The 61,788-nt window shown below is 47.0% G+C and overlaps 3 protein-coding genes, 3 long non-coding RNA genes and 1 pseudogene across 8 annotated transcripts; 5 read left to right on the top strand and 2 right to left on the bottom strand.

The window, feature by feature from the left end:
* Positions 1 to 3,390: 3,390 nt before the first annotated feature.
* LOC120711664 lies at positions 3,391 to 11,627 on the bottom strand. The gene is made up of 3 exons (XM_039997258.1): positions 11,304 to 11,627; positions 3,851 to 5,732; positions 3,391 to 3,735 (listed from the first exon to the last, which is right to left on the bottom strand). The coding sequence occupies exons 1-3, from the start codon at positions 11,519 to 11,521 to the stop codon at positions 3,508 to 3,510; spliced, it is 2,328 nt and encodes a 775-aa protein (XP_039853192.1). The 5' UTR covers positions 11,522 to 11,627; the 3' UTR covers positions 3,391 to 3,507.
* A 5,531-nt stretch (positions 11,628 to 17,158) lies between these two features.
* Positions 17,159 to 19,317, top strand: LOC120711663. The gene is made up of 2 exons (XR_005690398.1): positions 17,159 to 17,726; positions 18,823 to 19,317. It is a non-coding gene; the product is annotated as an uncharacterized LOC120711663 (long non-coding RNA).
* Positions 19,318 to 20,531: 1,214 nt separating this feature from the next.
* LOC120713214 lies at positions 20,532 to 44,567 on the bottom strand (annotated as a pseudogene).
* A 1,861-nt stretch (positions 44,568 to 46,428) lies between these two features.
* On the top strand, positions 46,429 to 48,762 carry LOC120711662. 2 transcript variants are annotated; one of them, XR_005690396.1, is made up of 5 exons: positions 46,429 to 46,743; positions 46,936 to 47,048; positions 47,362 to 47,599; positions 47,673 to 48,412; positions 48,487 to 48,762. It is a non-coding gene; the product is annotated as an uncharacterized LOC120711662 (long non-coding RNA). The 2 variants fall into 2 exon arrangements; XR_005690397.1 differs by lacking the exon at positions 46,936 to 47,048.
* Positions 48,763 to 50,530: 1,768 nt separating this feature from the next.
* On the top strand, positions 50,531 to 53,021 carry LOC120711661. 2 transcript variants are annotated; one of them, XR_005690395.1, is made up of 3 exons: positions 50,531 to 51,214; positions 51,478 to 52,310; positions 52,582 to 53,021. It is a non-coding gene; the product is annotated as an uncharacterized LOC120711661 (long non-coding RNA). The 2 variants fall into 2 exon arrangements; XR_005690394.1 differs by having other exon boundaries at positions 51,478 to 53,021.
* A 3,499-nt stretch (positions 53,022 to 56,520) lies between these two features.
* Positions 56,521 to 59,579, top strand: LOC120711659. The gene is made up of 5 exons (XM_039997256.1): positions 56,521 to 58,687; positions 58,772 to 58,841; positions 58,931 to 59,063; positions 59,133 to 59,321; positions 59,393 to 59,579. The coding sequence occupies exons 1-5, from the start codon at positions 58,610 to 58,612 to the stop codon at positions 59,481 to 59,483; spliced, it is 561 nt and encodes a 186-aa protein (XP_039853190.1). The 5' UTR covers positions 56,521 to 58,609; the 3' UTR covers positions 59,484 to 59,579.
* Positions 59,580 to 59,656: 77 nt separating this feature from the next.
* LOC120711658 lies at positions 59,657 to 60,957 on the top strand. Its single transcript, XM_039997255.1, has 3 exons — positions 59,657 to 59,826; positions 59,898 to 60,159; positions 60,330 to 60,957. Exons 2-3 carry the CDS (start codon positions 59,967 to 59,969, stop codon positions 60,734 to 60,736), a joined length of 600 nt encoding a protein of 199 aa, XP_039853189.1. The 5' UTR covers positions 59,657 to 59,826; positions 59,898 to 59,966; the 3' UTR covers positions 60,737 to 60,957.
* Positions 60,958 to 61,788: the final 831 nt, after the last annotated feature.

Genomic DNA, 61,788 nt, shown 5'->3' with positions numbered 1-61,788 from the left:
TTTTACAGAAATATATTTTCGGTTTCATAATTTACAGTTTTGTACCCCTACCGCCCGGCTGCGGGGCGGCCGGCCCCCTGGCGCCCTGCTGCCGGGCAGTAGGGACCTGAATGTAAATAAAATTTATTTTTAATCGCATTTTTGCCTCTGGGGGGAGGCTGCCGCCCGCCCGGTAGGGGGCCGGTACCCACTGCCCGGTGGCGGGACGGTAGGCCTGGCAGCCGCCCAGCAGGTAACGATTCATATGTCATTTCAGTGATAATGCATTGCTGCTTTAACTAATCAATATTTAGTTTGTCGAGGGCTAGTCAACCCTTCTCGAACATGTGGATGACAAGGGTGCAGCCTTGGGTCGATGGCTGGGACCAGGCAGAGGAGAACGTGGCGCTTCCGACCCCTGCACACACGATTTCGGTAAACATATAGTCCATATCTTAATTTCAATTAATTTTGGTATGAAGTCTAATTCCTTTTGCATTTACATATAGGATCATAACACTTATATGATGCGGGACCTTCTTTGTATTACCCTACGGCGACAGCAGAAGGAATGCAAGGTAAATACCTAATCCGTAACCCGAATTTATCACGTTCTTCTTATTTCTATGAATATTTTAAATAATTTGAACGGTTTACAGGATCGCACCATCAGCTTTCTGATATGGGTCCTTCTTCGTATCCACCACCAACAGGTACGTATGATGAATATGTACCCAAATAGATGACTTATAAGACGATGATTAAGATATCTTAATTGCTACTGCATAGGGGCCACACAAGATACCTTGGAGGCGAACTTAGTCGGTTATTTTCTACACCTAACCAGCAGGCCGATCCTACCTTCCAGACACCTGTGGCCACCGGACATCCAGGTAGAGACGTAGGGCCTCCAGACCGACACACATACCCTACAGACCACGTCCACGCACAGCGTAAAAGAAGTCGACATAGCCGGGGTGGTTAGGAGGTGCTTCTAGTTGTTTCTGTATTTTTGTTATGAACATGTTGTCATGTTATACTTATTTCGTTCTTATGCATCACCTATTTCGTTCTCAGTTGCGTATGTGTATGAATTGCTAAGTTATACTTTTCATATTCATCTACTTTACTAACAGTTTTTATTTCTATCCAAAATATCTAAAACCACATCTAATGCCGCACTGCCGCACTGGCGTTCAAGGTTTAACTTGGGAGGAGGGGCCTGCCGCCCCCTGCCGGGCGGCTGCCTGGCCTACCGCCCCGCCACCGTGCGGCGGCCTCCCCCAGGGGCTAAAATGCGATTAAAAATAATTTTATTTACATTCAGGTCCCTACCGCCCGGCAGCGGGGCGGCAGGGGGCCGGCCGCCCCTCAGCCGGGCGGTAGGGGTACAAAACTGTAAATTATGAAACCGAAAATATATTTCTATAAAAAACGATTTTGAAAAATATAAAAAAACGCCACAAGAGGTAGATGGAGAACAGAGCAAAGCTTAGTTCAGAAGCATATGAGTTCAGTTGCGGTTGAGTTCACTAGAACATAACGCGCGCCTTCGCGCGCCCTATCCACAACTTTCTTTTATTGTGTTCAAAAGTAAGTATGTTGTAATTGAAGAAATACTAAAATATTAAAGTAAACGTTATAAATGATACATTTATAACAATGTTTCATGCAAATATCTCAATAACATTTGCACTACTGACTAAATGACATGTGCAAATTTTGTCAAGTAATATATTACATTTAATGGTCAGTATTGATAGCTAGTATTATAAGATTCCTAAACACTCTTAATCATAATTATCTTGTTGGACTGCATGAATCTAGTTATGTGTGTTCAGAAGTTGCCTACTTATCTTTCGTTTCCATATGTGTAGGCAACTGATTTGGAATGAATGCCTGATCCATGAGCAAAGGTTTATTAGGTATGCGCTAAGCTGCCTACCTATAAGTACGCTATATATAGCAAGGGCGGGATGGAACAAAAACGCATACGGGAGTTACGCCGTGCTGCGCCGTCGGTGCTCTGTTCCACGAGATAGAACGCTCCGGTGCACCAGAGGAGAATCCAATGACGGGCACTGCCTACCGAGAGACTCCATGACCCTATGAACTATCCACCGGGGGCATCTATACATAGCGTAGGCGTCTACAACCCTCGTTAATGTAGAAGACCAGCCCACCACTCGACTGGGTGCACATGCTATCTAAATTGAAGATAAAAAACTATTTGAGAACATAAATTATTATTCCAAAAATATTTTTTCTAAGGAGAAATGGTCATCATAAGAGTCATTGTTGTGAATATAAAACAAAAATATTGAAAAAACAAAATTAAATGTTATAAGAATAAAGAAAAGTGTTCTAGAAAAATATCTAAATATTTTTAAAATGTAGGCAAGTGTGATCTAGTTTCGAAGAACTCAATGCAGAGATCATTATGGTGTAATCAAAACTTGATTTGGATAACTGATTTGCAAAATATAGATTTTTTTAGTTTGAAGCCTCATCACCCACCCACGTACTATCAATAAAAACCCCCCTATCTACCACCGGTCTCTTCTCTTCCTTTTTTTCTCAAGCACATGTTTTCTGCTCTTTCACCCACAGTGACTGACAGCGGGGCAACTAAGTCTCCGGTCCACTGGTCAGTTAGCATGATTCTTTCTATTCTGCATGACCACGGCCATGAGAGAGAACTGCGCAGCTTGCTGTGCCGGTGCTGGACCCATGCTGCAGGCAGGGGAGGCTTCCCAGTTCCCACCGCTCGGAGCAGCTGCGACTGTGAGCGTCAGCGGGGGCGACGTGGCGTGCTGCGCATGACTGCAGGACGCGTGAAATCCTCCCATGCGCGGAGGAGGAACCTGTCTTTAAGAAACCCGATACGACAAACAGAGGCAACTATAGAACTTAGCATGTAGTGTCTGCAATTCTGTATGGTGGGATAAAGTGAGATGGGATGGGGGCGAGCCCACTTTTGAAGGTGTTTGCTTGATGGAGAAGTGAGATGGGATCATCCTAGGAGAGTAGGAGAGGATATTCTCCATCTTCTTCTTCCTCGTGCACGCTCTGCTCTGCTAAAGCTCTACTATGGCACCCTTGGTTGTCCCCCAAGCTCATGGCTAAGGGTTACTTGTGAGTGGCTCTGACGATCTGGTTTTTTTCTTTTGAATCTTTATTTCTGGAAATATATGGCCAAGGATACATACAAGTCCTCTCTTGTTCACCTATGATGTAAAACAAACTAGATTTTGAGCACTTCCTCATCTATAATGTAATAGGAATTATCAGAGTTATGAATTATACTTTTATTGATATAAGGCCTCACAGGCAAATACAGTCTTAGGACCTGGAGATATTTGATGTAATGCATTACACATGGCCTCACCGACAACACAGGACACTTGTTGTGTTCAATTATTCAAGGCCATACAAGACACACCACACATCGTCATATGATACGCAGTTTTCTGTGAGGACTTGGATCAACATAATAAACAGAACACTGCAGGTACGGTGAATGTGTATTCAAACTAAGAGTGATTCGAAATACTTGAGAGACTTCCCTTGTTCCTCACATATCTTAGATGCAGTCTTCTCAAACTCCGCAAAGTGCCCCATATTCCGGCACAAGGATACCAAGGATTTCCGGAGTCGTTCATTGTCCGTATAGGCATCCTTTGAGACATCACCTTCTTCAACGTCATGAGCAGGCTGTGCTTGTGACGCACAACGAATTAGTATTTCATTGACCACCTGCAACATCGACATTCGACAGTATTCAGTCTCAAAATAAAGGGCGATAGATAGGTGATGTTAGTGAAGCATAAGAAACTAGTTTCAGAATTTCAAGTTGGCATAGGTAGTTTACCTTTGGAATCACACCGACAAACATTCTCCTGGCTTCCATGTAGGCGTTACTAGTATGGGACCACAAGCGTGGAGCAGCAGCACATAGACCCTCCAAGATTATTGCTGCATGTGTTCTGACTGAAATTTCTTCATCGTCATCGGAAAATGCACTTGCGATGTCTCCGAGAGCAAGACGAATTGATTGTAACTCAGTCATACTTTCTTCTGAAGGTAGCTCGTGCTTCTCCCGAAGCATGTCCGACAGCTTTTCACCTGCTAAATTCTGGATGCTAGATACGTCAGGCAGCATGCTCTTATTATTCCCATATGTGAAACCGGAAACCATCCAGCCCTCGGAGTCATCATAATCAAATTGAGAGATAAGTAGCAGTACCCAGGTGAGTCTTCTTTTCCTGCTTTCACCGTCCATGATAGAGGACATATCCAAAGAAAGATGTAGGAGAATTTGTATGGCTTGCTTTTTCTGCGTCGCTCGGCAGTCGAGGCAGTCAAAAATACTTTTGACACTGTTGATGATCGCATTCCCAACCATGGACAGGAGGCGGCCCTCTCCCTCCCCCTCTGCCACATCCACTTGTATTATTGTTTCTCCACTTCTATTAGCAGCAGCAGCAGTAGTAGCCACGAGCGATCCCGTGAGTGCCCAGCATTTCTCTACCATCTTGAGCTCTGACCTCTGAGATAAGCTGCACGCATCGTGATTGTCCCTGTGGAGTCTAAGAGGCGCCATGGCAATCTTGCGTTGTAGGACGGTGTCTCTGCTCATAATCCCTCGGTTACCCTCGTCAGCTGCGAGCTGGTGGATGATGCTCACGGCCTCCGTAAGCAGCGCGTCGAAGCCCGTGACTGGCCGCCTAATAATCTCCTTTCTCTCGCTTTTCGTTGCTTCTCTTTTGCACAAAAGGCATTGGACCAGCCACTGTATTAGACTTCTCACGAAGATGTCAGGAGAATCTTTCCAATCAGGCTCATCTGTTAGGTAGTCTCGCTCGTATCCCTCAAGCAGCTCGACTCTCTCATAGTCCTTGAGTCTGTTATCACCATATCTGCTGTCTAGCTGCTGATTAGACTCCTCAAGCATGGAAGACATGCACTCGATCGCCCGTGGGAACTGCTCCAAATGGATGCCACGGACAACAAAATCCATTATGCTCAGCACATGCTCCCTGACCTCTCTGCTATATGGGCTCCTAGGACCCACTGCCTCTAGCAGTCTCTGCATCATGTGGCTCCAGGAATCCAATCTAGTCAGCAGTTGTTTCGCTAGCACCTTACGACCATTCTCGGGCTCCGAGAATTGATCCTTGATTGTCCAGTTCAGAACCCTTATCCCAGCAATGAAACTCTCATTTGACTTAGCTTCCATCAAGTCCACGGCATGCGTGACAAGGTTCCTTCCTCTCGCGAACGACGGTTCCTTCTCGCACCCTGCTACGGTCTCCTCTAGGTACTCTGCAACTAGCTCCTCGTCCACCGTGCCAAGCCCTGTTGCTGCTATTTTGGCGAGCCTATTTCTTGCCCCAAGAGCATATATGGTCTTGTAACCGAAGAGCACGCATTGTGCCACTGCTAAGCTGTAGAGGACTTGCAGAGCTGCCTTCTGATTGGCACCCCCTGTGTTACTGAAGTCGGGCTCTATCAGACGCCACAATGAAACTCCAGCGGAGATATACAAGCCTAGCAGGTAGAGAACCCCAAGAGGACATAATATGATAATGAGCACAAGTGCTTCAATCACCAATAGAATAAATGCTATCACTTGGTTTTTCGTTTGAGGTTCTCGTTCTTCGTCGCCGAACGTCGCAAGCATAGCAGCCGACAAACCAAGCAAAAAATTCAACACGTCCCTTAACTTTTCCTTTAAAAGGAAATTGAAGACCCTGTTGCATCACAAGTAACAATATCAGTGAAATGCGAATTTACTGATCTATAGGGATGTATGTGCACCTGACTGTAAACATAACAATTAAAACTAGCCCAAAATCTATTAATCGCGCACATTATATTGCAGTTACAATAATTGATGTAAATATAATGCCTATAAAAACTCACTTTACCTGCCTTCCACCAAAATAAAAATTCAATTATGTGGTTCCTTTCCTAAAAGGGACTGGAATGTCTATATTTGGTTCGGCTGAACAAGAAAAAATGTATCTTGTAGGATATTACCAGACTTTGCTGCCAAAGAATAGTGTTGTTTCAACTTACCCCTTGAATTTCTTATATTTGCCTAAATTACAAGCTCTAAAAGTAGTCTTTGGGTGTATTATTAAATCCCCACCTAATAAGAGCATCTCCAACAATTTCCAATCACTGTTCCCCATCCTTGTTTTTTTGAAAAAAAGAGAAAAAAAAAACACTCTCCAAAAGTTCCCCATCTCATAACAATTGACAAATTAACCTCCCTTGTGCGTAAAAATACGCACCACTTCTCCCCTTCCGATCGCCCTCCCCCGCGGAGTTTTCTCGTGGAATTATTCTTGTGGGGGCAACAACTTCTCATTTTTTGGGGAGTTGGCAACCAACAAATTTTCGGGAAAAATATTAGAAACTCTTAGGGATGCTCTAACAGGCCTCTACAGCTACGACCACAAACCTCTGCCCGCAACGTCTGGCGGCGATTTCGGCGATGATGCAGCCGTGGGAGCGGGGCCAAGTGCCAGCGAGGTCAATGCCGCTCCGCTCATCAGGCGGATTGGATCAGAGCTCGAGGCGCACGCCAAAGGGTTTCCCCTTTCGCTTTTTCGGTAGGTATATACTCCCTCTATTCAGTTTTGATTGATATATTTTCATATGGCACAATGACCAAGGGCACTAAGTGTGCTTATCACTAATAAATGCAATATAGACTTTTTTTGTTGGTCCTCCAATATTTTAACTAAGAACTCCTTGTTACTAGTACTATTTATTGCCACAGCCCATGCCAATAGCAAATATAGCTATCATTTTTGAACATTTGAGTTTTTGAAATATTGCTATCAAAAGTGAATGGAGGGAGTACATCAGTGGCACCTCGAGATGAGACGACACCCAGCCGTCGGTCTGACCCTATATCGCAAGGCAAGCGGTGGCCATGCGTTGGGGTTAAACGGCGGCATTGCGTCGGTGTCCAGCGGCAGCAGGAGCCCACACAGATCGGAGGCGCTGCGAATATCGGCCGTAGGGCCAGGGCCACGCACGCAGAGGATTCCGGTTGACCAGGCCGGCAGCTGGGGCGCAGTACACGCGTGCTTCGTGGGGGGCGAGTGTGAAAGTGATCGGGTTCTCGTATGGGGGCGAGTGTGAAAGTGATCGGGTTCTCGTAGCCTAAGAGAGGGAGGGGATGAATTAGACAATCTAAAACTTTTACCTAAGACTACAACTAGTTTGCACATAAAATTAAACTATTGCATACTATCTATATGATCAACTACGGCTTTTCTAATGTGAAACCCTCATCCCAAAAGAGTTTTATAACCTATAACTAATCCTTGCAAGATACTACTCTAAGAAAGTAAAGGCAAACAAGTTGCAATACGAAATGCGAGCTTAAACAGGGATTTGAGAAAGCAAACTCTTGATGTGAGATTTATCCCGTGGTTCAGTTAGGCACAAAGCCCTTCCTACTCCACGTTATTGAAGCACTCACTAAGAGTATCATTCCCGGCAATCAAGTCTCTTCTGGGTACACCAAATCACGATGGTCACCTTGATCCTGTTTTCCACTAAGGAGCTACTCCACAAAGGATGGAGTCTTCACGTCCCCTGCACAAAGTCATCGATGTCTCTCCACACCAAACCGGAGGGTCGAAGACGTGCTCGCGAGCCATCAAAACTCCAAGGAGGCTGGCGCACCAAGATACAATGTTGGTTTACTCTAGAACCATAGCACAAAGCACAACACCTTGCTCTCTCAATCTCACAAGAGCTAACCAAGCACTAACACCCTTAAAGGTGCGCTAAGGACTAAAGATTTGATCACTAAGCGCTTGGATGGCTTGGAGACATTCTTGGGTGTGGGTGTGACTTGTAGAGACTCCAGCAACTCCAAAATGGTCTGGGGATGGCATATATATAGCTCACAAACTCGAGGTAGCCATTTGTAGCCGTTGGGCGCTTTCTATGTTATATTTAGTCTCACATCGAAAATTGATGGTGGGGGAGCACAACATATAAGGTGGGCCAGTCCTCACTCATCTGGCTAGACTTTTAGGTTGAGTTAGGCTCGATGCCTTGGCTGGTTGGGCTCCAGTGGACCCTAGGCCTGATAGGGCGTCGGCTCGTGAGTATGGCGGGTCGAGCTGGTTTTTGTTGTGCACTCTAACAAGTGATTGAAAATTCTTGAATAAATTCTGAGGTCACATGGTGACGGGGGAGCCCCTGAACGTCTCCGGAAGGCCGCACGGATTGTGTGTGGCCGGAGAGTTGGACTTGGGGCCTGAAGAACTTCTTCCGGGAGATCGCATGAGTTGTATGTGATGGAAGAGTTGGACCCAATGTGTAATGGGGGAGATTGTTATATTTAGTCTCACATCAGAAATTGATGGTGGGGGAGCCCAACATATAAGGTGGGGCGGTCCTCACCAATCAGGCTAGTCTTTTGGGTTGAGTTATGCCCGACGCCTTGGTTGGTTAGGTTCCGGTGGACCCTAGGCCTGGTAGGGCGCCGACTCGTGGGTATAGTGGGTCGGGCCGGTTTCCACTGTGCACTCTAACATTCTGCAAGGGCGTCGGTTCATTCGGTGATAGACCATTGGTTTAACTTGTCACTCACAGGCCGAAACTATCCGTTGGCCTCCACTATGTAAGAAACGACCTATAGTGATGCACATAAAGATGACTTGCAGTTATCGCCCGTCACCCCTCAAGTAAAGGTGATGGGCTTCATCTCTGTGCGTCACCTTCGACCAGTTTGGGGCCTCGCTAGGCCTCAATAGAAACGTGACCCGTCACCTTTGAGAGAGTATAGGTGACGGGGCTTAACATTGCAAGTCACCTATGCTACAGGTGGCGCGCTACATTCTTAGCCCGTCACCTATAGTCTATACAAAGGTAACGGGCTAGGATCTAAGCAGCAAAGATGACGGCCTTTACTTTGCGTGTCACCGCGTCTTGTGACGCGCTTAACCTATGGTCTTTGAAAGGTAACACATTACGTGTATAGTTCGTCACCTATGTGTATGCATGTCACAATTGATGTTGACCTAGTATTTCTCCTCTAGCAACCGTCGCTCGGGCAGGCAGCTGCCCTCGATCTTGGGCAGAGGTTGCGGCGGCGGCGGCAATTTTGTGGTCGTGCAAGGTTAGAGCTCCAAATTATTCCACTCGATCTCCCTTCTCTTTTCTCCCCCATTCTCTCTCCTTCTCCTCCTCCCCTCCTCGATCTTCAATTGATTCTTGAAATCTTGTGTTTTAGTGGATGTAGATGGAGTTTAAAAGTTGGATGGGCCTTCCTAGCTATTGCTGTTCGCAGTACTTGAGGGGTTTGAAGTCTTTCATAGAGATTGCGAGGGCCGACATGGAAGCGAGACCTAAAACAACAATCCAGTGTCCGTGCCTCGATTGCAGAAATGACAAGAAATACTATGACTTTGAAGTGTTATATGCGCATTTGATCGTTCGTGGATTTGCACCAAATTACACTTGTTGGAATAAGCACGGAGAGGAAGGACCTAATGAAAGGGGGGAATGGATCGCCGATCATCAAGAAGGGCGCATCCACATGGAAGATGGTCATCAGATGGGGAACAAGGCAATGGTGATGACAGTCAAGCTTATGATGGCATCAATGAGGAGTGCTTTTTGGAGTGCAATGACGACCAATTTGATGTCTTGGTCGACAATGTTGAAGACATGATCCGTGATGTAAAGGGGAAAGATGAGATGACAGAAGCTGATCTGCGTAAATACAAGCAATTTGTTGAAGATGCCAAAAAATCTCTTTATCCCCATTGTGAGAAGTACTCGTGGGTAACCGGGGACTTGAAGCTTCTGCAACTAAAGCTGCTCATGGTTGGATGGACAAGAGTTTCAAAGCATCTCAACGGTGAATTGGACATATCTCGCCGGCGGAGGACACATCAAATTATATTCAAGGAACCTAAAAATTCTACAAATATGATATCACAAACTTGTTAGTTCTATTAATTATATTGTCACACAATCATCAAAATCACAAGCAATGGTCTAATGAAGCCATGTTCCTTACAGAGTGGCGTAAGCCAAATGTTGGCAGTGGTGGTATGGCGAGTGCTAGCAGGAAGCCAAGTGTTCTTTCTTCTATCATTGTGGCTAGCATCGTATTCCCTTTGTGTGAACATGGTGCATGTGTTGGAGTGAATTTTTTATTTGGCTTGATTATTTCTGATATCAAACTTATTTGGATGGTCGGTAGATATCATTAACATCCTTTTTCTAGAGTGACTACTCACTAATCTGGTAGCCAGATAATAATTCGGCACATTTTATTGAATCTGGGGATTATAAGTTTGTTTTATTTTTTAGCAGGCAAATTGAAAGTTATTACTGTTTCAGTGTACTTGTGAGCTGCTTGCTGCCTGCTACGGCTCGTGTGGTTCTGGCAGCTGCATTCAGTACATGCCTATCTGGGACTCCATCAAATAGCACAAAACTTGTATAATCTTGCTACTGCTCTCCTATTTTTGTCTACCTACAACACTTTCTGTTTTGGTATATTATTACTTAGCGTTGTTGATTTATGTTCTAACATATATTTATTCTTCTGTGGCAGGACCCATCCTCGAGTTCCCGTTGCTCATCCACGTAAGCCCCATTCTGTCATTGTATACCTGCTACATGTTCGATCAAATGATTGAACTATTTGTCCGCGCCGTAAAGTTTTAAATTAATTTGTGTACTAAAAAATCCATTATCTGGAGCCTACCAAATTGTATGTTATAATTCATGAGTTATAATATTCTCTATGAAGGGGAATTCTGATAGGTTAATTTTCAATTCTGAACATATTGTTATGCAATACAAAGAATTATGTGACTTTCTTTTTCCTGTGACGCCTTTAGCTTTTCAGTTTGTGACTGAAGTATAAAGTCTTTGAAAATTTGGTTGGCAGCTGTATTCTGTAGTTATTGTTCAGCTGTATAATCTTTGGCAGTTTAATGCCTCCATGTAAACATCATATGAAGTTAACGCAATGCTGGTTACGACAATCTTCGAAATTTTCATCTGATTTTGATTACCACTCGTTGTGCATATAACAATAGGAGCAACAAAATTAATTCCTATCTATAATGTTTTTCCATGAATTTCTGATGTAAATGTCTCACAAAATTATGCCCGTGCAGGAGCACACGGGTTGGTAGACTAGTTGAAGAAATCATCAGAACCCAGCCATAAAATTCTTGAAAACATGTGTAACCTCTAGTAGGTAGTATGTGTTACAAATTAACTTATCAAGATGCATGAAGAAATATGTATATGTTGAGGAGACTAACCCAGCAGTTTGGATGAGCGTAATTGCTGTGAGACACCAAAAGTCCTTGTTCTGAAGGTCAGAGACGAAGCCACCGAGCAGGACGACAGTGGTCCACGTTACTATCAAGACGCCCAACGCCCTTACGCCCATCAGCAGGTACCCCAGGAACACGGCGTAGCCATTGATAACCATCACTTCCAGCCACCCAGAGTCATCAACATCATACCGGCCAGCCATATGATCAGTTGTTCCCCACAAGAGTCGAGGTGTGTGATGGGTAACGTGTTGCAACTCCACGAATAACCTCTCAATCTGCAGGTGGTGCTTTGGGTCTTTAGCTAGCTCTTTGCCGTTGAGTACGTAAAACGCAAGGGGACAGGTTCCGGCATCATTTATAGACGATGGTGGACCTCATCAAAAAGGAAAAGGTCAGAAGGTAAAGCAAATACGATGCTTGCTACACATTTCCGAATCGATCGAAGCAGCGGCAAGCAAGCGCACGTTATGCCTTGCTTGATGAATGGAATACCACCATATTGTTATCTTTGCTTTTTGTATTTTTGCGTGTAAGGGGCATGCAACTAGATGCGACCACCAAAGTTGTGACAAACAGCATGTACTGGATACAAATTGCTCCACAACTGATTAGTAACCTGTAGGAGACTCTGTATCAACTTCTGTAGCATGTGTTCAAAAATTATCTCTTTAAAGTATAAGCAATATGCATCTCATTTCTTCAATCATCTGCACCTGCCATTCACTTCGATGTTCTATGCAAGTCATGAGTTGTCAAATATTTTTTTTTGGATAAGGAGTTGTCAAATTTATTGTCTGTATGTTCCAGTAGTCCTGCATTTGGTTAATGATAGATGCTTTCTTATTTCTTTGGGACAAGAAAGTGGCAAGCAGGTGGCGCTGGGGTGGAGGATGAGCAGCCGACAAGATTATAGTTATATGCCAATATTGCCTTTCAGTGTGCAGTCTGACAATTTTTTTGATGTCCTTGATATTATGAATATTAGTCTTGCTGAAGAATTGGAGTTGGTGCTCTAATCATGAGGAATTTGTTGCAGTTTTAGTATGTGAGAATTTGGAGCTGTCACGCTGTCATGCAGTGACTGCTTCTGTAGCTTGCTTGCGATCAATCTGCAGCTGTGGGCTATGGTGGTGTTCCAGGTCTAGGCTTCTAAAGATGCACACCACCAGATGGCCTGCAACAGATAAGTCAACTTTTTTCTACATATGCTAAATGAATGAATGATTTTAGAAGTTTCTGTGATGAGTCGTGAAAATGCTGATGCCTTGCCTTAGTTAACCTTGAATATGCTTCCTCAAGACTAAATGATGTTTACTTTATCAGATAGTAAAAAAAGTACTAATTCAGAGGATGATTGACAAATCCCCACGTTTGCTACAATGAAAAACAGAGGCCGACCTTGCCATGAGCCTCCACGTGTTGGTACGGATGCACTGCCAATGCATCTCCGGCATGACTTGAGGGAGGGCACTGCTGCCTTGGAGGTTGGACAATTGGGAGAGTGAAGTATAACCCATGGATGGGCACATGCAGGGTACGTAGGGCGGGAGCCAAGGAGCTTATGGGGTTTGTCAGGTATGGAGTAGAAGCCATTCATCATTGACCACATCTTTGTGTAGTGCAATTTTTTTTTGCAATAATTTTTTTTTACTGGAATCTATGATCTGATCCATCTCTTTGAACCAAGAACTCAAACACAAGTGTCATCCATGAATCTTTTATATGGGTCCTTATGGGTTCAGAATTCTAATAGAGTTGATGGGGAAGTATGCATGCTTTATAATATAAAAGGTGAGATCAGATTCTTGGTTATAATACTGCACCTTTGGTTTATATGGTGAATTTATCATTAATGCGAAAGCTTAGCATGGGAAAATCTCTGCATTCATCACGACAATGGAACCAATCATGATGATGGTTGATAAAAGAAGTGCTTCCATTGCCAGATGCATAGAGTGCTTGAGCCTTTGCACTACAACATAAATCTTTACCGCGGTGTCAGTGTTTTACCATCACGTCCACCTAGGGATACCCTTAGGTAGATGGATGATCGTGAGAAGACGCCGAGATCAAGAACTTGATGATATAATGTACTGCCAATGAAAAACAAATCCCCACGTTTGCTGCAATGAAAAACAGAGGCCGACCTTGCCGTGAGCCTCCACTTGTGTTGGTACAGATGCACTGCCAATGCATCTCCGGCATGACTTGAGGGAGGGCACTGCTGCCTTGGAGGTTGGACAATTGGGAGAGTGAAGTGATAACCCATGGATGGGCACATGCAGGGTATAGGGCGGAAGCCAAGGAGCTTATGGGGTAGTATGGAGTAGAAGCCATTCATCATTGACCACATCTTTGTGCAGTGCAATTTTTTTGCTATAATTTAATTTTGCTGGAATCTATGATCTGATCTATCTCTTTGAACCAAGAACTCGAACATAAGTGTCATGGATGAATCTTTTATATGGGTCCTTATGGGTTCAGAATTCTAATAGAGTTGATGGGGAAGCATGCATGCCTTATAATATAAAAGGTGAGATCAGGTTCTTGATTATAATACTGCACCTTTGGTTTATATGGTGATTTTATCATTAATGTGAAAGCTTAGCATGAGAAAATCTCTGCATTCATCACGACACTGGAACGAATCATGATGATGGTTGATAAAAGAAGTGCTGCCATTGCCAGATGCATAGAGTGCTTGAGCCTTGTTGTCTACCATTAATTATGTGTGTGTCACCGATTCTTTTCTTTCTTCCAATAAACCCATGGTCTGTTGGTAGACTTGTGATACATTGTGACGGAACCGCCAAATTAAAACTCTAATTAAGCGTAATGACCGTCATTTGAACACATCGGACTCATTAGCTTAACGGCTTAATTTGGCGATCCTTTCTCAACCCACGTCCCGATCAAAACATCACCGATAGTCCCACGCGAAGGTGGGTGCAGATGGTATAAGCACGACACATATTTGAAAATACAACAAATATACATAAGACTTTACCTTAAGTTTTACAAACCAAGTTTGAATAAATACATAATTTACAAACTTTGCATTTCTGAAGTCCGGGTTCAACTAGAGGAAAGGGACCTACAACTACCAAAAGTGTGCCCTAGGGAGATCCCAAATTAAATGTCTGGCTCCACAACCTCCCATCCCTCTGCATCCTGGCGGATGAACTTGACGCAGCAGGGACAGAAGTCTACGTCTGCGTGTCCTGAAATAATGGTGGCAACAAACCCTGAGTATACTAATATTCAGTAAGGCTTACCCGACCAGTGGGTATAACTTAGCCCACATATCTAGACATGCAAGGCTTTTGGCTGGTGGTTATTTTGCAGAAAACAGCGGCTAAGGTAATTCCTCACTTTCCTTATTTTAGCCCAAGTTCTATATAAATTAACGTAGTCTAATATTTGCATAACCAAATCTAGAGCAAACATAGTGGAACAATAAATAATAATTCATATGTTCATCAATATGGATATAACCATTTTTCGATCACAACACTACGCTGCGACGCAGTGACCAAGGTGCTCATATCCGAGAGCGACTAACGGCGAATCGATTCGATTTAACCTTGCAAGGTGGACCTAACCAACACGGCACGCGTATGCCCCGTCGGACCTCATGCACCAACCCTTCCCCTCCCCGCCTCGAACTACAGAACCACCCCACATTCATATAGTCAGCCGAGCTCAACGAGAGACCACCAAAAGTAAACATATGCATCCCGTTTCTCCGCGACTACTCAACTCGCCCTAAGGGGTGGTGATGAAGTTCTGTACTTTCGAAGCGAGGCAGTACTAGCCTTACCGGTTTCGACTACCTCCTACTCCCGGCATGCGGTTAGTACAGTTCAAACATGATCAGCAGGGCCAACAACGGCTCGGTCCTTAACCGACACAGGTGGAACTACACCTCTCCCGCCCGGTCTCAGATTCTATTCTTTCTTTCATTCCAAGACTTTCATCCATATTTAGTAACTCATATCTGGAAATATAAACTATCCTATATCTCGCGAGTAACCAAGAATTACTCGACTTCTACCGAACCCTATCTAGCATAGCATTTCTATCGTCCTATACATACTAGTACAACTCAAGGGAACCTAGGGTTCATGCAACTAGGGTTTCAAACAACTCCTAAACATAATGCACAAGTAATAAATACATATCTAGGTGTCATAATTTAAATTAATAGGATGTGCACCGGGGCTTGCCTTCGGGCTGCTGCTCAGAGCTAGGGGCAGACGGGCCTTGGGCAGGATCCTTGCAAACCCCCGGTTGGACTTGCTCCGGGTGCTTTTCACCTCCGCGATCACTTCATATACGACTCCTTCGGCGGCGGCGTCTACACGTATGCACATGACATGAGAATGTATGTAAATACGATATGCAATAACAATCTTTGAAATGCCCAAGTAGAAACACTACAAATTTACCCCAAATTTACCCAATTCTACATCCAACAGTTCTAATAAAACCCGGAATATCCGGATTCACATCCGGAGTATCCGGACTCCGAAGTCTGGAGTTTCGGGGCATATACCCGGAGTTTCCCCCGGAGTATCCCAAACCCGGAGTATCCGGACTTATACCCGGAGTTTCGCCCGGAGTGTTCAAAACCCGGAGTATCCGGGCTTATACCCGGAGTCTCCGGGCTTGACAGCATTTTCGCCCCAAAAACTAAAATCTTGATTTTTGGCAAAACCACCCCAGCAAATTTGAAACCCTCTTGAATCCTAGTTGAAGGATGCATATAGAGATGATTGACCAAAGGAAATCACCTAGAACATCCTAAAACAACCAAATCGGCGAGCCCTAGCTTCTAGTACCTTGAGCTAGTTCCTCTTGCAAGAAAACTCGAAAACGATGTCGCCCCAAGGTGGAATACTTGTAGAAGACGATCCCCCACACCGAGTGAATCTCCCTTGGCCTTGGAATCAAGTTGAAATGAAAGATTTCGGAATCTAGAGCTTAGGGGAGAGGGAGAGCTCGTGGGGGAGGTGAGGGAGAGAGAGGTAATGGGAGAGAGTGAGAGTGAGGGAGAGAGAGAGTGATATTTTTCTATTTAAATGATTGTGGGGTCCAGATGACCAAATTGTGGAAATAGAAACTCCACGCCCGGAGTATCCGGGCCAATGGCCGGAGTATCCGGGTGTTACATACATGTATTTTGTCACAAATGCTACCTGTTTGGTATAATTATTTCTAACCATTCTAGTACTAAACTGAATAGTTTGTCTATTTACAGGATGGGAGTGGTTCAAATTTAAAAATATTGAGTTAACCACTAATTGTTAGGCAAACTATTGGTTTGGGAATGGTTCGAATTAAAAAAATATTGAGTTAACCATTGTTAGGCAAACTGTTAGTTTAATTATTTCTAACCTCTACACTGATCTCATTATGAGATTACAGAGATGCATTTTTGCATGATTCTCAGCTAATGATTAAATAGGTGTGGCATACACTTACACACACTGGTTACTCTGCTGATCTTTAGGAAGAATCTCTCCTATACCAACTGTATTTTTTTCCGATTGTAGGTCGTTCAATACCAACCATTTGATTGGATACATACCCTATATTTTCAGCGCTCATTGAACTTGCAAGCTGTAAGAGCACTCTGACTTGGCTAAACAATGTTGTCCTATATCTTCCTGACGATTCGTGGCCAATTCTCTCGCCTCTCGTCGTGCCACGTCATCGGGCGGAATCCCGGCCGTCGATCCAGCGACGAACGGCCACGAGCGCTCGCGGCGGGTGGTCGCGGCCTCGCATCCCCAGCTTGCTTCAGCAAGGGCGCCACAGCCAGCTCGTCGGGTCGGCCCAGACTCCTCGCGGCGCCTTCGACCGGTCCGCCTCGCAGGCGTGGTGAGCTAGGTCGGCCGGCGGCGTGTGCTTATCCCCTTCCTCGTAGCTTTGCCGGCGCCCGAAGCTGCTGCTGCTGGTGCCGCTGCCGGCATGACCACCGAGCGCGGATCCGGCGGCCACCGCCCTGCTCCGAGTGGATCCGGCCGCCACCACCCTGCTCCACGCGGATCCGGCCGCCACCGCCCTCCCCCGCGCCGCGCAGGCGCGTGCGCCGCTCTATCCGCCGGCCTGGAGCACGGCCGGAGGGAGCACGGAGCAGGGGAGAGCCAGGCCGAGCACGGCACACGCCGCCGCCTCCGTCGGCACCCGGGCCTCCGCCAGGACCATCAAGCCGACCCACGCCGACGCCGGGGTTCAGGAGACCGGGCCGAGCCGCTGTCTCATCATCCAGCAGCGCGCGGGCGGCTTGTCCCCGTCCCCGTCCCCGCGCTCCTCGTCGCTACCGGCAGAGACAAAGAAGAACACCAATAGAGCCCTCCGAAGCAACGCACCGGCAACGAAGAAGAAGAATCGAATCAGCAGGTATGATAAACACCTCTATCTTCCCCATCTATTTATCTCCAAAAAATCCATTTTCTGCGGCACCTTTCTGCCCATCCACGCACCCACCGCCGCCGCCAGCTTACCTGCCAGAGCGAAGGGGCCTGAACTCGCGCTCCCCCCTCTCCCCGTGCTCGCCCGCTCGGCACGCGGCGGTAGCAGCGCCCACTACCCCCGCCCGCGGCGGCGGTGTCCATCCCTGCCCCAGGAGCTGTCTGACGAGGCCGGCAGCATGAGTTCAGGCCTCAAGAAGATTTATGCGCTGGAGTGAAGCTGCCGCCGAGTAGTGCACGGAAGTAGGAGCTCCCGATTAGCCTGGTTACGATTCACGCACCAGAAACAAAGATTAGATCATCCCCTTCCATGCGGCTATGCCTTTCACCCTCCACTAATCAGAGTCAGACACGAATGAGGCCTGGACTGCGGATTATAGCAGCCGACTCTAGCTAGCATGTTGAAATAGAGCACATTAGAACCCAAATTTGAATGAGAAAATGGGAGAGATAGCAGTAAGACTGGGGGGAGTAGCATAGAGATGGCATAGTTCAAGATTTGCAATTGCCGAAGATCAATTTGAGCACTGGCAGTTACTGTCCTGTATAGAACAGAGGGATAATATAAGGGAGATGAAAGAACAGCGAAGAGTAATGTACTAATGTGTGCATAAAGTACAACGACAAAGAAAACCAATTTTTTAAAAAATGAAAAAAAGGAAGACAGCAACCTATTAGCACACCCATCACTACTACCAAAAACTAGCTTCTCAGATTAACATAATGTGTAGTATAATGATTTTTGTTATGAATAAAAACTCCAATCAGTGCACCAACTAATTCTTGGCTGCTACCTCTAAATCTAAGCACGCTGCCATAAAATGGGAAAGCCCCTCTAACCAGCAGCAACAGATGTATTGAACATAAAAAAAACTCCCAGCTTTTGCAAAGTAGATAATTTATACTACTTTTTTAACCATTGGTCTAATGTAATCATATAATCTACATGCTAATTAAAAAAATATTCATTGCCTTATCAATGTACTTGTAAGTTGAGTTCTTATTTGCGTCTATCATCAATCCAGGTTATGATACCTGTAACCCAGATTTACTCGGTATGGAGGATACGTTAGCTACAGCTAAACCTCAGTCATCTGATCACCAACCTCCTCTGCCGAATGAAGGAGTTCGGGCTGTTACCAATAAAGTAGACAGTGAAGTTCACCCGAACGAGATTTGGAATTGATTATTTCGATGTTCTTAAATTTTCTTAACTCCTTATTTATGTTAGCCTTAATGCTAAACAAGAGAAGCGTGCAGGTTGCCAAGAGCAGGCCAACAGATTGGATTTCAGGATTTCCAATTACAAATAGACGTTTGCAGGTTAGGATCATCATATGCCACATGAAGTGTGTACATCTCTACTGTGGTTATAACCTTTTGAATCCATGTCGGGTCCAGATTATAAAGAACAATGACCTTCAACTGGTTCTGGAACTTTTGGAACTGTATATAATGGTAAATAGAGAGGCACTGATGCTGCAATAAAAATAATCAATGACAGATGTTTTGCTGGGAAACCATCTGAGCAAGAAAAGATGGTTCTTTCTCATACTTCCTGATCTTTGTTTTTTGTTATGCTTGTCTGCATATTGATGGACTTCTGGAATGAAGCATCTATCCTTGCGGATCTGCATCACCCAAATGTTGTCGCGCTTTATGGTGTTGTTCATAATTTGGCTGCAGCCCTGCATTAAAACCTGCTTGCAGGACTTGGAGCAAAGATTCCTTGCAAATTCCATACCAAAGAGAACTATTCTAGGCGATGACAGCTACTCCACAGAATAAGTTTCTATCATAAAAAAAGTCTCAGCTGCAAAGATGAGTTCTCTTTTGCATATACACAATTTGGAAAATGTAAGCTATAGTTACGTTGCATAATTGGTTTATCTTCAGCCACAATCAGATCACCGAAGTTCACTTTCTATATAAAGATTGAGGAAGGGCCCCTCAGGCGCGGCAATGCCGCGCCATCTTTCTAGTACATTCGATCATTAGCTTTACTTGGCTAAACAATGTTAGCACGGTGACCTGTGTATCTTTAGAAGATTTTTGGTATTTTGAACTACCTAATTTTTGGTATGCAATCTGTCAGCTGGTCTGAAATTTTGCTCCGAGAAAATGAATGTCCCGACCAAACTGAACATTATTGTCAACAAAAACTGAATGTTATAGCCTCAAGTTCCTGACAGGTTTATCACCGGTAAAACCATTAGAATGCGAGTGTGTGATTTTGGATATCATAACATACATTGTATTATGTAATTTTCAATTTACTAGGCAATTATACCCGTGCGTTGCTACGGACAAAGTTGATATAAGTATAGGATACGTATTAGTGCCCTTGTGTTAATTTGTAGGAATCTACGTGATCGAGTCGTGGATGGAGGGGGTTGGTCCGACTCGCATACGGGATGGATTATCTGTCAATAACATAGACGGACCACACACCAAATAAAAAATTTAGGTGGAAACCTTACTCGCTTTAGTAATAGGTATATGTATAGATTATATGAAAGTTTGCTTGTGGAAATTGATGAGTCTCAAAATATTATTTTACTGCCCATTCTTTATGTATTGATGTGAAAAAAAATTCGCCACCCATAGCAATAACGCAAGGCACCTCCAAACAGGAGTGCTAAAGCATGCTAAAGTTTAGCTAAATTTAAAATAAGAGTAAAATATTTGATGGGGAAAAGGATGTAATGGGTGCTAAACTTTAGCACTTGACATATTAGCACCTCCAAAACTGGACCATAATCTTGCTCCTTTAGTTTATTTGACCCATTTATTCTATCTATTTTTTGGGGAAAAACAATGATAGCCCAGTACTCCAGTAGTACTGGTTCGAGCGAGAGTGAACTTTTGGCGCCACCGACCTGCCGATCCAGACCACAGTCCATACTCCGTACATGATCTCTAGCTCCGGCGACGGTTCAGCTAGCGCTCCCTGGTCTCGATCCTCGGCGGACTGATGATCTTGATCCCCTGGGTCCGCGGCACGATGACGACGTTGACGGCGCCGTCGTCGTCGCCGACCCCGATGTCGGCCAGCACCTCGTCCAGCGGGAGGACGAGCGGCACCACCACCGTCTCTCCGGCCCTGTTCCCGCCGCGCGCCAGGGTGGCGAAGTTCCCGGCGTACTCGCTGTACCGCGGCCCCGCCGCGGCGGCCTGCTCCGGCGGCACGTTGATCACCACGTCGAACTTGCCGCCCCTGCCGGCCTCGAACTCGATGCCGCCGAAGACCAGGACGGTGTCCGGCTGCGTGCCGCCGCCCGCCGTCTTCTGCGCGCGCGGCGGCCTGTTCACGGACGGCAACTCCACGCTCTGGCCCGCCGTCAGGGTCAGCGGGAAGGCAGGCGCTGCCGGCGCCGCGGCGCGTAGTAGCCGCCGCCTGGTGGCCGCGGCGGCGGCGCCCTTGGGCAGCAGCGGGGTCAGCCGGGCACCCACCCACCGCAGCGGCTCCCGCTCGTCGTAGCTGTACCCGAGCGCCGCCGGGTCGAGGACGTCGCGGACCCGGACGCGCACGGGCCGCGGCTTCTCGTCGTAGAACACGAAGCTGGTGTCGAGCCACGCCGGGTCGTCGAAGTGGCTGTGGCCGAGCTCGGTGGCCCAGAGGTGCCAGAGGCGGTCGACGTTGGCGTGGTGCGAGTAGAAGACCGGGTCCCGCGCCGCCGTGCCGAGGAAGCCCATGTCGGCGCCGGCGTGATCCTCGCCGTCGTTCCCCACCGTGGAGCTCCCCGGGTCGCCGGCCCACACGTGTACAGGGGCGGATCCACATGGGGGGCTAGGGGGGATTAAGCCCCCCACCTCCCTAATATTCATGGATACCCCCTAAGACCCTTTTGATTTTTGGGATGAAACAATGAAGAGGAAGAGGGGAGGAAGAAGAAAAGAAGAGGAGGAAGAAGAGAATGGATATGATCCCCTTTACATTTTCGGGCTAGATTCGCCATTGCACGTGTACGCTGGTGTGCGCCATGCTCTCCAGCGAGCCGGAGGTGCCCGACGACGCCGTCCCCGGGTACTCGGCGCAGAACTTGTCGCCGAGAAAATCCTGCGCCTTCTTGTTCCGCATCATCTGAACGTACAGGGTGGAGACTGGAGAGGTTATTCTGAACAATTTGGTTGTTGATCTGAATCGCCTGCGGGTCGAACGGGATGATGGTGTCGCCGGCGTTGAGGATGTCGAGGTTGACGTAGGCGGCGAGGTGCGCGGGGTCGCGGTGGGCGTCGTAGAGCGGCGAGCCGGCGTCGTTGAAGATGACCGGCAGCGCCATGCCGGCCGGCGCGTCCCAGTTCCAGTAGGGCAGCGCGAAGGCGGCGTCGCCGATGAGCCCGCCGAGGATGCGCTCGTAGAAGTAGATGTACATGCGGTGCCACGGCGCGAAGATCCACGAGAAGTGCACGTCGAACGGCGCGTCGTCGGCGTCCTTGCTCGCCGCCGCCGCCGGGCCGCCGCCGTACCGGTAGTGGCCGTCGCAGTAGGCCTGGTGGATGGCCGCCTGGCTCGCGAAGCTGCGCGGGTCGGAGTCCGGGAGCGCCCTCATCGCCGCCAGGGCCTGCCTGTACTTCTCCACGGTCTCGGCGTCGGCGAGGTGCGCCGGCTGGCAGCTGCCATGCGGGGCATCATGATGAGAATGATGAGCTACGTGATCGAGGTTGGTTGGCAAGGTTACGGTGTGGGTGCCTAGCTACCACCGTATATATAGCGCATTGGTGGTAGGTATTTTGTGCGGCTAAGGTTAGGGATGGCAGCGGGGGAGAAACGCCAGCCAGCCAGCAACAGTGTTTTCTTCTCACGCCAAATTAGTCCAGCCACCAGTGTTTTCCTCTCATATCAGATCAGCCCAACCACCCGAACGAGGCAGCAGTGGGGGCAGGAGAACGTACCCGCCTTCACCTGCGTTTAAATTCCCCGTCACCCGACTCACCACCCGTTTCAGGTCTCAATTTCACTCTATACCGTCACCACCGGTGGAAAATTCCCTGCGGCGGTGCCGCACAGCGCTGGTCGTGCGGCATCGCCTAGGATCACGCCGCGTGGCCATATCAGATCAATCGCGACATCCGCGGCAGCAGGAGCCGCGCACTGCTGCGGAGCCGCCCGCTCCCTGCGACGGAGCCGAGCAGGAATTAGCCGAGCGCCGGATCGAGCCATGGAACCAGTTCCTTCACGGAAGTTTCCGCTGCAACGGAGCCGTCGGACGGCTACGTAGATTTTTGACAGGTCCGTGAAAAAAGGATCTGACGCCAAACTGTAGAATTCCACCGCCGGCGAGTATCAGATGCCCTAGTTTTGTCATCGATGGAGAGTTCTGCCGCCGCGGGGCAGTCGTATTCAGGTGACGGGAACATTGGCCATGCTGTTCTTCCATCAATACAAATGGCTGAATCGGACACCGTCAAGTCAGCTGCAATTGCTGAGATTGCAGATCACTCTATTTCACCATCAAGGTCATCATCGGCTCCCGGCAATGAGTTGGTCACTGGTGCTTCCAAAGTCTCAATGGTGATGGAGATGCCAGCAAATTCAACCATGCAGGCATCAGAGGTGCCCGAAGCCATGGCACCATTCAGATTTTGAGGAGCAATTTAAAGAGCAACTTTCTTTCTCCTGCAAATTGTTTCAATCTGAAGGGTCAATCAATACCTATAAGGTTATGCCTACCAAATATCAAGATGAAGCAATAATTATCTTTAACTCTGAGGATATGACCATAACATGTTCTTGCAAAAAGTATGAATGCATTGGTATGTATCGCCCTTTAAAGTGATATACTACTTCATAGCACAAGTTGCTCAACTCCTTTTCCAATTTTTTTTGAAAACTCTTGTCCATATGTGTTACAGGTATTTTGTGCAAGCATGATATCCGAGTATTTACTATCAATGAGGTTTTTGTCTTGCCAACTCAGTATATATTAAATAGATGGATAAAATATGCAAAAAGGGGATTTTATTGTGAGAAGAGAAATAAATGACAATGAAACATCAAAAGCTCAAACTGCACGTATCTCTTGAAAGGCGACATCTCTTGCATTGAAGTGCTCTGTTTCAAAAGATCTTCTTGATGATCTGGAGAAAGCTATTGATAAATTGGACCAGGAAGCAGATACTACTCTGAACCAATGGCCTGTAGAACCTTGTGTAGTTTCCGGAGTTAGCACTGAATGTGTTACAGATATTTTAAAGGGTTAATTGAATCCATGCCATTACAATTGCTCGAGTTCACTGATCTGCCATTACTATTCACGATACCGGGAGAGTGCCATTACAATTTCATATTTGTTCGAAATATGCCATTACGTACCCCTTCGACGTGTTTCTTCTTCCTCTCATCCTCTCCTTCCTCTCTCTCCATGGTAGATCCCTCCGCCGCCGGCGCCGCCGTTGAAGCTGCCTGATTCGAAGCTGTCGTCACCCGATTCACCGCGCTGTCGCCCGATTCAGAGCCGCCGGCGGCTCACTGAGCGCGTGGCCGAGCAGGCTTGTGCGGCGGTGCCAGCGGGCACGTTGGCGCGCACGGCGGCGCCCGCCCGCGGCGGCCGCACGGTCAGGCGCGGTTTCTAGGCAGGGGAGAGGCGGGCTGGCCACCGGATGGCCTAGATCCGGTGCAGAACGTCGGGGCAGAGGCGCCGCTGGTCTGTTCCGGCGCGGGGTAGGGGAGTCACCGAGTCGGCGTCCTGGGCTTGCGCTAGCAAGGAAGGGAGCCGCTGGCCAGGGGCACGCAAGGGCGGCAGAGGAAAGGCGCTCGGTCAGTGCGCCTCGCGGCGGCCGGCGGCGAGGTGCGAGGGGCGGCAGCGGCGAGGTGCTCGGGGCGGCGGTGGAGTGGGAGGTTGAAGACAAGGGTATTTTGGTCCAAAATTTTTCAGAAACACGTCGAAGGGGTACGTAATGGCATATTTCGAACAAATATGATATTGTAATGGCACTCTCCCAGTATCGCGAATAGTAATGTCAGATCAGTGAACTCGAGTAATTGTAATGGCATGAATCCAATTAACTCTATTTTAAAAGGTAAAGTATCTATTAGAGGTCCTGAGGTGATAAAAGGTCCAAAGAAGAAAAGAGAAGATGTACTTGAAAAGAAAGGGAAAAAAAGAAGACTACAAACAAAAAAAGTACAACCACCAATTCAAAGATGCATTTATTTCCATCTCATTTTTATAGCTAGTAATATTTTTCTATATTTGTATTCTGTAGGAAAAGATAAAAAGAAGGCACAAGATTCTGAAGAATTTAGTGTAAGACTGAGAGATAAACAAGCCTTATTTATCTGATTGAATGATCCACTTTCAAATATATGTCCTGAACAATATTTTTTCTACATAGGGTTCTGGTGCAGTACCAGGCTTCTCAACCAATACATATGGTGAATTTTCAACCATGGTTGCTCCTTCAATCGAGCGAGAATATATGGTTGTTCCTTCAGTACAGGGAGGATGTATGGTTCCTCCTTCAGTCCAGGGAGGATATAGGATTGATCCTTCAATTCAAAGGGGATATATGGTTCCTCCTTCAGTCAATCCTTCGTCAATCCTTGGAGAATATATGGTTCCTCCTTCAGTCAATCCTTCGTCAATCCAAGGAGGATATACAAGTCTTTTAGCTGGGCTTCATGAAGATGCATCAGCTGCTCGAAAATTACATTTTGATGAAGTTTCAAATCCTGCTACATTTGAGTAGTAGTCATACTTTGATAACTTTTAAATAAACCACAGGACTGTAATGTTCCAATAGTGTTTCAGTGATTCTATATTTTTGTTGGACTTTCACACGCAGCTAGTGTTCTTTCACAGAGTTTTGTTCGAAACCTTTTCTAGAAACGCAGTGGGGGCAGGAGAACGTACCCGCCTTCACCTGGGTTTAAATTCCCCGTCACCCGACTCACCACCCGTTTCAGGTCTCAATTTCACTCTATACCCGTCACCACCAGCGTGGGTAAAGGGTACCCATTGGGTGACCCACCCCTAGATAACAAACTGAGCAATGAATAGATATCAGGGAACCTAGTTGCTGCTCGACTTTCTCCCCCGCGTGCGCAGGGGGCTTCTATACGTCGCTTTCAGCGACTTCGGAAGGTTGCGTCGCAGAAGAATCAGATGGGCGTGCGCGCGGAAGCGGAATCACGTAAGGTTCCTAGCCCAATAAGCAGGTGCCTGGCCCATTAAGCGGAAGTGAAAGTTTTCTCCACAAAATGTTTTTAAAAAATAAAAATGTTTGCACGAAAGTGTTCCAAAATATTCATATTTGTTGAAAACAATAACTAGTGTTTTTTGATACATTTTCAGATTTGTTTATAAACATTTCAAAGTGTTTCGAAAATATTTACATTTGTTTTGGAAACATTTCAAAGTGTTTCGAAACTTTCAGTTTGTTCCGAAACATTTAGATTTGTTTCATTCCAGAGTGTTCCGAAAAACTTTCAGATTGTTCCGAAACATTTAGTTTTGTTTAAGAACATTACAGAGTGTTCCGAAAATATTTACATTTGTTCATATTGTTCCGTTTTCAGAGTGTTCCGAAACATTCAGATTTAAAATATTTCAAATTGTTCGGGAACATTTAGATGTTTTGGAAACATTATGATTTGATTAGTAGATTGTTCTGTTTTCAGAATGTTCTGAAAGTTTCAATTTGTTCCGAAACATCCAGATTTGTTTAGAAACATTCAAATTACCTGAAAAACTTTCAGATTGTTTCGAAACATTAGATTTGTTTAGAAATATTGCGGAGTGTTTCTGAAATATTTTAAGTGTTATGAAACATTCAGATGTTTTGGAAACATTTCAAAATGTTTGCTGTCAAATTTTTGGAAATACAAATTGGAAATATTTCAAAGTGTTCGGAAAACATTTTGACTTGTTGAGCAACATGTTAAGATTGTTCTATTTTTTCAAAGTGTTCCGAAACTTCCAGTTTGTTCTAAAACATTTAGATTTGTTTAAAAACATTCAAGATTATTCTGAGAAACTTTCAAATTCCTCCGAAACATTCCAAAGTGTTCCGGAACTTTTAGATGTTTTGGAAAATATTTCAAAATGTTCCGAAATATTCAGATGTTTTGGAAACATTCCAAAATGTTTCGGAGCATTCAGATGTTTTGAAAACATTTCAAAAGTGTTTTGGAAATATTCTGACTTGTTTAATAAATTGTTCTGTTTTCATAATGTTCCGAAACTTTTAATTTAGCCGGTTGCAGCAAAGTTCACTGCACGACACGTTTCAATGGGAAAAGAAAAAGAAAACGAAGAAAAGCTTAATGGGCCTTCACGGTTCACAGAAACAAAATTAGAGAAAGGGGTGGCATGCGTTACCTGCAATAGAAGAAGATATACGAACGAAGAAAAGCTTAATGTCTTAATGGGCCTTCACCGTCCACGGAAACAAAACAAAGAGAAAGCGGGTGGCGTGCGTTAGCTTCCGACCTTCTGCGACACATTGGCACACAGCAGCTCGCGCGACAAATAGAAATCCCCCGTGCGCACGCATTTGCCGCCTCTTTAATCCTCTACTCCCTCTCGCTCTCATCTCGGCATGCTAATGGAGTCCTTGCCGGCTGCGGCCATGGCCCTGCGCCCCTGCCGCTGCCGGCGTCGTCGTCGGATGCGGCCAGCAGGTGACCTGCCCCTGCTGGCGGCGGCTGGGTGGGAGGGAGGGATTTGGAATAGGGGTGGGTTTGTGTGGGATTAGATTAGGGTTTGTGGTGCTTATTTACATAAGATTTGGAAGCTAGCCCCCCGTGTCATACTAAATGGGTACTTTATGGGCAGATTTGGGTAGAGAGAAGAATTTGGGTAGAGATTAAGAGGAATTTGGGGGTAGAGCGTGGATGACAGGCGGAGGTCAACTTCTATTTCAGAACAGAGAAAAGGTTCAACACGAGTTCATGTTCACGACTTCACGGTACAAGGGAATCTCCCTGGGATTTATAGTCGTTTCGCATTAGGGACTAACGACAACATGGGCCTCAGCTTGGGCTAGCCTCGCACCATTCGGCCCACAGATACTTGAATGGCGCGGTCATGACAGGTTGCCCGTCGCCGGCCGGTGTAGGAGGGCGTGCCTCCAGACGCACCGGAGGCCCCGACGCCCAACGGCACCTGCTACCGCCTTTGGATAGGGCTCGCGTGCACCGCCTCCAACCACTACTACATAAATATAAATGTTTTATAGGAGCGGGCAAAATTATATTTGTAGGGGTGGGTGTCATACTCATTCCTACTTTTCATAGCTAAAAATACTTTTTGTAGAGGCGGATACTGCGTCCGTCCTATCTGTTTCTAATTTTCGCAGCTAAAAATGCTTTTTGTAGGGACGAATACCATGTCCATTTCTAGGGGCGGGTCATCCCGTCACCCACCCCTACTAACTGATTTAAAAAATCAAAAAAAAAAATGGCCGCGCCGGCCGTCCAAGCCAGCCCTGCTGCCGCCGCCGCCGCCGCCGTCCGCCAAGCCATGCCGGCTGTCCGTCCGAGCTAGCCCCCCTGCCGCCGCTCGCTAGGCCGCCGCGCTTGCCGTCCGAGCCAACCCCGCCGCGCCAGGCCGTCGCTGCTCGTCTGGCCGCCGCCGCTTGTCCATGGCTTCACAACGAACCTGATTGGATCTGCGAGAGCAATCATCACTTGCATCGAGGCATGGATTGATGTTTCGTGGGTGTCAGGGGGTGATGTGTGTTGTGTGGCATGGCATGGTAGCTACCGAGCTCGTAGACGTGGCCGCTGAAGACGGAGCAGCAGTCGCCGCTCGAAACGCCGCGCCCTGCTCACATTGCTTGCTCCGCCTCGCGTCAGGCCGCTGCCGTAGCTGCGGTGTGCCCTTGAAGCACACGAACAGAAAAATTAAACGAATGAAGACAAGCAAACACCAAACATTCGGACGAAAAATACTTTCTCAATACTCCACTGATTCAAACGAGATTTGAGCCATAGATGCAAAGTCACAAGGTCTAATAGATCCATGAAAAAGATCGCAAAACAATAAAAAAAACCACTGTGAATCGAATAAAAATTCGAGCGTCTCTTCCATGAACGCGATTTGGGAAAAACTCAAAATTCGAGCAGATTCAGGAGAGATTCGAGGGGGGATTGAATCAAAGATACACACAAGAATCCTAGCAACAAAAGCCCTCAAACAATTTCATGAATCCACACCGAAATCGTGACGAACAAATATTTACCTGAAAATCGCGATGCGCCATCGGCGCCACTCGCGCTCGCGCCGGGATGCGCCGTCATTGTAACACCCCGGTGTTAGTTTTGGCAGTAATATCGTGTTTAATCGTTAATCGTGTTCTAACCGCGTCGTCAGCGCTAATCGCGTTCGCAGAGTAAACATCTGCTTAGCGATGTTCGATCTCGTTTTTGTCACTGATCCGGGCTTCAAATCAATTTTCGCCCAAAACAAAAGCTGTAGACCTTCTTTTTCTCTACAACTTTTATTTTGGCCAAAATTCAAGTTTCAGCACGAAATTTAAAGAAAATCTTTAATTTTGCTTTGATTAGGACATTTTCAAATGCACCCAAGTTTTGAAATTTTATCTTTCAAACCTTAGTTCAAATGAAAAAGTGACTGAAACAAAAGTTGGAGATCTCAAAATTTTGAACAACTCTAATCTCCTCTGCTCGTCGCTCGACACGCCGCCGGAGCCGTCGCCGCTCTTCGACGTCCGTGTCCACGCGCCGCGCCGACGAATCTCGCCCGTCGTGCTCACGCACCGTCCTTATCCGCACGGAGTCGTGCCCGTTTTCGCCTCCCCGTTCCCCTTTCCTCACCCCTGTGGAGCACGCAGCCGAGCCGAGCACGAGCAGGCCGTCGCCGGCGTCCTCCGGCCGTCCTCCGCCGCCGTTCTTCGCGCAACAAGCCACCCAGAGCCGCCCCACATCACCCCGCGTCTCCTCCGCCCCTTTTCCGAGCTCGATCGACCCTCTGCTGGGCCGAATCGACCCCTGCGCCGCCGTCCACCATCGCCGTCTTCGTAGAAGTCTCGCCCTCGCCGTCGACGACCCCCTTCCGGCCTCCCTCCGCTCCAACCGAGTCTACGGTGAGCTTCTCTGCGCGCCCCTATTCCTTCCCGACCACTTCCCTGGCCGAATCTCGCGCCACCGCCGCCGGTGAGCCGTCACGCCGCCGTGCCCGCCCGCTGTCGCCACGCGCACGCCGCAGGACGCCTCTGCGCGGGCCCCCGCAGTGCTGTCGCGCGCCCTGGCCCCGCTCAGCTGCTCTAGCCGCCGTGCCGCCTCACCCCGCGGCCGCCGCCTTCTGCGCCGACCAGAACGCCGCCGCAAGCCGCCGCGCCATGGGCGCCGCCGCCCCTGCTCCCGCGGAGCCCCCTGCTCCGCCCACTCTCGGCCCGAACTAAACCGCCCCGAGCCCCCCCCCTCGAGCCAAGGAAGCTCCTCGACCCGACGCCGGCCACCCACGGTCACCGGAGCGCCTCCGCCAGCGTAAACCGCCGCCGCCCGCCCCTGCTCGCCGCGGGCAAGCCGCGTCCGGCCGTCCCCAAGCCGATTCGACCCACCACAACGTCGCTCTCGACCTCCCCGAGCTATTCCCCTCCTTCCCCCTCGTCGGCGGCGACCGCCGTCGCCGGAACCGGCCGGCGCCGCCCTCCCAGCGCCGCCTCCTCTGTTTTGGCCGGCCAGGGACCCGATTGCTTGATTGCAAAAGTTTCAGGGACCCATCTGCAATATCTAGTTTTGTTTTCAATTGTTGCTGTGAACTTCTAAATTCAATTAAAAATCATAGAAAAATCAGAAAAATGCAAACCAAATTTTGTTAGGTTTCTAAAATCGAGATCTTCAAAAGAAAAATACTTGTGCGTGGGAAATGTCACTTTTGCCCCTGCTAAAATTCGGGTTGTATTTAATCTAGTTTATTTAATACCGGTTGTTCCGTTGCTCTAAAAATTATGAAATTTATTCAGTAGATTATTCTTTGTATGTGTAGTCCACTGAAAAATTTCCAAGTGCAGGGCCTATGTGTATCTTTGTGGATCTATTGTTGTTTGATTTCCTTTTCTAGAGTTAAAGTAAATACTTTTATATGTCAATAAATGTTGGTAAGTTATTTATGCACTCCTTATCAGTAGTGTTTCATGATAGAAAAGTTGTGATACTAGCTCGTTGCGGTTTATTAAGTTTTTGTGTTTAGCTAGTTCCTAGTTTTAGTCTTTCTTTATTTTCACCATGGCTAAGCAATGCCTTAATGCTTCTCTTTGTTTGTGGTGTACCTAGCCTTCTTAATGCAAGTTTAAGTAGTGTTGTTGAAAGGAAACACTTCAGGCTAAGCTCAGTCGGAAATTAAACCTGCCAAGCAACACCAAGTCGTTCCCTTTATCGCTAGTTCTTCATGATTATTCGTTAAAGGATTGCCAGTCATATCTTCTTTTACTCGTATTGCATTGCCTCCTGAGTACCTTGCACCGTTGTAACTCCTGCATGGCATCTTTTCATACGTGTAGACGTCACGAACGAAGCGGCTTACGAGCTGGTTGCTGAGCCGGTCCAGGAGCCGCAAGCGGGAGAACAGCAGGAGGACGCAGTCAAGCACGCTCCCGAAGAAGCCACTAACCCCGCTGACCTGCAAGGCAAGCCCCGGAGCATATCCCTTATTTTAATTACTCCATATTATATTTAAAGTATGGTGCAATTACGTTCAAGGAATTGATTGGAACCATAGATGCATAATCTTGAATACCCAGTGTCCTTACTAGGGTAGGTATCGCTAGCACTGCTAGGCTTAAGTAAACTCGGTAGAAGACGGGTGATTTCCTATCACCCGCGAGATATAGGGTTGTTACTTCAGGTAGTGTTGTCAAAAATAAGGCAATGAGAAGGAAATTGGAGACCGGGCGGAGGGAAAGTTGGACATGATATTTGCATAAAGAAAGTTGAGTCTCCGCCTGTGTCGATTGAGGACCGTTCCGTTGTTGGCCCTTTGACTGAGGATTGAACAGTACTAACCACATACCGGAAGTAGGAGGTAGTCGAAACCGGTGAGCTGTGTACCACTTTACAGCGGTGATTTGAATTCCGTCATGCTACGCTGGGCGTGGGAGTTGGCGGGTGTTGGATAGGATGCCGCCTCCGGGTTCTCCGGGAGTTCACTGCGAGGGGCCCATCACCTGGGTTTTAGCAGGCGTAGTTCAAATGCCGTGGTAATGTGGAAACAGTTGACGCATGGCCCGACGGGGCTTACATGTGTCGTGTGAGTTAGGTCCACCTTGCAAGGTTAAATCGGATCGATTCGCCGTGACTCGCGGATAGGAGAGCCTTGGTCAATGCGTCACATCGTAGTAAGGATTGAAAGGACAGAAAAAGAAAAGTTGGACTTTTGTTGATATTCTTGAAAAGATAATATGATTAACCATGTGTGCTCTAAAGAATTAGGCAAACCTAGTTTCTAGATATCAACACAATTGGAGCTAAAATATTGAAAGTAAGGATCCAGTTTTAGTAGCTTTTCAGCAAAATAACCCAGAGCCAAAGAGCTGTGCATGTCTAGGTAATGGGCTAAGTATACCCATAGACGGGTAAGCCTTGCTGAGTATTAGAATACTCAGGGTTTGGTTGTAACCCTTCCGAGCAAGTTGTATTCCGGAAGACTTCGAGGAAATCAATGCGTCCTGGAGTGGTCAGCCTCTTCCTCCAAGTTGGACGGTCGAGTGGGTTCCGTCTTCTCCGTGAAGTGAAGGCAGGTGAGCCTCACATCAGTGGGCAAGATGTGAAGTTCATCTTTCGGTCATCAACGTTATTTATCGTACTGTATTTGGAAGCTTGTTTCAAACCTGTTTGTATTTTCCGCTGCGTTTGAACTCTGTATTCGAAATGTAACTCTGGCTTATAAAACTTTATTGTAAATTAATTTGGGGACTTTTGTTTAACTCTGGTTGTAAGTTTGTTTGAAAACTTTTGTTGCTTGTAATCACCTGTGCTCGTATTCTGGCGAGAGTTCCTGTGCAATCGATCCTGGTTAAAGCAGGCAGTCTGAGTGTACCGGTGAAGTGCAGTAGCGGAGGATTAAGTTAAATGGTTAATTAGTGCACTTGATCAGTATTATTTGGACTGTTCTGTGACAGCCATCCCCCCTCCCGCCTGCGCAGGGCTGCACCGCCGTCGGTGTTATAAACATGGCGAAGAAACGGCGAAGAACAACAAGATCAAGCCACATGAGACACGAGGATTTAACATGGAAAACCCTTCCAATGCGAAAGGAAAAAACCACGAGCATCAGCCAGCAAATCTTCACTATATCGGGTGTGTGTTTACAACGCCTAGCAGCGGCTTATAAGAGGAATAATCAACTATCGAGGAGCAAACCCTAAAGGGTATATGAACCGTACCGCTCCGGCCCAAGCCTCCCGGCGACGGGCCTCCGCTTCGCTACGTCGGAAGTCGGCCTTTTCTTTTGTGCAATGAATTTAGATCATAGTATAACAGTCGGGTCCCGTCCTCGCCGGGCTGCGACACCGTCGCCGCTCCTGCCCACTCCGGGCTATGACGCCGTCGCCGCTCCCAGCATGAGCCGCTATGGCTACCCAAAGCCGCGCCGCTGGTGCTCGCTGCGGAGTTTAGGAGCAGGGCCGTCGTGGGAGACGAAGGCGTCCCCATGGCGAGATGAGGGAGAGAGAGAAGGATGCTCGTGGGGTGAGAGAGGGACTCTGATTCGGTGACATGCCTATGGCATGTCAAGCTGTGACATAGTGTGAATCTTGGCCTTTGGGAATGAATCCAAAGGGACTCAGATTGGGTGACATGCCCATGGCATGTCAAGCTGTGACATGCCGCCAATCCAGGCCGTGGAAAACGAATCAGACGCCACTCCGCCGGTCGTCCGCAGAAGTCCGTTGCGGTCACTGTTTCCACACCGCTCGCGCCCAATTCCACCGTAGGTGGCTCCGTTTTCGCAAGGAAGCGTGCCAAATCAGGGGCCCCTGCGCTCGCTGGCCCCACTCCCCCACTCGCTGCTCACGCCAGGCGCCCGGAGAGGGCAAGCCGCCGCCGTGGACCGGGAGTCCGGGACCGTCGCCGCCACGAGAGGCCGCCGGCCCGTTGCCCGTCGCTGCCACGGGAGTGCGCCTGTCGCCCGCCGCAGGAGGCCGCCGTCGCCCGTTGCGGCGGGGCGCGCTGGCCCTGTCGCGCGTGGAGGCTGGTGACGGCGGCCTCCACGCCGGGCCTGCATCCATGCCACTGGAACTGCAGCAAGGAGTCGCCGGCAAGGACGCTCGAGCAGGCTGCCACAGCGACAGGGGACTCCCGAGCAGGCTACCTGCATCCACGCCTCCTGTTCCGAACTCTGTTTCTTCTACCTCTGGCTTCCTTTCTCTCTTCAACGGAATACGGTGGTGCTTGCTCGGCCTCCCCTGTACCCAGAAGAAGGCTCTAATTTAAAGATGAAGTGGACAACGAACATTCAGCACGGCAATGCTACTTCAACTGAACCGAGGCTGCAATGCTTTCTTTCATTTCGATGGAGTTCAAGTCCTGGAGGTCGGTGTTCACGGACCACCCGGCGATGAACACCATCCGCCCAGCACCGGCGCGGCTCGTACATCCTGCTGCCGGCGAGCGCGGCGCACGGCGCGGAGCCGTTGGCGATGTGTGCGTCCTCGTACAGCCGCACCCGGCAGCCGCGGCGCTGCTGGAAGAAGGTGCGCGGGACGCCCCTGTACGCGGCGCTGCCGTCGCCAGTGCCCCAGCCGCCTTCCGGGTCCGCGGCGACGTCCGTGAACTGGAGCTGGAAATGTATCTTGTCCCCGCCCCCCAGGGGCTGCCGCTTCTCGTCGCAGATGTCGAGCCACCGCTCCGCCTCCCGGCCGGCGACGACGTTCTTGGCAAGCTAACTCAGCTCCTCACGTCATTAGCAGGGGCGTAGCTAGGGGGGCGGGCAGGGGCGTGGCCCCTATGGTTCCAATTTTGTATTATAAATTTAAAATTTAATTAAATTTTTATATAAATTAATATGATTAGCCCTTCTAATAATAAAAAAATAAATTTCTGGCTCCGCCCCTGGTCATTAGAAGGTCGTGCAGTTACCGAGCGAAGGGCAGGCCCGGCGACTGGCCACCGGTCTCCACGAGCGGCAAGGCCGGCGCGCCCCTCGCACGGCGGCCGCTGCAACGAGCGACGGGATGGCGGCCTCCCGCGGCGGCGACGAGCGACAGGACGGCAGCCTCCGCGGCAGTGATGGGCGACGAGCGACGGGCCGGCGTCCGCGAGCGCGAGGCGTCGAGGTCCCCTAATTTGGGTGTAGGCGGTTGCAAAAACGGAGGCCGCTTACGGTGGATTTGGGGGCGAACGATGACCGCAACGGACTTCTACGGGCGGCCGGCGGAATGGCGTCCGATTCGTTTTCCACGACCTGGATTGGCCGCATGTCACAGCTTGACATGCCATGGCACCCAATCTGAGTCCGAGGAAGATAAGGTTTGTGCCTTTGCGGAGAGAGAATATATTTTGAATATGGAACCCGCGGTGAGTGCTTTCTAGGGGCGGCTGACGCAGTCACCCGCCCTACAAATGTCCGGTATTTGTAGGAGCGATTGATCCCATCCCCAATCCCTAAAAATATATTTTTAGAGACGGACGGATGCTACAGTAACATCATTTTATTTGTAAAAACAAGTTGAAATTTAATCCGCTCCTAGAAAAAAAATGACGTGTTGCTACAAATTGTTTTTATAGTAGTGAACCGTCCCGCATGGCAGACGAGGCGAGGCCCGTGGCCTTCAGATCCGTGTAGTGGGGCACCATTTTTGGCACTGCTAGGTGGCCGGCCCAAATCGGCGCCACCATTGCCACTGCCGTCGGGTTCGCAGGTGAGGGTGACAGATCGATAACGGGAGAGAGAGAACAGGATAGAGGAGAACACATGGGGGTATTTTTGTCCGTAAAAAAAGGTATGTACTGTGGATGTTGCAGGGCAGCAGTTAACGGAATTGACTGGGGGGTTCTAAATTACAAGCGACCGTACCATCCCTTTTTTTCCCGGCCACCTCCCCCATCCTCTGCAAGCGGCCTCACTGCCGATGCCCCCATCCTCTACTAGCAGCCTTGCCACCGCCGCCCCCATCCTCTGCATTTGAGCCGCTGAGCCACGCCTCCCCGCCATTGGCCGCTAGATCCAGACAAAAAAAAAAAGACAAAGGAAGAGGATGAGAATGGGAGGGGAGTTCTCACGGGAGGGGGCTAGCCGCTAGGAAGAGGGTGGAGGGGGGAGTCACGTGGGCGTGGGCCCCCCATGTTGGGGGTTGACTGTGAGTTTGTTTCGGTCCGGTCACCCGTAGAATCAGGATTGTGCAAGATCATTTTGAAAACGAATCATAAAATGAGTGTCAAATAAGGAAGGAAAAAAAATTGAGGGCCAAGAAAGGAATAAGGCATTTTTCCGATATCAAATAAGGAATTTTCTAATTGACCGATGAAACTGAAAGAACTGGAGTGCAGTGAGAATCAAGGCATACCCAAAATTTGAAAGAAGATACTAATATGTATTCACAAATGTTGTATACTGCCATGTACTCCCCTATTCACAGATGATAGCCTTATTTGATGTATTCTGAAACGGAGAGAGTATTCAACAAAGGTATTGGCTAATATTGAAGCCAAATTCTCACCGGAACAATAAGCACGGATCTCCGCATCTGTTGATTTTCATGGATGAACATAGATGCCAATCGCGTTAAGTAACCACCCCTTGGAACGTGCATAGAAACTGATGATATGGCCATTATTTTCCACACATATCCTGAAAGGATTTCCTGTGGCTTCGCCAAATGAATACGTTTTAACATGGGTGACGATGGCAAGTGATCTTATAACGTCCGTTGCTGTTTCATAATCGGCATGGGTACCAGAAATTTTCTTTACAATCTCATTAGGGCCCAAGATAATCTGCAAGAAGAAAAACATCCATGGATGTATTAGGTGCGTGAGGTATACATATGAGAAGCGTATGGTTTGTGTCTTCATGTCCTATAGTTTACTGCTCCTGTTCAGTGTGCACTGTGACTCAAAAGAATCACATACAAATGGTACGGTGATGATAAGTCCGATAGAGCCCTTGGTAAGTCCGATAGAGTAGGGTATAGCTAGAAACCATGTCCTGTTTGGTTAGAGTAAACCTCAGAGCTCATTGGATTAGATTCACATACCTTTGCTAGATGTCCTCCATAAGGACCACCCCACGGACCCGCCATGTGCTCATTCAAATCAATGCCTATGTACGAAAATGCAATTGAATCAATGGCCCTTCCAAAGCGAATTGTCACAGTTAGTAGGCGTCGAGGCATCACATCAAGATCATAATAACTTCCCTCATTTCCACCCCACATTCCAAGTTTGACAATTGGCAGCCTCTGCATAGACCAGGGGCGGAGCCACCACTAGGGCGAGCTAGGGCGGCCGCCCTAGGTCCCTGTGGCCAGGCACCCCTTCCCCACCCCAGGAGTTGGTGCTGGCGAGGGCGCGAGATCGAGGAGGTGAGAAACCGAGGTTGAAGACGATGCCGGCATTGCTCCCGTACAAGGAGGAGATGGAGAGCGTCATGGTTTGGCCACTCGAGACTGTGCCAGGGCCCAACAGGCACCTAGCCCAGGTGAGGCGGCCTTAGGGCAGGCGCCTACCCACTCAAGCTCCTGCACCACGTGTGACTCGCCAGAAGACCGACACGCCATCACGGCCTCCATGCTTGCGCTCGCCCTTGCAATCCCGGTGCTCGCTGCTTCGGCGCCACCACCCGCCATGCCGCTCGCCGGTGGTTCGCCCGCCTCCTCGCCTCCCCGAGTGGCCCAGCCCTGTCGCCCTGGCCCCGGTAGCTCGGAGCTCCCACTAGCTCCTGGCGTCGGCGCTCCCTGCCTGTAGCTGGTAGCTACAATATGAACCTGCTACTATCTCTCCTCGCTCGGCGGCGGCATCCGACATCCAAATCCAAGGCAGCTCAGCGGCGGGCGGAGGTGGAGGCAGCCGGCGGAGGCGCGGGGCGGCAACAGGAGGGCGGAGGCGGCGGCTTGGTGGGCCATGGTGGCCCTGCGCAGCTACGCCGGAGCGGCCGGAGGCCTGGAGCACGTCTTCTCTGGCGTGGTGCATTGTTCGGTAGGTATTATTCCGCCCTAGGTCATTTGTCGAGCTGGCTTCGCCACTGGCATAGACATGGGTAAATAAAATTTAGTTTAGAGTTAATCCAGTAATTAATTGGTGTACTTTCAGAATTTTTTAGGCCATTGTTACTGCATTGATTATTAGCATAATTTAGTTTTAACCTCCAATGTAACATAAATAACTATTAAATAACAAAATTGTAAATCACCCATTGAGATTTGCGTTTTTCTTTAATTTATTCACACTAAACTATAAAGTTTTGCAATACTGTCCATACAATGTGAATCTCTATGAATAACCGCGCAAAAATCATTTAACCTCTAGGAAATAGCAAAACATTTTTTCAAAAATATGAAAGCTATGACACAAACAACTTAATGTATTGCATTATATGTATAAACTTTGGTGCATATAAGACTAAATTTTATGCAATTTACCTAAAAAAATAAAAATATGCCCAAAGGTGGCCACAAGTTTCAAAACCGCAATCCTATGCAGTGTACTCAATCTTGAGGGGTGCAGCGGTCCATTTGTACTAACACGGCAGCCCACAATTTATTTTGGATGGCGATATAAGTGCCCGCGAGCACAAATGACTATATATTGGCGGCAAAGAGTAGGAAAATTTCCATATCTTGGCGCTTAATTGAAACACCACCGCTGGTCTTTTGAATTCCCCTAACCCCATGCCTCTGCCTGCCTCCGTTGATCTGGCTACCACTCTGTCACCAAGCTCCTGTATCGCCACCTCCGCACCGCCATCCACACTGCCTCCGCCGCCTCCGTTGCTCGCCTAACACTCCGCCGCCCACCTCCAACTTCACCTCTCATGCGACACCGAGCCGCCACTCTGGACTGCATCGGCCTCCGACACCACCTCTGCCTCCCAATCCAACGTGACATTGGGCCGCCGCTCCGACCTCGAGCAAGGAAACCCCCCCCCCCACCCGCACCCCCCTCCCCCCGGCACACACACACCCCGTGCGCTTCTCACTCCGACGTGACATTCAGCCGCTGCTCCGACCCTGAGTAGGGATCGCCACTGCCACCCATCTTAATCGCCGGCACCACCATCACTGACCCTGGCCGAGTACATAACCACTCAGTTTTTAGGAAGATTGTATGAAATTTGTAGAAATTGTAATGGGTTGAAATTAAAGGGATTTTTTCTATCCTATACAAATATGTGTTTATTGATATAAGATTGAAATTCGTAGGGAAGTTGTATGAATTTTTTAGGAAAGTTAATAGGAAAGTGTTGGAATTCTTCATTAACTGTGAGGTACTCCTTCCGTCTTAAATTATTAGTCGTTTTGGCTTTTCTTGATACATAGTTTTTGCTATGCATCTACATATATATATATTTATGTCTATATGCATAACAAAGTTTATAAATCTCGAAAAGCCAAAACGACTAATAATTTGGAACGGATGGCGTATATGGTAAGTCGTAGCTTTGGTCGTGATAGTGGGACTCGTGGCTTTGGTCTTGGTAGTGTGATTCGTGGCCATGTTCGTGGTAGCGGGGCTGGGCACCAGCTAATACATGGAAATAATGTTTTGGATAAAATTTATTATGAAGGTATAATTGAAGATTTAATTTCAAGGTACACTAGATAGATGGTGCCGCGCTATGATACGCGGATTCTTCGCAAAACTCACGTACCGGTATCGGATACCCGTACTCCACGGATACTCCCGAATACGTATCCCGTAAGTATCGGACTATTTAGGTATTTTCAAATAATAAAAATAAATCGGATACTCGTGGGATACCTGTTCGATACCTTCAAACCCTAACAACACCACTCAATCGCTTCGTATAAAGGTCCTCCGCTCAGCTGTGCCACCCTCTCAATCCCCACTCGCGCAGCCGCAGGCCCGCAGCAGCCTCGCACGGCTCCCTTGCTGTCACCGCCGCTCGGCCACCCGGCCACGCCTCCTCCTGCTCCTTCCCCGCTGCTCATCGCTCCCTTGCCGTCACCGCCGCCTGGCCACCCGCCCGCGCCTCCTCCTGCTCTTTCCCCATCGCTCGTCGCTCCCTTGCCGTCACCTCCGCCCGCCCACCCGTCCGTGCCTCCTACTGCTCCAGCGGCTGCGCGGCCTGTCCAGACAGAGGCCCGCACATCTGTTAAAGCACTATTTAGGGTGGTGCTGCGCTGCTGGAGCTCGCCGCTGGCGGGCCGCCACGGCCACCGGAGCGTGCCTCTGGACGGCCTGCGCGGCCGCTAGAGAGGGAAAGGATGAGCCGCAGCCTCCGGAGAGGGAGAGGAGGAGCCGCGGCAGCCGGAGTTGGCCGCTACACAGAGAAAGAGAGAGAGAGAGTGCCGGAGGTTGGGGAAGAAGACGACCGACATCCATTCATGGAACAGACGAACGGATAAGATAAGGTTGGTTCTTTTTTCCTTTGCCCCTTTCCTTTTCTAATAATTATAGAACATATGAATATATGAGTTTATGACGCATTATAGTCCCTGGAACTTCTATTTTCTCACATTCTAGTTCCTGAAACTTTTATTTATTTTTATTTTTTATATATATTATCGTATCCCCGTATCCTTGTTTTTGGAAAAATGACGTATCGGAATATCCCCATATCGCGTACCGGTATCCGTATCCACGTATCCGGGCAACATAGGTGCCGCGTGGTAGAAAGTAGGTAATATTATGACTCGAATACCCACTTTTAGCATGAATAATAGATGTAGATTTCGACCCTAGCAGAGCAAGCAGTATATAATTACTTGCTGAAAGTTTAGATGTAAGCCTTTATGGGGACTTCTAAATGCCAAAAATTAAGTGCATAAGGATGGCTTACCATAATGTCAAGGGCTTTATGTGCAGTTAACCCATAAGTGGGAACACTGGTTTTATTTTCTTCATCAATCACAGGTCCCGCCTTGTTCAATCTTTCGATGATATCCACTATGCTAGGCCTTTCTGCCCTATCATCATGCACACATTTTATTGCTATCTCGATACATATCTTTACTTGTCTGCAATACTCTTCTAAAAGGGAATCACTCCATGTTGCCTGTAACTCACACCTCCATTTTTCTTGTACCTATGAAATTGAATTATAAAGCTGATTCGTAGTATAATAAATGTACAGATAGCAAACCATTTGTTAATCATGAACACCGGTCTTGATAAAGAGAAATAGATCATTTCTTACCAGATCAATAAATATTTTTTCATTATTTTCACGAGAAGACATTTCTTTAAATTGTGAGTAGCCTGTAGGTCCCATCATGATCTCCATTATTACAACTCCCAGGCTGAATATGTCATTCTTGACAGAAATCATGTTTTCATTTATCAATTCTGGTGGCATGTATCCACTGCATGCACAAACAGTGAATTAAGTGTAAAAAAACATTTTAGTTCATTAGATAAAGATGTATTTGCAGAGGAATCCAACTTACAGCGTTCCTTTAACATTTCGTGTGATCTTGGTTTTTTTGTCATCAAAGTTCTTGGACAAACCAAAATCAGCAAGTTTGGCCACCATGTTCTTGTCAAGCAATATATTCTCGGGTTTCAAGTCTAAATGCAAAATAGGTTCGGCTCTATTGTGGAGGTATTTTAAACCCTCACAAGTCCCCTTAATGATTTTGTAACTTGTATGCCAATTAAGTCTATCACTTTCGTCTGCATGGACGGAAACAAATGATTGATCAGATACAAAATTATACAGCTGTCCTCCTCCCACATCTGGATGATATAATAGTGAATTAGTGATGGAGAAACAGCATACCACATAGATGCATTTGAAGGCTCCCATTGGGCATATACTCGAAGCACAAAATTCTATATCGCTTCTCTGGAATAACAAATTTTCCTTCATGCTCTATGACATCACGACCTTTTGACTCGTGGCAGAAGCCAACTAGTCGGACAATGTTATCATGCTTGAGCTTGAAATGGTGGCCAAACTCATTCTGGAATTCATTATCATCTAATACAAAATTATCTCGGAGCATTTTCACAGCAATCTGATCTCCATTTTCACGTACACCCTATTCAAGATATATTATCAGTATAGAACACAGTTTGATTTTAGTTTTTTAAAAAGGAAAAAAATACTGCTGGTGTTCTCATTTGACAAGCTAGAAAAACCTGAGTCCTGGATCTATCTGGCATGCTATTTTCTGTAATATATATTACAGCAACTGAATTAAACGCAATAATAGAAAAATATGTGTCGCGAGGTCATTGGCTCATTGCTTATACCTCATAATTATGGGCAAACCTTTTTGTTGCAGATGTATTATTTGGAGTTTCATAACGTGTACTGGTCATATGTGTGCAATAAACTGCGTACAGAAGGCAGCATGTCTGCAGTCTTACCCAATAAACTTTTCCATATCCTCCTTCACCTAGTTTTCGCTTCTCGGAGAAACCATCTGTAATTTGTTCCAATTCTTGATACTCTATAAATACTAGGTAGGGAGGCGCGCGTTGCCGCGCCTGTAGATGGAGCTCAGTGCTGAAGTGTTGTACACTGTTATCTTCGTGGGCCCTAACACGCGATGCATTGGTGTGTACGGTACAATATTGCTGGTTGTCTTTGTTTGATTGAAAATGTGTTCGATCGTATGACCGCGTTTAGTTGCAAAAAAATTTTGGGCAAAATTTTTTAGCAATTTTTACAACAATAATTAGGAGTATTAAAAGTAAATTAATTATAAAACTAATTACACAAATGGATGGGAAATCGCGAGGTGAATCTATTAAGCCTAATTAATATATCATTAGATATTGTTTATTGTAGCACGACATTGTCTAATCATTATGTAATTAGGTTCATTAGATTCGTCTCGCGATTTTACCCTGGGGTTATGAAATGGGTTTATTCTCATTTAATACTCCTAATTAGTGGTCAAAACGTTTGAAGTTATTTCACCGTAAGAAAAATTTAGGGAACTAAACAGAAATAGTGAGGCAGATAACTGTGATTTTAAGGTGCTGACATTGATTTTTTATATTTTACTGGTTTGTGCTGATGCTGCCTTGGGAAATCTGAGTACTGCAATTAGGGGTGGTAATGGACTATGACCGTAACGCTCTCTTCATGATTCTAATTGACCCTCAGTATTCAAGCAGGCAGCAAGATGAGCGGCAAGGAAGAGACGGAGGCATCCCGTGGAGGACGAAGGGCAGGGGCCTGAGGGAGGAAGGCGGAGGACAATAGGGTATAGGAGACGCAGTCGGCAGTCGCCGCGCCGCCGAGGGAGCCGAGACGAACTTGAGATTGGGGGAAGATGAAGGGCGACGGAGCCAACAGAAGGTGGTGGAGACGGAGCAGCGGCCGGAGGAGTCGGTGGCGGGATAGGAACAGCGAACAGTGACGAAGTTTAGGGTCTGACACCGCAGCAGACGGGTCTCGCTAATTTACGGTTGACCGTAGGGAGGGGCTCCCTACGGTCAATCTCCCGACCGTTTTTTTTTCCTTTTTAATAAGTTTTTGTCGTTTTGAGATAAAAAAGGTTTAGAAAAAAAATCAGAAAACATTTTCGGAGAGATAGAAAAAATTTCAAGGGGAATTTTGGAGAGAGAAAAAAAATTCAAGAAAAATTTTAGACAGATAAAAAAATTTCAAAGAAAAAAATTTGTGAGAGATGGGAAAAAATTCTGAAGAGATAGGAAAAAAATTAACGAGAAAAAATTTGTGCAAAAATCAATTGAAAAAAAAATACATAAAAAAGTTGAAGGTAGAAATTTTTTTATTCAGATTATATATAAAAAAACAACCCGGCGGCGGGCGGCGGCGCCTCCTCCCCACCACCGGCTTGCTGCGCCGCCTCCGCTCCTCGCCGCCACCGCCGTCGCCGGCCCGCTGCGCCGGTCGCCCTGGGGCGGAGCTCCCCAGGGCCGCCGCGGATCCGCTCGGGGGCGCCGCTCCGCCGCAGATCCGGCGCCACGGAGCCACCACGGATCTAGCCTGGGGGAAGGGAAGGGGAAGGGGGCTCGCTGCCGGCCCGCCGCCGCGCCTCCCTGCCGCCACCATGTTTCCGGCCTGGGGGGAAGGGGGAAGGGACGGGGGAGGGGGCTCGTCGACGGCCCGCTGCCGCCCCGGCGCTGCTCCATCCCCATGGATCTGGTCTATGGGGAAGGAAGGGGAAGGGAAGGGGGCGGGGGAAGGGGAAGGGGATGGGAGAGGCGCGGTCGCCATGGGGAGCGGAGCTGCCACGGCCGGAGCCGAGATCCAGGAGAAAAAAGGAAGAGAGAGAGAAGAGAGCCGGGGGAGGAGAGAGAGCTTAGTGGAGAGAGAGAGCGAGTGGGGGTCCATCACGTGAGTCGGGCGTCGACCGTGAGTTGCTGAGTTTACGGTCACCCGCAGATTCAACATCGCGGCAGCAGACGAACCACAAAATATTCGGCAGCCACCGCCGATGCGCAGGATGAATGGGCCACGACATCGACAAAGGAAGGCCCAAAATAAATGCAGCCCATATTCCCGTGGCAGGCAGATGGCGTTTGGATTGGAACACAGTGCGTCAGGTTTTTTTTTGGGGAGTCTGCCAGGCGTCAGGCGCTGGTTGGAGTAGAAGGCAGAGGAGCTCCCGTTGCTTCGATTTCTTCGGGCATAAGATGTAGCATATTGGCTCCATTTCTTTATCCCTCTGACACTGTTTATACTGTTATATAGCACCTGCAATATATAAGACCAAATTAAATCACTTAAAATAACCGTTTAGAGAAAGAAGTGCATCATTGTATTGTATCTATATTACCAGCTACTTTCTATCTACTCCAATACCCACTTCAAAGATCCTGCAACCGTACATGAACAACAAACAGTCAGTGTGGTAAGAGATTTACAACTTACTAAAATGAAACAGAACCAAAGTCTTTCAGATATGTCTTTACATGGTGCATGGTATGTATAAGAATCAAATTCAAATAAATTCAGAAAAATAGCATGAATTTGCTAGAAATCTTCCTAATAAATAATCATCACAACTTGAATATGCCAAAAGAAGAAATGAGACAATATCATAAAACCGTAGCACATTAGATAGATCCGTACCAAACTTAAGAATGACATGATTAAGCAAAAGATTAAATATACTGCATTTTGTGAGTACTGAAAAAGTTGCTGAAAAAGGTGCCACCGGCCAGCCGCCCTCTCTTTTTCCCTCTCTCGTTCTGAATCTGCTCCCTCACCAGATACATCACGGCAGGCAGTGGCGGATCTAGAAGCTGAAGATTGGGGGGCTCGTCTTCCCTTTATTCCTCCTCTTCCTTCCCTTTCTCCTCTTCTTCCTCCTCCTTTCTTCCTCCTCACTTTCAACTATGGCTGGAAATTGTAGGGGGGGGGCTTGGGGGGGCTCCCATGGACTTCATGGAGTTAGGGGGGGCTGGAGCCCCCTCAGCCCCCCATGTGGATCCGCCACTAACGGCAGGAGGTGTAGGCGCGCGGATCCCCTGAGCACCGCTTCTGCCGATTCCCGCACACGCAACACTCCCGTGCAGCCCGGCGGCACCCTTTTCACCCGGGTGCGCTCGCATAATCGCCTATGCGGCGCTCGCCTTTCGGAAAAATTGACGCCATGCCCGCCTAGGCGACGTTCTAGACACCATATGCATGGGGTGCCTGGCGCCCCCAACACCAGGAATCAATTTCCGCCTTAGGCGATGACTTAAAAATCATGGGTAAAATGCCGTGTAAACAATGTACTAGGGCGGAACTAATGTGTGTATGTTTCAAACTAGGAACACACAAACATTTTTAGGACTAAAGAAATCCTGGAACTAGGAATACAATAACAAAATTTTTGTTAGCACTGGTAGTGGCAAGCAATTTTTGCAGAATGTTTTCCCATACAGCAAGAGTACAAGGAACAGAACATCGCCAAATATCGCATTAGCTTACAGAGTCTATTTTTCCATCAGGAACAGGACATCACCACATTTGAGCAATGGTCACCTAGAATGGCGAGAAAATTCAGAGATTCAGAACTTACAAAACAGTAGTTCGATGTCTATGATTTGAGGGTGTCAGGAGGGAAGATGACAGCAGCACTGGGACAAATCTGAATCAGCGGAGAAAACTCAAACAAAAATCAGGGAATGGTTTCCCCTCTCCAACTGGCATGTACACGCAAAACAATTCATCTCAGCCCGAATTTTTTTTTAAAATCCCGTACAGCAAGAATACAAGGCATGTGACATCTTACCATCAATACATAGGGGCCGTTTAGTTTCCAAAAATTTTCACCTCCCCTTTAAACACATATATGAAGCACTAAATGTAATTAAATAACAAAACTAATTACACAGTTTGGATGTACATGATGAGACGAATCTTCTAAGCCTAATTAGTGCATAATTAGCCATAAGTGCTACAGTAACCCACATGTGCTAATGACGCAGTCAAATACCTCAAAAGATTCGTCTCGTGGTTTCCAAATGAGTTCTGAAATTAGTTTTTTAATTAGTGTCCGAAAAATCCTCCCGACATCTGGTCAAACAATCGATGTGACCTTTGATACAAAAATTTTCACTAACTAAACACCCCTCAAGGAGGGAGATGTGGTCACTTTGGAGTTGTCAAGGATCAGTGCAGGTAGCCATCTCGGCTGGGGCTCAAGCGGCATGGTGCGAATTGATTGCTGAACAATGTCATGATCGACCAACCAAAGGCGACACACTACTTCAAATTTCGATGGGACCTTGGTGGTTGCGGCTTGAGGGCAAGCCACATTTCAAGCGGTGGGGAATGTCACGAACAGGGCCTCTCAGGAGTGGCTGCTAGGTGGGGCCAGGTAGGGGAACGGCAAAAGATACAAAAGCAGAGGACCATGACGGGAATGGCATCGAACAACAGAACGAGGTCTTCTTCCTCCTCAAGACTGCTCTCCTATTAGCTTGCTGTTCTTGATCCCTATCCCTAATTCTTGCTATTTCCTTCCCAATCTCTTCGATTCTCCTTCAAAATTGTACCCAGATTATCCTTGTACTCTTGCTATTGTGATTTGGAGGTGAAGGTTCATAACACAGCTCTTGTTGATTTGAATGGATGCAGTGATGATGCAATGATATCGTTTGATGCTACAAATCCATTATATGAGAGTTTCTTTCGATCGTGCAAATAGAATCTTGTTAGTAATGGGAGCAATGGTTCAAGCTTAATATCAGGTCAATTTTATTTATGGCAATAGAATCAAGTAGAATCGATAGATGAAATGACCTGATTCATTCAGGTTCAAGCTTAACGAATAGTAGATAGTTTTTCTGTTCATGAGCATTGTAGTGAAACCAACCTGTTCATGAGCATTTTAGTGAAACCAAATTTATGGATATGGCAATTGTAGTGAAACCAAACCTGTCAAGAGCTTTGTCAATTGATGAGCATTTTTATTACCACACATTGCAAGTAAGTAGCATAGACATCTATTTCTTTTATGACTGAACATTGATTGGCATCAGCAACCACATTTTCTCTTTGTAGGGGTGGTTACTTTAATTTCCTACAGCATCCACATTTTCCATTGCCACCACAGCTTGGTGAAAATTTCCATTTTGTTGGGCTTTCAAACAACCTGCAGCCACCTTCTCCAGCACCTCCACCACATGGCACAACGATTCAGACAGAGAAGAACAGCATTGAAATTGATGATGATAGTGGTGTTGCAGCAAGTAGGCCTGTCAAGAAAAGATATTGGACACATGAGGAGGAAGTGAGATTGGTAAAGACACAACTGCCATTGTTTCCATATGATTTTGCAGGCAGATGTTCATTTCATAAATTCTCTTTTGCAGGCAACTGCTTGGCTAAACACTTCTAAGGACCCTATACATGGTAATGACAAGAAAGGTGATTCATTTTGGGGTCAAGTCACAGAATAATTTAACAAGAACTGCGTACCAGATCGTATTAGGGACACTAACCAACTGAAGATACACTGGTCATGCCTTAGCAAAACAATAAATGAATTCAACAGCTTTTGGACCACAGTGTCTAATATGAATAAGAGTGGATACTCTGATGACCAACTAATGGATGAAGCACAACAGCGGTTTGAAAAAAAGAATGGAAAGCCATTCACATTGGTTCATTGGTGGAAGATACTAAAAAAATGAACCAAAATAGCGGGCACATGTTGGTCAGTCTGAAAGAGAAAAACAACATGTTGATACTGTTGATGACAAGGAAGAACGTCCTACCGGGAGAGAATCGGCAAAGACAGAGCGCAAAGGGAAGCGGAAGGCGGAACAAGTTATGGATGGCATTGTCCTCCTTGGAGATAACATCAACAAAATAGTTGAAGTTACGGAAGAGCGTAAGAAGGAGCGTGAAAAGGTAACAGAGGCGCAGCTTGAGATCTCAAGACTTAACCTGCAGGCTGCACAGACGCAAAAGGAAGCAAAGTTGATCGAAGCTTACAATAATTTGCTGGTTCGAGACACAAGCCATATGTCCGAAGAAGCAAAGACTAGCCATGAGAAGACATTGCAGAAGATGGAGAAGAAGCTATTTGGTACAGATGATTAAACATGAGGTTAGTGTTCACATAATAATTCTGTGCGTGCTGTTTTCTTGTGAACATCAATAATTGATGATATGTTTTGTCAGGGAATGTGGCTGGAGAGAGGAAGATGTTGGCTTTGCTGCCTTTATCAGGGTGGAGAAACCGATCCATGTTTTGTTGGATTGATACTATTTTGATACTATTATGAATTAAATATTGCTGCCTTTATCAGGGTGGAGAAACCGATCCATGTTTTGTTGGTTTGATCATTTATCTATGTTTGCTTGTAACTGCTGTGATGGGCAACGTGAAACTGATCCATATATGTGTGAATGCTGGTGGATTATAATGTGAAATTGAACCACACTAGCAATGTGAAACTGATCCATGTTGCATCTGTGTGAATGCTAGTGGCTTGTAATGTGAAACTGAGCCATACTAGCAATGTGAAACTGATCCATGTTGCATCTGCGTGAATAATGCAATGCCTTTTCGTCTCTCTCTCTCTCTCTCTCTCTCTCTCTCTCTCTCTCTCTCTCTCTCTCTCTCAGTACTCTATATATGCTTCCTGTTATCTCTCTCTCTCTCTCTCCAGTACGTCTGCATGAATAGGCTGTTAAGGTACGCCTGCACCTCCATACTGTATTTCTGATCTTGGCCCGATAATTGTTTGTTTCGTGACATAATGAAGATGTTGGCACAGATCGTCCTCAAAATGTCCGACGAACAAGATCCAGGAAGCAACTGTATTGACCCCAAGGCTCTCTACACGCTAGATGAGTTCATAGCTGAAGAGGACATCCTAGATGATGTGATCAGTGAAGCAATGGTGGTCTTGAAGGGTAGTGTCGAAGCTCTTCAAGAGGAGGCATCTGATCACCGATTCCGTCCAAGGAATTATATCAAAAGGCCACGTGAGGAGTACCATCAGCTCCTAGTGGATGATTATTTCTCAGAGAATCCTCTCTATTCGCTCAAGGTTTCGTATGTCTAGACCCCTATTTTTACGCATCGTCGATGCCTTAGGCCATTGGTCAGATTACTTCACTACAAGGGTGGATGCTCTGAATCGACAAGGCCTTACGCCACTACAGAAGTGTACTGCAGCTATTCGTCAGTTAGCTAATGGAGTGCGGCGAATCATCTAGATGAGTCTTTGAAGATTGGTGAGATAACTTCGATGGAGGCGATGAAGAATTTCATTGAAGGTGTTGTATCTGTCTTTGGTGGGCGATATTTGAGGCGCCCCACCGTACAAGATGCGGAGCGTCTACTCAAAATTGGTGAGAAACGAGGGTTCCCTGGTATGTTTGGTAGTATTGACTGCATGCATTGGCAATGGGAAAGATGCCCTACTGTGTGGAAAGGCCAATTTACTCGGGGTGATCAAAAAGTCCCGACGATAATTCTTGAGGCCGTGGCATCTCATGATCTATGGATATGGCATGCATTCTTTGGAGTTGCAGGCTCTAACAATGATATCAATGTTCTGAACCAATCTACTATATTCCTCGAAGAACTACAGGGGCAAGCTTCTAGAGTCCAATATATGGTTAACGAGAACCAATACAACATAGGTTACTATCTTGCCGATGGGATATATCCGGATTGGGCTGTATTTGTGAAGTCAATATCCATGCCCATTTCTGAAAAGGACAAGTTGTTTGCACAGGAACAAGAAGCCAAGAGAAAGGATATTGAACGGGCATTCGGAGTACTACGCCGTCGATGGTGCATTTTGAAGCGACCAGCTCGCTTGTACGATGGTGGTCAACTTGAGAAAGTTGTGCTAGCTTGCATCGTACTTCACAATATGATAGTTGAGGACGAAAAAGAAGAAGACATTGAAGAAAATCTTGATCTCAATGAGACTCCTTGTACAGTGATCGTCCAAGAACCGGAATTCTCCCCGGAAGTTTATGTTCCATTTCAGAGAGGTCTAGAGAAAGATGATGAAATTCGAGATCGATCGGCTCATGTACAGCTTAAAAGGGACTTGGTGGAGCATATTTGGAACAAGAACGAGCTTCGCCGAAATATTTCTATAATTTGAATATATTATATGTAATTATTTTCATATAGTAGTACCCTGGGTAGTACGCGAGCCAACCCATCCACATCCGACCCGTCGCCCCCACCCTCCCCCCACCCGTCCGGTTTTCTCCCCCCCTCCCAAGCTCGCAGATGCAACGCCCGCACGCCCGCACCACCAAAACCGCCCAAGCTCGGACGCCTGCCGCCGCCGCTCCTTCCTTCTTCCCCAGACTCACCCCCAATCCCGGCGTCCAGCTCGGATTCGCGCCCCCAATCCCGGCACCCAGTCGCCGCTCCCTCCTCCAGACGCGACCCCAATCCCGATGCCCAGCTCGGATCCTGAGGGCGCCGCATCAACCTGCCATCGGCGCTCCTTCACCCCCAGACGCGTCCCCAACTCCGGCGCCGTACAATCCCCATCTCCGGCGCTCCCGGCGATGTGCTGCGCGAACGGCTCCCGTCCGCCCCCCTCCAGCGGTGTGCTGCAGCATCAGTCCCGGCGAAGTGCTGCGCGGCCGGCTCCCGTCCGCCCCCCTCCCCCGGCGAGCTGCAGCACCAGCATCAGGTCGTCAACTTTGGCCGCCGTTCGGAGAGGTGCATCCGATTGTTGGGAGGAAGCAGCAGCAGGAGCCGGAACCATGCCCAGCCGCCTGGACCGCGGTGGTGAAGCTCGGCGATGCAAGGATCCTACGCGTCTGTCCGTTGCAGCAGCCTCCAATTTCCTCTTCAGTTGCCCTTCCAATCCCGCTCACCTGGATTGAAATCGGATTTGGGGGCGTTCTTCCTCGGTGGCGGCAGGTTCATATCCCTCCCCTTTGGTGTGCATTTATTCGGATTGATGGGCTATTCTCCCCTAGCACAGATGCCCATGCCCTATATTGTTCTCCTATATAATTTCAGTTGATTTTGATTGATTTCTCATGGAGGTACCGATGATTTTCTAAAGGTGGTAGAACAATATTAGCCGTAGATTATTGCAGTCTAGTTGCGTGATCCTTTTGCTTGTTTGCCTTTTGATCCCTTAACATATGATTTTATTCATATTCAATTTTGATCTGCAGTAGCCCGAATTGGACAGCACCGCCAGCGGCATGCTATCGAATTCGTCGGTGTCCATCTGCCGCAGGGCAAGTGAGGCCGCCTGCACCTGCCGCAGCAGGGTTCAGTAGCACATTTGGGCACGAGACGAGGAGGCTGTCACAAGATGTCGTCTTGCCAAGTACACTGGAGTTGCAGCTAGTGCCGTAGTCGAAGACGGCGGCTGCGAACTACGCTGCTTCACGGTGAGGATACTGTGCTATTATCTCTTCTCTCGTCATCTGTATCAGGTGGCGCAGGGTTACATCAGTGTTGGTTGCACGTCAGGTGCTTCAGCAAATGCCTATACGCTATGAACTTTGTGGTATGTTGCATTTTTTAAGTTATTGTTTTCCCTATCATGTACTTTGATTATAACTTGCATGCATCGATTCCATTTATGTACTTGTAACTTTGTAATCTACTTAGTCTTCACAATTTATCAATATATATACTTGTAGTTTTATAGTATCCTTGTTCTTCACAATTTATTATTAATTTCAAGCACACTTTTTCTGGAATGCTTTGTAGTTACTAATAGCACTTATTCTCTTGCGCAATGCATACTTCTGAATTTACGTTTAAAATAGGTGCATCATGCTGTTTGATTACACATTAACTCAGGTGCTAGACGTCACTGCATAGCAGTTTCAGCATCAGATGACTGGTTGGCCGACCATTGCGGCATCTTGTCTTCTTGATCGTGCAGTTTTAAGCAGAACATGGATGAATTCAAGGAGTTGATGCACACCGGCACCATGGAGACGGTGAGCTACTGCAAGAGTGGATGTTGTAGCCTAACGAACATGGCAGGCAGGTTAGTGTGTTGACTGTTGAAGATCGTCATTTCTTACACGTTGTGTATGTGTGCCTTTGGTGGATGAATCATCACTGATGCATGCTCCGTGTTTGGGTGAATATACCCATGTTGAGTTGACAGTTGCAGATTGGTCATCTGATACTTGTTCATTTTTCTTGCCACTAATCATTATATGCATTTAAGAATTATGTCGTAACCACAACGGAGATTGTTGCTTTTCAACAAGTGTCCGCAGCACGCAAATTTACTGACAGGGTGTACTGGTTAGGGTGCATTTCAGTCAGGGTCCCGTAAATCAGATTTTACTGACGATGAACTCCAGAGCCAGTGAAACACTCGAAGATGCATTCAGAAGCACTTACGCCTGCAAGACTCGACTACGAAGAGTTCGGGGACTTGTCAGACCGGGGCAGCGGAACTGCTCACAGGCGTATAATATTCTAGAGTAAGGGATAGTGCATGGATGGACTTTACCTCTATTGTAACTACTCAGATAGTAGTAGAACTAGTTGATGTACAAGGAAACTACCCGACTCCGTTGGAGTAGGACTCTAGTAGTACTCGGCTAGGACTTTCCATGTAATCATGTCCCCCGGACTATATAAGGGCGGATAGAGACCCTTCCAAAATATCGACAACCCCTAAGTCAATACAAACAACTACACAGGACGTAGGGTATTACGATCCGGTGGTCTGAATCTGTCTAAATCTTTGTGTTCCTTACACCATCATATTCTGATCTCGGCGAGTCCCTGTCTATAATCAATCTCCTCGGGGTATACCTCATAGAGCTTGGTGGAAAAACACCGACAGGCGGACTGCTTTGAAATACATCTATATCCACCTACAGATAGAGAGTACATGTCAGTTGTTCCATCATTATAAGAGGTATCAAGGCCCTGTTTAGATCTTTACAGGTTTTTGCAAAAAAGCCGTAAACACATTAAAGTGAAACGGAATCTTGCTAATTTGAAGTACTAAATGAAGTCTATTTACAAAACTTTTTACATGGATGGGCTGTAAATCGCGAGACGATTCTAATGAGTCTACTTAATCCATGATTTTGCAACAGTGATGCTACAGTAACCATCCGCTAATTATTGATTAATCATGGATTAATTAACATCATTAGATTCGTCTCGCGATTTACAACCCATCTATGCAAAAAGTTTTGCAAATAGATTTCATTTAGTACTTCAAATGCCCTCTTTATATCTTTACACAATTTTACAAAATGAACTAAACACATCCCAAAAACCACTCGAAGCATCAGATTATCACCTGTGCAGGAGGATTTTTGACGTGATGTAGCTTTGACAAGGCCGGTGGTGTGACTTTCGCATCAAGTACTCTCTGTACTCGCTTCAACGCTTCAAACTCGTGTATCCTTTCTGCTGAGAAGCGGGACGGATCTGTCACTCCAATATATTCAAAGCCCAAATTGCATCTCTTCTGCAATGGCTGAATGCGATGTCCCATCCAAAACAAAACTACAGATCCACCGGTGACTCCACTCTTCTTGAGGTTTTCAATCCTCTTTAGCAGTTCCTCCTCTTGCTCAGCATTTTGTCCACCAGTAAACCATTCGTTGCGAATTTGGGGAGGACCAGGTACTCTTTCAGGAAGGGCAGGAGCATGATTTTCTACATAAAACCACTCGGTTTTCCAGTCTCCTATTTTGCTATGCGGCGTACATTGAATATATCTCTCTTTCATCCCCAAGCGCAACTGTAAATCGGCACCTCCAACCCTGGCTATATTTTTCGAATTGGGTTAATGATATAGAAGGAAAAGGCGTTTGAACAAGTCAAAGTGTGGGTGAATTCCAAGAAATGCTTCACATAGATGCACAAAAATTGAAAGGTGGAGAATCAAGTTTGGGGTCAGAGGATGAAGCTGCCCCAATGAAACAATAGGCCATGCAAAAAATCACAGACCGGGATTGCAAGGTTGCGTTCTACAAAGGATTTGAACAGAACAGTTTCTGTGGTTCGCTCGTATGGTCTATCATGCCCCTCAGCAGATTGCCATTGGATAATCGCTCTAGATTGAAGAAGACATTCGTCAACAAGAGCAGCGATGTCAGATTCTGATAACTTACATTTCTTCTATCCATCAGCCATGGTTGGTTCTGCTGCTACGGCTTCCTTCTTTTTTCCCTTTCCGCTTGACCACTTAGGCGCCATCCGAAATGTCACTACGTTGCTTCTCGCGCATACGCTCGGGGGCTGCTGGATTTGAGCTCGGAAATCTCATTTGATGGAAGAAAAACTACAATTGCTTACACTTTAGAAGGACAAATGGGGATTGAAAATGACAGCGACAGTGGGAAGGGTGAAAACCCTAGGTTTACTGCCTGGTTAAATAGCCCAATCAGTGGAGGTTTTGTAAATATCTGAACAAATGAAGAGTCATGCACCAGTTAAAGTTTATTTTAAGTGGTGAATTCAGGGATTTTCTGAGGAAGTTATCTGATTAATCATTTTTTCTAGGATTATATTCTGAAAAAAGAGGTTTCAGATTCCTGGATCGATTATTTCAAATTTATCATCAAAATAATATTTCTACATTATAAGCCACGACTTTAGATCCTTAATTCTAAATTTATGGGATTTGGCTCTAAGGCTCAGGGGCTGCGGGATACGTGTCATAAATGGCATATTTTTCAAAGAGATCTGCATGGCAAAAGAAGAATTGGAAGATAATTTTTTGAAGATTGATCTGACCCTCAGCCTGATTCTGTGATTCGACCTAAGGCTCAGGGGTTACTCCATATGGAGCGTGAGTTCATCGCACACCATATAAAAGAAGATGATTCGGGGTTTGAACATCTCATAGCCTCGATGCAGCCAAAGAAGTACTTGAAAGACTACTCGAAGTACTCGATGAAACGTTGAAGGATTCCAGAAGCATTCAAAGCGTTCGAAGCACTCGAAGAAGCCTTCAGAAATACTCGACGCCTGCAGGACTCGACTACAAAGAGCTCGGGGGCTTGTCAGACCTGAGGCAGCGGGATTGCTTACAGGCGTGGAATATTCTAGAGTAAGGGATAGCGCATGGAATGTACCTTACCTCTCTTGAAACTACCCGATTGGGCGTAGGATTAGCTGATATACAAGAAAACTACTCAATCGTGTGCGAGTAGGACTCTCTGCTAGTATTCGGCTAAGACTTTCCATGTAACCCTATCCCCCCCAGACTATATAAGGGCGGGCAGGGACCCCTCCAAAGCATACGCAGCCCGTACAATCATCTAAGGCAATACAAACCACCGCACAAGACGTAGGGTATTATGCTCCGGCGGCCCGAACCTGTCTAAATCTTTGTGTTCCTTGGACCATCGCGTTCTGATCTCGGCGAGTCCCTGCCTACAATCAACCACCTCGGGGTATCCCTCGGTGGGCTTAGCGGCTAAACACTGACATAGAGATGCCTTCCGCGATTCTGACTACTCTGAGGATGAGTGGAGAGAATCAATGGCCAAGCGCAAAGCCATGGATTAGAAAACCCAAGTGTCGGTGTTTAACCGCCAAGCTCTCCGAGGTATACCCCGAGGAGATTGATTGTAGGCAGGGACTCGCCGAGATCAGAACGTGATGGTGCAAGGAACACAAAGATTTAGACAGGTTCAGACCGCCGGAGCGTAATACCCTACGTTCTGTGTGGTTGTTTATATTGCCTTAGGTGTTGATCGATGGATCCGTTCTTTTGGAGGGGTCCCTGCCCGTCCTTATATATTATGGGGGGATAGGGTTACGTGGAAAGTCCTAGCCAAGTACTACTAGAGTCCTACTCCAATGTAGTCGAGTAGTTTTCTCGTACATCAACTAGTTCTACAGCTATCCGAGTAGTTACAGATGAGATAAGGTATATCCATGTACTATCCCTTACTCTAGAATATTCCACGCCTATGACCAGTCCCGCTGCCCCGAGTCTGACAAGCCCCTAGCTCTTCGTAGTCAAGTCCTGCAGGCATCGAGTACTTCTGAAGACATCTTCGAGTGCTTCAACTACTTCTGAAGTTCGTCATCTAAGCCTTGAAGTCCATTGAGTGCTTCGAGTAGTCTTCTGAGTACTTCCCTGGCTGCATCGAGGCTATGAGGTGCTCAAGCTCCGAATATTTTTTCATATATGGTGCGCAATGTACTCGCGCTCCATATGGAGTAGCCCCCGAGCCTTAGGTTGAATCATAGAATCAGGCTGAGGGTCAAATCAGTCTTCAAAATTCTTCCAAATCTCCATTTGAAATTCAAACCGCCTTTGAAAAATATGCCATTTACGACACATATCTAGTAGCCCCCCGAGCCTTAAATCTAAATTCCATGAATTAGAATTAAGGATCCAAAGTCGTGGCATACCTTTTGTCTTTACACCGAAAGTACCTGAAATGATCTTTCGAGTAAAGTCACTTTTGATATAAAGTGAGTCAGTGTCTGAATAGTCACGTGGTGTATACTGTAGATGGAATCTACTCTGTGTCCACCCGTGAGCCTTTTGTCATGTAGTATCACGGGTTGGGTTCCAGTTCGTTGCTTTCTCTATAAATGAAGGGGTGAGGCTTTTTCCAGAGTTATTCCACCGTAGCAACCATGGCTCTTAGTTGGAGTTCTTTCCTGGAAAGTTCTCGTCCTCTTGATAGGAGTAGTTTTTTGCTTAGAAACTGGTGCTAGAAGAGTACTTGCGAGCAACAAGAATACTTGCTGTCTTCCTAGCCGTCGGTCTTGCTTCATACATCTCAACCATCCTAGGCATCTTGTACCTAGGTGGTTAGAGGTAGATGGAGTTTCAGAGGTTGAGGCATCTTGTACCTAGGTGGTGGTGTCATACTCGTGGGTAATATCTGAATGGTTTCCCCCTCAATGGCATCTCCAGATATAGCATTGTTTTTGTTGCAAACACATCCAGGAAGAAGGAGAAATTCCTTTTCAAGATGCAAGAAGAGGACTTGCGATGTTCTCATGATTGCATGTCTTTCTTGCTTGAAAATCTCTTCTTCCTGGATGTTTAAGTTTATTCCCTCTTAGGAATAACAAGATTTGAAGCTTTGTAACAGCCATTGGCTGATGTATCTTATGTAAGCTACCTCGAGTGGAATCGAGTAGTTTAATATATTGTTCCTTTGTATTTGCTTTTTTTCCCCAAAATGTAATCCCAGAAAAGTGTAAATACCTGAAGGAAATCCTGATTTTTCGGGATGATTGGATTCTGTTGCATAAATCCCTGAATTATCGCTTGAAACAGCTCTGTAACTGGCGCGTGACCCTTTGGCTTCTAAGTATTCACAAAATTGCCATTGGCTTGGTTATTTAACCTCTCGGTTAAACCTAGGTTTAGCACGCTTCCAAGCATAGTTTGATCCGCCGCCGCCATTTCCTCCATTCTTGCCTCTGCTTGCTACGAGAAACTAGCCACCGCTAGCCCTCGAGCGAGAAGCAATAGGAGTTGCTCCCCTCATCCTTATGGCGCCCAAGAAGACTCAGGGAAAGGGGAAGGCGGGTGGTGCTATTGACCAAGTGGAGACCCAGGGGTGGAAAGCGAGTAAGTGCTCCAACTTCCATCTCTTAGGTCTTGTAGAGGTGAATCTTCTCCAGCCGCGAGAAGTAGTTCATTGGCGGAAGTCTTTAGGAGATTCGGTTCCTCGTGAGGAACCGAATGAAACAGTTATTTTCCAATCTCATGTTCTGCGCGGTCTCGGAATCCCCACCTCTGATTTCTTCCGAGGTCTCTTGCATCACTAGGGGATTCAAGTGCATCACTTGACCCCTAATTCTATACTTCACATCTTGATTTTTTGTTCATCTTTGTGAAGCCTTTCTGAGGATCGAACCCCACTTCGATCTTTTTCAACACCTCTTCCATTTGAAACCCCATCCCAGCGAAGTTGAAATAGATGTAGTGGGAGGTGCGGGTTTGCAATTGCGTCAGGGTGTAGGTCCAAAGTACATCCCTTATAAGATGACCGACAAGGTTATCGACTGGAAAGACCTGTGGTTCTATGTTGAGAACCAGTCGCCTCCCCTGCCTCGTAGATCCGCTGGTCCCCCAGTTAAGAAGGCTAGCTGGAATTCCGGGGGGGGGGGGGGGTGAATATGGATCAGGTTAATTTTCTTCTTGGGGAGATAGACTTGCTGAAGAAGAAAAATAAAATTAGCAGAGCTTCGGTGGTGGCGCATTGGTCGCTCCGGAGAGTTCAACCGCTCTAACAGCGAGTGCATTTGGGATTCCAATTCACTGGTGAAAAGGACTCCACTCGCTATACCAGATTCAAAATCTCCAATGCTGACCTTAAGCGTCGAATGGATCGACTGATGAAGGGTGTTACTGGAGAAGCCAGTATCAAGGGGACGTTCAAAGCGGGCAGACGTCCTCGGGAGGTACTTTCCTGAGTAGTTAATTTGTAGTTAGTATCGAGTATTTTGATTTCCGGTAGTCGCGTTGATCTAGAACTTTTCGTGCAGATCGACCCCGAAAAATATCAAAGTAGGCCTTCACTTCCAGAAGTTGTGCCTGGCGCACAATCTGACTCAAGTGTGAATCTGAGTACTCTGCCTTTTTTGTGTCCTTTGATCCAACTCTTGAGGCTGAATCTAATCAATGTCTTGTTGATGTATGAACAGGTCCTTCGGGTGGTGACGGCGATGATGGGAGTCGGACTGTATCTGCCCAACATGATGGAGCAGATAACAAGCCCCAAATCGAGTCATCGGAGACGCGGAAGCGGAAGGAGCCATCGACTGGCGGTGATGACAGGTGAGTATATATTGCGACCTCGAATATCAAAGAGTATCCTTTGATTTCTAATCATACTATTCTTGATAGGCCCCGCTCTCCATCGAAAAAATGGATGCACAGCTCGGCTGCCAGTCCTGCTGCGTCCGCCCAGTCCGATCCTGGGGGTAGCGCGACGACTTACTCTGCTCAGATGCCGAAAGAGCAGAGTCAGTCGGGGACGACCGTCGTCTCCAGGCTGTTGCGGACAAAGAAGTTTTCCGTCAAGAAGTCCAGCCAGTAAGTGAATCCATTTGTACTATGTCACCATTAGTTGGATTCTTCTCTGCTGATACTTGTTGTTTGCCTAGCAAACCTGCCGACTTCGGGATTGTGGATATGGGGAATCCCCAGACCACCAAACCAGTCGACGAGGTCTCCCAGGCCCAGCCGGACCTCTAGACTACTGTGGTCCAGTCGAATCCAGCAGCCGAGGATGTCCCTGCAGACAAGGCGGGAGATACCCCTGTGGGGGTGCAGAAATGAATCGCAGAGGAGATCTCTTCTGTTGACACTGGTAAGAACTTGGAGTTGACGTCTTGTAGGAGTCGACTCGTCTTGTCCATCTTTTGTTAACTCCTTTATACTTGCAGATGTGCAGTCTGTGGAGCTGCAGAAAACCACTGAAGCTGTCCCAGACGTCGACCAATTGATGCAGCAAAAGCTGCAAGAAGAAACAAAGCAGTCGACGGAAGGGGCAGATTTCTGTATGAAGGAAATCTCAGAAAGTTAGAAGTTTTTGGCTGTAAGCACTAGGTACTCGAGTACTTATCTATTGTCTGGCGACTAGTAGCCATAACTAGTCCTTTGTTGTAGGGACTGGCCAAACAAGCTGCTGCTCAGGTTCAGAAACTGCAACAAGCTGAAGAGGGCCTGCAGCTTTCTATGGATCAGAGACAACAAATCCAGGAAGTCGCAGATCTTCGAGAAGCTTTTGTGAAGTTGAAGGCCGAGCACAAGAAACAAGTCGATCTCCTGCAGACTAGAGTGGACACTCTAGGAACAGACAAGGGTGTCCTCGAAGAGAGGAGTAAAAAGCTGCAAGAGAAGAATAGAAATTTGGTAAAAGAAAATAAAGGTAACTCCCTTGTATTTTCCTTTCTTGTAGCCGTGCAGTAGTCGATATCTCCTTGTGTTCTGTGTATTGGTACTTATAGTCGCCTTGTATTCACACAGAACTCAAAAAATTGTTAGTAACAAAAGATGAACTGGTGACTGATCTGACGAATATTATGTACTGTCATACAGATGCTGTGGAGAAGCTGACCAAGATCAAAGCTGACTCCGACAAGCAACTTGTCGAGAGCATGAAGCAGATCAAAGACTTGGCGGCTGACCGGGATCTGAAGGCTAAACAACTAGCCGATCTGGAGGCAGCAGCCCAGGCCATTGTCGAGATGGTTGAAGATGGTGAAGCGGGCAACAAGACTCTGGTGGAACGCCTTCGTGAAGCTCCCCAGAGGATTATGAGCTTCTTGTCCGACACCTCAAGGCAGTACCTGGCTCATGCCTTAGGATTAGTCAAGTCTTTCTGGCCTGCAGCAAATTTAGTTCTTATTGGCGATGGGTTAGCCGAGGGGTGTTCAGAGGAAAAATTCTTTGAATATGTCGAGGAAGTAAAACCCATCACTGATAAGATTATCAGTGGTTTATAGCAGCCCTCAGATGGAGAGGCTTGAACATTTGTGTTGTAATATTCCTTTTGTAGTCATGAACATGTTTGTCCTGTATGGAATTTTGGAGAAAATTTGTGAGAAACATGTTATGTGTAATATGAATATGAGAAGCACTCGACTTATCTGTGTAGTATGTTCTCTTATAAGAAGAGGTCATAAGTAGTCGAGTAAATCGCCCGTCTTGAGTTGATACCATTGTATGTTGATGCATGCTTTTTTTGGCTATCTGTCGAATACCGTGGTAGTCGAATGGTACAAAACTCCGGATGTCGGACGAGTAGTATAAGATTGCCTACCCTGATTTCACTAAGCCCTGAAGGGCTTAGCGCTCTGGTAGTACAGTCGAGTAGTATAACATTGCCTACCCTGAGTGCACTAAGCCCTGAAGGGTTTAGCGCTCTGGTAGTGCAATAGAGTAGCATAAGATTGCCTACCCTGAGTGCACTAAGCCCGAAAGAGTTTGGTGCTCTGGTAGTGCAATCGAGTAGCATAAGATTGCCTACCCTGAGTGCACTATGCCCTGAAGGGTTTAGCGCTCTGGTAGTGCAATCGAGTAGTATAAGATTGCCTACCCTAAGTGCACTAAGCCCTGAAGGGTTTAGCGCTCTGGTAGTGCAATCGAGTAGTATAAGATTGCCTACCCTGAGTGCACTAAGCCCTGAAGGGTTTAGCGCTCTGGTAGTGCAATCGAGTAGTATAAGATTGCCTACCCTGAGTGCACTAAGCCCTGAAGGGTTTAGCGCTCTGGTGGTGCAATCGAGTAGCATGAAGACGGTCCTTTTTATTGTTACCTCCACTATTTGAGCATAAAGCATTCGATGATCTTCTTAAAAAATCTTCTCATGATTCTTACAGTAGTTCGAGGGTTGAACCTAACTCGGGTTGACCCATCCTAGTCTTTCCTTCGGAGAGACCCGGGGTTGACCCTGAGTTGGTTTGACCCAACCGACTACTCCTTGTAGAATTGAATAAAGTACTCGATCACATCTTGAGATAAATTCTCTTTGGTAATAATTTGATACAGGTGTTTC

This window comes from Panicum virgatum, chromosome 6K (genome assembly GCF_016808335.1).
Source record: "Panicum virgatum strain AP13 chromosome 6K, P.virgatum_v5, whole genome shotgun sequence".
Classification (NCBI taxonomy): Eukaryota; Viridiplantae; Streptophyta; class Magnoliopsida; order Poales; family Poaceae; genus Panicum; species Panicum virgatum.
The sequence above is the reverse complement of the archived record's forward strand: the minus strand, read 5'-3'. Positions and strand labels throughout refer to the sequence as shown.

What these genes read in the sequence shown, in the direction of transcription:
- LOC120711659 (XM_039997256.1), top strand. Translation starts at nt 58,610, where the DNA reads ATGGATCGACTGATGAAGGGTGTTACTGGAGAAGCCAGTATCAAGGGG. An exon ending in TGGCGCACAATCTGACTCAA is followed by an intron (nt 58,842 to 58,930) that starts GTGTGAATCTGA and finishes ATGTATGAACAG; the next exon opens with GTCCTTCGGGTGGTGACGGC. An exon ending in TCCGTCAAGAAGTCCAGCCA is followed by an intron (nt 59,322 to 59,392) that starts GTAAGTGAATCC and finishes TTGTTTGCCTAG; the next exon opens with CAAACCTGCCGACTTCGGGA.
- LOC120711664 (XM_039997258.1), bottom strand. Translation starts at nt 11,521, where the DNA reads ATGGCTGGCCGGTATGATGTTGATGACTCTGGGTGGCTGGAAGTGATG. An exon ending in ACGCTCATCCAAACTGCTGG is followed by an intron (nt 5,733 to 11,303) that starts GTTAGTCTCCTC and finishes GTGATGCAACAG; the next exon opens with GGTCTTCAATTTCCTTTTAA. An exon ending in TTGTCGGTGTGATTCCAAAG is followed by an intron (nt 3,736 to 3,850) that starts GTAAACTACCTA and finishes TCGATGTTGCAG; the next exon opens with GTGGTCAATGAAATACTAAT.
- LOC120711658 (XM_039997255.1), top strand. Translation starts at nt 59,967, where the DNA reads ATGGATCAGAGACAACAAATCCAGGAAGTCGCAGATCTTCGAGAAGCT. An exon ending in TTTGGTAAAAGAAAATAAAG is followed by an intron (nt 60,160 to 60,329) that starts GTAACTCCCTTG and finishes ACTGTCATACAG; the next exon opens with ATGCTGTGGAGAAGCTGACC.